We start from the raw sequence: 58,939 nt of genomic DNA, 5'->3' as shown, positions 1-58,939 counted from the left end.
ATCCTCCCTCATGTGGTACCCTTCCTGCAGGCTCTGGTTTGCTTAATATAAGGAATTTGAAAGGATTTCTACTTTTACTTTTGATACTTAAGTATATTTGAAACCAAATACTTTTTAGACTTTTAGTCAAGTAGAATTTTACTGGGTGACTTTTACTTTTAAGGTATCTTTACATTTACTCAAATATGACAGTTGGGTACTTTTTCCACTACTGCGTGAAAATCTCTCTAGGACAAGATGACTTATCAATATATTTGCCTGTATTTACCCCCCAAAAATGAAACGTTAATTAGCTGCTAATGTGGTTAAAGAACTACAAATTCCATGATGATCTGGGCAAGACTGCCGAAACGAAGCAAAGGTAAGAATATGTGTATTAACTATCTAAATGTAGTGAATAAATTGGCAACATTTCTTTAAACGGACTGTTAACGGTCTTGTTCAAGTTTTAAATTGACACAATACCTGTAAGCAAAGGTGTCAGCTAGAGATGATGTGCAGGAGCTTGCAGGGATTTGTAGTTTTGCACGGTCTACTTTGATGCTAATTAGCATTTTCGAATCTGAGAGTAAAGAGAGCCAAATATATTGATAAAAGTCACCTTATCCGAGAGAGATTTACATGTGATCGATTCTATTAAAATGTAACATGTTTCAAGTTTAACTGTAGTTTGTATCCTGTTTAGTGAATGATTACTGTGAGAATTAATGGAGTTTAGGCCATTAATTTAGGAAGGTTGACCTAATCAGAAAAGAGGAAATTGCCTAGGATCAGAGAGCAGGGTCAGGCCCAGGACAATGAAGATGGACAGGTTGTGATTCTGACATCTAGCTAAACCAAGAGAGGACCATGGACATTCCACAGGGGGAAAGGAGGGAAACTCATCGGGTTCATAAAATGTATAGCTGGGGAGGTGACACCTACAAGAGGGTGGGGACCAAAAGGAGGGAAGAGTATAATATGTTTTGTGAACTTTCTAAATGTGTGCACACAGCTGACTGTATCCTTGGTATTAAATACTTGAAACTTCTCTTGAGCTTTTGGTCTTAATTCCTTATTGCAGAGAGGTTGCAATAGCATTTTTCTTTTTAATACATGGTTATCAAAACGTCACGCCAGGGTAAGCCTTCACGAAACACAGCCCTTATTTTAAGTGTTTCTAAAATCCCCAAGTAAAAAAAATGAATGGTGGAAAAACTATTGGAACCATTTCTGTTTGACTGCTAAGTTTTATGGGTATTATGGCACCTCCAATGTGGGGCTCTATGGTCTAGGCTAAAATAGCCTCTATCATGCTCTATGGATACAATCTAATAATACCAGGTGGGTACAGTAAATCAATTACATTTACATTTACATTTAAGTCATTTAGCAGACGCTCTTATCCAGAGCGACTTACAAAATGGTGCATTCACCTTATGATATCCAGTGGAACAACCACTTTACAATAGTGCATCTAAATCTTTTAAAGGGGGGGTTAGAAGGATTACTTTATCCTATCCTAGGTATTCCTTAAAGAGGTGGGGTTTCAGGTGTCTCCGGAAGGTGGTGATTGACTCCGCTGTCCTGGCGTCGTGAGGGAGCTTGTTCCACCATTGGGGTGCCAGAGCAGCGAACAGTTTTGACTGGGCTGAGCGGGAACTGTGCTTCCTCAGAGGTAGGGGGGCCAGCAGGCCAGTGGTGGATGAACGCAGTGCCCTTGTTTGTGTGTAGGGCCTGATCAGAGCCTGAAGGTATGGAGGTGCCGTTCCCTTCACAGCTCCGTAGGCAATCACCATGGTCTTCTAGCGGATGCGAGCTTCAACTGGAAGCCAGTGGAGAGAGCGGAGGATTACCTTGGCTAGTCTTTCAACCAGTCTGTAAAGAAGCATGTAAACACTTTTCGATTACTTTAGTAATGTGGAATACATTGAAGGCTTTTGCATATGTAATTTCTGTGTTCAATATTTGCAATTACAATCCTTGCCAAACCTTTCAATGGGAACATTATGCCATAGACATGTCAGATGACCATAGTGATATGCAAAAATTGTTTACTCAGTGGTGTCACAGGCCGGCTCATAGCCTGTGGTAAAAATGAGGGGACATCATCAACAGGTTTAGGCCAATTCAAAAGGTTCTTTATTGTAAACAAATCTATTAACTCTAAACAAAGAAAAAGGAATGAGGTGTGGAAATGTCATAATGTAGGGTGTATGTTAAGTGCATGGATGTGTGACCATGACTGTGTGGGAACAAACAAAACAGGATCATACCTGGAGGAACAGGGAGAGCGAAAGAGAGATGTTAGTGGAGCAGTTTTATACCCTGAGCCCAGGTGGCTCCAATCACGCCAGCTCCAATCACTAATGACCCTCCTCTGCCTGCAGGAGGAACCGCCCCTACACTGCAGAGGAGGAGCCGTGACAGTGGTTTAACATGGAGGAATTTCCTTTATCTGCCACAAATGTGAGATTCCTTCTACTTTTGTCTAATCCATTCAATAACTTTTTGTTGCCACTGGATTTCAAATAATCAAACGGATTGCATAATGTAAAAAACAACTGTTTCCATTTGAAATGTTTTCTGCTGGACATAAATACTTTGGAATGAGATACAGTGCACATCCAAACATTATCCCATTCAGATCACATGCCTCTGATGTAAACGTCATGCACGTGCATATATGCGGTTTCATCAGATTGCAAGTAAAAAAAAATATTTACCAATCCCAGTCTGCCCCTTTAAAGCTTTTGTATTGATCAAGTTGACTGCAATATGTAAATCTTAGGAAGTCTATCTGCCACTATAGTTTCATTTAAAGAAGCACTTAAGGAAGCAATATCCCACATATAAATACAGTAATGTACACATGCTTAAGGGTAAACTAATATGTTTTGAGCAATATTTTCAAAAACTTAAGGAGTAGGCCATTCAAGGAGTTGGTCTAATGGTTCCTTCTGATGAGAAATAGGCAAGCTCGTGTACTGTGTGAAGGCATTGGGCGCAAGCCTCTGTCCAGGCGTTACTTATGCCTGCCAGATTTTACAACGCCTGGATAGGTATTTTGCGTATCAGCTAACCATATCATATATTATAGCAATATGTCCATCAGTGACACAGTCGATGACATGGCACGCAACCATTGGTTGATGCATGCAACGTCTGAGCGGGAGAACACGACCAAATCATGTATTGCTTGAGTGGACTTTATGCAAACTGGAAACCACATATCCTGTGGCTGCATTTATTGTAGCTGGGGATTTTAACAAAGCAAATTTGAAGAAAATGCTACCGAAGTTCTAACAACACAGACTGCAGTACTCGTGCTGCTAAAACACTCGATAAGGCCCTCCCTTCGGGAAATCTTACCACGACTCCATATTGGCTCCTCCCTTCGTATAGGCAGAAATTCAAACAGGAAGTGCCCGTGCTAAGGACTATTCAACGCTGGTCTGACCAATCAGAATCCACGCTTCAAGATTGTTTTGATCACGCGGACTGTGATATGTTCCGGGTAGCCTCTGACAATAACATAGACAAATACACTGATACAGTGACTGAGTTTATCAGGAAGTGTATAGGAAGAAGAATTATAGTAGACGGTTTGTGTTCGAAAGTGAATGATGACCTATTTTATGTGTCACGTGGTTGTGCCCATTTATGTACATCTGGTCCGCATGTTCTCACGTTATCGAATGAGTGCTTATGTAACCTGATAGTGCAGCTGTTTGGGGTAAAGCCTGTGTTTGCACTAAAGCTGTCCTGGTGAATGTTGTGTAGTGACCTTGTTGAACTGTGGAATGTGTTTGAACATTTGAAAGAGTTGTGAATTAGTTTTTTTGTAGTGAGCTTATGTCTCTGCTGTTTAGTGATCTTGTATATGAAACAGTAATTTCCGGGGAGGGGGGGTGGGTATGCCTCAGTATAAGTAAAGAGCTGTGAACACTACAAGTGACAAGACACCTCAAGAGAGAAGAACCACAGATAATTCTAAAGAAGAAAGAAATAAAACATGTCTCATAGACCAATTGTTGGTGTATTGTGTCCTTCGTATTATGAACACAATGACAAAACCATCGAAGCCATTCTTTGTGAGGCCCCTGATTGTTTTAATGCTGTGGTGGATATGAGTGACGGACATATGGGTTACATTTTGCAACCGGACGATTCAACGGTGAAGATTTTCACAAACGGCTGCCTCAACACCCTTTTTCAACCAAAAACAGGGAGTTTTTCTCCTGCGTTGCGGATGAGAGAATGGCTTAAGTTAAGACTTGCTCTAGTTTAGATCGAACAGGCCCTCAGTGGAACATCCCTGCCGGGGTACGCATTGGAAGAGGAAGTCTGCGGGCGAGATGATTTGAAGGCCATAAGAATCTCTTCAGTGCCATATAGTCCAATCTCCAAAGTGACCATTTTAGGTTGTGCCGAATTCAATAGTCCAAATGTAACCAAATCCGTTAGTTCGTATGTATTTTAAAAAGCCTGCACAGAGGTCAACTATTTTGTGCCCGTCTTTAGCTTTAGGTGGGGAGATTACTTTAAAGTCCTTGAAATCATGAAACAAGTAGAAAATCTTTTCCAACATCGTGAACATTTACGTCGATGGGCCCTTCTGTCTTCATGACATAACATGGGCCTAAAGGCAAGAAGGCTGATCTATCAGGGGAAAGAAAACATACAAAACCTGGAAGGCGTTGGAGATCAAGGGGGGATGAGACAGTGTCGGAACCGGTCACATCTTGATGATGGGGATTTAGAGACGGATCGTAGTGTTGGCTTACAATAGATCATTCCCAAAGCCTTTTTCTCTAAGAAAGGAATTAAAGAATAATTACGTATAAACAGTTGAATGTACAGTTGAAGTCGGAAGTTTACATACACCTTAGCCAAATAAATTTAAACTCAGTTTTTCACAATTCCTGACATTTAATCCTAGTAAAAATACTCTGTCTAGGTCAGTTAGGATCACCACTTTATTTTAAGAATGTGAAATGTCAGAATAATAGTAGAGAGAATGATTTATTTCAGCTTTTATTTCTTTCATCACATTCCCAGTGTTATGTCGTGTGTGTAGGTGGCAGGAAAGTCAGGCGCAGGAGAATCAAACTTGGTATAAATGGGGTAGTTTAATAATGTAAAACAAAAACTCCAAAACCAAAGTACATAATAAAATAAACGTGGGTACAAGAACCAGTCGCGCACCAATCCATAATCACGAGCATAACAACAAACAATCTCTGACAAGGATATGAGGGGGAAACAAATGGTTAAATACATAACATGTAAAGAATGGGATTGGAACCAGGTGTGTAGGAAGACTAGACAAAACCAATGGAAAATTAAAAATGGATCAATGATGGCTAGAAGACTGGTGACGTCGACCGCCGAGCACCGCCCGAACAAGGAGAGGCATCGACTTCGGCTGAAGTCGTGACACCCAGTGGGTCAGAAGTTTACATACACTCAATTACTATTTGGTAGCATTGCCTTTAAATTGTTTAACTTGGGGCAAATGTTTTGGGTAGCCTTCAACAAGCTTCCCACAATAAATTGGGTGAATTTTGGTCCATTCCTCCTGACAGAGCTGGTGTAACTGAGTCAGGTTTGTAGGCCTCCGTGCTCACACACGCTTTCTCAGTTCTGCCCACATATTTTCTATAGGGTTGAGGTCAGGGCTTTGTGATGGCCACTCCAATACCTTGACCTTGTTGTCCTTAAGCCATTTTGCCACAACTTTGGAAGTATGCTTGGGGTCATTGTCCATTTGGAAGACCCATTTACAACCAAGCTTTAACTTCCTGACTGATGTCTTGAGATGTTGCTTCAATATATCCACCTAATTGTCCTGCCTCATGATGCCATCTATTTTGCGCACCAGTCCCAATGTATGTACATGTACAGTTGAAATCGAAAGTTTACATAAACTTAGGTAGGAGTCATTAAAACTCATTTTTCAACAGCTCAGTAAATTTCTTCTTAACAAACTATAGTTTTGGCATCTACTTTGTGCATGACACAAGTCATTTTTCCAACAATTGTTTACAGACAGATTATTTCACTTATAATTCACTGTATCACAATTACAGTGGGTCAGAAGTTTACATACACTAAGTTGACTGTGCCTTTAAACAGCTTGGAATATTCCAGAAAATGATGTCATGTCATTAGAAACTTCTGATAGGCTAATTGACATCATTTGAGTCAATTGGAGGTGTACCTGTGGATATATTTCAAGGCCTACCTTCAAACTCAGTGCCTCTTTGCTTGACAACATGGGACAATTAAAATAAATCAGCCATGACCTCAGAAAAAAGAATTGTAGACCTCCACAAGTCTGGTTCATCCTTGGGAGCAATTTCCAAAGGCCTGAAGGTACCACGTTCATCTGTACAAACAATAATACACAAATATAAACACCATGGGGCCACGCAGCCATCATACCACTCAGGAAGGAGAAGCGTTCTGTCTCCTAGAGATTGACGTACTTTGGTGCGAAAAGTGCAAATCAATCCCAGAACAACAGCAAAGGACCTTGTGAAGATGCTGGAGGAAACAGGTACAAAAGTATCTATATCCACAGTAAAACGAAACCTATATTGACATAACCTGAAAGGCCGCTCCGCAAGGAAGAAGCCACTGCTCCAAAACCACCATAAAAAAGCCAGACTACGGTTTGCAACTGCACATGGGGACAAAGATTGTAGTATTTGAGGAAATGTCCTCTGGTCTAATGAAAGAAAAATATAAGTGTTTGGCCATAATGACCATCGTTATGTTTAGAGGAAAAATGGGGAGGCTTGCAAGCCGAAGAACACCACAGCACGGGGGTGGCAGCATCATGTTGTGGGTGTGCTTTGCTGTAGGAGAGACTGGTGCACTTCACAAAATAGATTGCATCATAAGGAAGAGTTATTAAAATGACTATGCATAGATGATAACAACAGAGAGTAGCAGCGGCGTAAAGGGGGGGGGGGGCAATGAAAATAGTCCAGGTAGCCATTTGATTAGGTGTTCAGGAGTCTTATGCCTTGGGGGTAGAAGCTGTTTAGAAGCCTCTTGGACCTAGACTTGGCGATCTGGTACCGCTTGCTGTGCGGTAGAAGAGAGAACAGTCTATGACTTGGGTGGCTGGAGTCTTTGACAATTTTTAGGGCCTTCCTCTGACACCGCCTGGTATAGAGGTCCTAGATGGCAGGAAGCTTGGTCCCAGTGATGTACTGGGTTGTTTGCACAACCCTCTGTTGTGCCTTGCGGTTGGAGGCCGAGCAGTTGCCATACCAGGCAGTGATGCAACCAGTCAGGATGCCCTCGGTGGTGCAGCTGTAGAAACTTTTGAGGATCTGGCGACCCATGCCAAATCTTTTCAGTCTCCTGAGGGGGAATGGGTTTTGTCGTGCCCGCTTCACGACTGTCCTGGTGTGTTTCGACCATTCTAGTTTGTTGGTGATATGGACACCAAGGAACTTGAAGCTTTCAACCTGCTCCACTGCAGCCGCGTCGATGAGAATGGGGGCGTGCTCTGTCCTCTTTTTCCTGTAGTCCACAATCATCTCCTTTGTTTTGATCACGTTGAGGGAGAGGTTGTTGTCCTGGCACCACACGGCCAGGTCTCTGACCTCCTCCCTATTGGCTGTCACGTCGTTGTCGGTGATCAGGCCTACCACTGCTGTGTCATTGGCAAACTTAATGATGGTGTTGGAGTCGTGCCTGGCCATGCAGTCATGAATGAACTGAGCATGCACACCTGAGGGGCCCCTGTGTTGAGGATCAGCGTGGTGGATGTAACCGACATGTAAGAATTGGTTACCCTTGATGTCCAGCAGTCAGTGGTAAGGCAAACTGCTGCAGCTTTTTGGACTCTTTCCCGCACTGAAGCCTGTGTGCTCTCGTACAGTTGTGGAATAAGTGATTTTGAAAGGGTTTTCCTGCTTGGAATTGTGTACATTGGATTTAGACTATTGCTATAATTTCTAAAACCTCTGTCCTCCACGATCAGAAATGGCTGGAAATCGGTGGCAATCATTTTAGCCAATGCAATATCAATTTGGCCTTGTTTTGCTATAGACATAGACTTTGGCATAAACTGGTCCATAGAAGACTGCGTTGCTTAGAGTCGCAGAGTAGGCCTACTTGACTGAGTGGATACATCTCCACGTGTGGAGGTGCTGGCTCCACCACTATCCACAGCAGGCCCGCTAGTTTCTCGAATCTCCACTACAGCTAGCTTCACAGTTGGGTGCACAGTTTGCATATGCCGGTGTAGGTTGTGCATAGAACCGGCTTTATATGAGATTTTGTTTTGGCAAATTCAACACTGTGCTCTAACATACTCTAACTATTTACCTCAACACCGAGATTTTAACACCTGCATATTTGCTGTGCATGGACAGAGCCATGCTCCGTTTGTTTCTATTGCAGAGGCTGTGGTACAGCTAAGCCTAATCAGACTTGCCTGTGCTAATGGAGCTCCAGGCAAAGTAAAATGATACAAATTACTTTTTTGATGCACGCCCCTCAAATGATACAAATGTAACAACAGCCTGAGCCACAGAACTTGAAACAACAATACAGATGTAACCTTAACCATGTGTGCCATACAATGTAGTATCTGAGTGGCACTGGTGCTCCCAAATCAAAATTCCATGTACATTCCACAGGTCACGTTTATAAGTGTGTTCCAAAAAATTATCAAGATTAGGAAATGTTTCGCGGCACACCTGAGAGTTCCAGTAGAGTAAAGTATAATGTACTGAATTGTACTGTACTCTGCTATACTATACGTACTTAACTGTAGTCTACTGTACTGTATTCTACTGTACTGTACTCCACTCTATTGAACTAAACACTGCTGTGCTGTACTGTACTGCACTCTACTCACTGTACTGTGCTGTACTGTCCAACTTGTGAAATGTAGATGTCTATGATCGGTTCAGATTTGGTCCGATCCAGACCAACCAAACGTGGTCATGTTTGGAGCGGGCTCATTAGAACCATACCAGGCAATTTTTACATGTACATTTTGATCATATAGAGATCTACAGTCAGTGCATTCAATTAAGGTATATAAACAACCACATATCACAGTCATAGCAAGACAAAAACGTTTCTGTAACCTTTACTGAGAATGTTGCAGTTGAAGTGTTCCATTGTTTTTTTTTTTTGACAGATGAGAGCAATAATACATATTCCACACAGCAATCTTCAGTTGGCTCCATTTTCTCTTTTAAATTGTAATTCAATATCCAGAAAATACGTATTTTCACATGTAATTTAGAACAGAAAATGAACCTGATTTCAATGTCCGGAAAACGTTATTTGGCTCAATGGGTAGCAGTTGATCAAATATTGTATTTGCTCTAGCATGATGTATCTAGTAATATGCATTATTGAAATAAGCACTACAATGTTTCATCAACTGACTTTTGGCCTGTAAGGTGATGTGAGTAGAACGAACGCTTCATAGGCTAGAAGTATGACATGTTGCCTACAGTCAATGCTAGACTATAATTGCAATTAGCCTACAAAAATCATACCGGTATTCATTGAAGTTTATAAACAAGCAAGCTAAATGCACGCTAAACCTATGCGGCTACACTCGAAAGTCTGCTGTGAAGATAACCGCTCTTTAACCAAACTATCAACAGAGTACAGGGTATAATAAATAATTAAATTGCGCGAAGGGAGCTGCAGCTGAATTGCTGATGTAAGGGGTTCAGTGCAGCATTTCATGTCGCAGGGTGGAAGGAAGCCTTGTAATCTGCCCGGCGTTTATTGCTATCTCACACATGCAAGTCCGACAAAAAATATGCTGTCAATAGTTAAAAACTGCGTGTTATTTTCATTTGTGTGCTTGTACATAGCTACGCCGATTTCTTTAAAAAGGGTTTCCAGATGTCCTTCAGCATGCAGCTGTTCCAAGGAGTCCATCATTTGTTTTGGATCTTCCTATGTCCCAAGGATCATCCCGAACGACATTAATTCACTGTAAGTAACTTCAGTCATACCTGATTTAGTCTAGGCTACAAATAATTATGTCTTTGCCGCTAATGCAAGTTATGACATATGAACGAACGAGTAGGCCTACATATCTCATATTGTATAGGATAAGAGATGTTTGTGGTGACACTCGCACAAGCTTGTTATAATATATATATATATATATATATATATATATATATATATATATATATATATATATATATATATATATATATATATATATATAAAGCAATGGCATAGGGTAGACCGGGGCTAACACTTTTTCTTATTTCTGAAAAAACGGAGTTAGATTAATAATATTTTTATACAAACATAAGCTACATGTCTCAGCTACCATTGCCCGCTGTCACTACGTTTCTAGGACATACCAGTCATATACAATTTAAACCGAAAGTGGTGGAGGTGAAATGTTACATTTAAACCCCACAGACTGGGTTAAATGTAACACTGTCTTCAACTGTAAAAATGAGGTGTTATAGAAACATTTTACGATTTGAAACTGATATTAAGATAAAAATACACTAAATGGACAAAAAAATTTTTATTACAGTTTAAGAATGCCATATTGACCAAAAACGGTTTAGCCAGAATTTATTAGCATTCAAATGTATGAATTAGACTTAATATATATTTTTTATTATCTTATTTCTAGTTGATGTAAAGAGGTGACATTTTATACAATTATGTAAATATGTCTAAATACCGTAATAAAATATGATATAATTTTTGGTAACCTGCGTTTACAACTAGCCCTTATTTACTAATCTGAGTCTAATCTGAGTTTTGTGAGGAAATACAACAATAATGAATGTAATCAACAATACCAATCATAATACCTCTTCATACTGATCAAAATTAGGCCATGGCTATGGATATGGTGTTTTTGCGTCCGGAAAGCTCTTTTTTAAATCTGAGGATCCGAATCACGTTCTGCGCATGTGTTATTTCCTTTTTTCTCATTTAGCTGCTGCTCATACTCCCCCTCCCTTCACGTTTCGCTCTTCTGAACCATGATGTAGCCTTTGTCTTTGCCTCTTATTTTTCTGAATATCTGAAATAAAAACCCTGCAGCGATTTGAACGAACATTCCAAAACAGATATACTATGAACCTTCTCTGTCTGTCTGTTGTAACGGATATTGCAGTTGCACAAGCAGGACGCAGTCCTTACACTTTGGACACATTCTGTATGATTATGTAGGCTAATCTTTATAGTTGCTGCCATATCATGGTTCCTGAAAAAAGTGTGTATAAGGACCGGTAAAAAATAATCTGACATTGGGCGAGTTCGTTTTGCATCGCCCGGTGCCATAGTTATGCCATATAAACTGATATCGTGTCGATAATAAATAGCTGAATCCATGTCAGCAGCTAAGAAAAACATGGAACCGCTAGACGGCCTGTTTATGTCGTATTTACAGTATGCTTGCAATACTGACAACACATTTTGTACAAACGTCGATATTGTATTTTGTGTAAAACATTTAAATAGCTGCATGTAGCCTACTCTCCTCCTGAAAAAAATAACATGAAATCGCGTTTATGCCTACTGAGGAATGGAATGCAATAGTTTGAACAGTTTTGTGTACAACATGAAATGTGTAAACTACCCCAGTGACGAGACAAAGGCGATCAAGGAGGGGTGAGTGGCGTCAGGGCACTCAGCACAGCAGCTAAGTAATCACCGGAGTGGGCACAAAAAATATCCTGCACGTGCACAGCAATATCCGCATTTTGCGGCAAATTGGGATACAGAAACTCTGTATCCATAACCACTCCCGAGGGTTCCCGAGTGGCGCAGCGGTCTAAGGCACTACATATCAGCGCTAGTAGGGGTCACTACAGACCCTGGTTCGATTCTGGGCTGTATCACAATCGGCCGTGATTGTGAGTCACATAGGGCAGCGCACAATTGGCTCAGTGTTGTCTGGAGTAGGCCTTCATTGTAAATAAGAATTTGTTCTTAGTTAACTGACTTGCCTAGTTAAGTAAAGGTTAAATGGGGAATGTTCCACAGGTCAGTAACCAAAAAAGAAAGGCAGGCAAGAATATTTATTTTAGGGCTCAAAAAATTGTTTTTGTCAATACAAAAAGAAAAGTGATGGATTTAAATAAAACAGTGCCCTTGACTTATTCCACATTTTGTGGACAAAGTGAAAACATGTTTTTAGAAATGTTAGCACATTTATTGAAAGTGAAATACAGAAATATCTAAATTACATATGTATTCACACCCCAGACTCAATATATCTCAGAATTACCTTCGGCAATGATTACAGCTCAAATCAAATTTTATTTATTTGTCACATACACATGTTTAGCAGCTGTTATTGCGGGTGTAGCGAAATGCTTGTGTTTGTAGATACAGCAGTGCAGTAGTATCTTAAAATTCACAACAATACAGACAAGGCACACAACCTAAAAGTAAAAGAATGGAATTAAGGAATATATAAATATTAGGATGAGCATTGTCAGAGTGGCATAGACTAAAATACAGTAGAATAGAATACAGTATATACGTATAAGATGAGTAAAGCAAAAATATGTAACCATTATTAAAGTGACTAGTGTTCCATTATTAAAGTGGCCAGTGATTTCAAGTCTATGTATATGGGGCAGCGGCCTCTAAGGTTCAGGGTTACGCAACTGGGTGGAAGCCGCCTAGTGATGGCTATTTAACAGTCTGATGTCCACCATTGTTCCTGTACCTGCCACCCTAGACCCACTTCAATTTGCATACTGCCCCAATAGGTCCACAGATGATGCGATCGCCATCACACTGCACACTGCCCTATCCCATCTGGACCAGAGGAATACCTATGTAAGAATGCTGTTCATTGACTACAGTGCAGCATTCAACATCATAGTACTCTCCAAGTTCATCATTAAGCTTGAGGCCCTGGGTCTCAACCCCACCCTGTGCAATTGGGTCCTGGACTTCCTGACGGGCTGCCTCCAGGTGGTGAAGGTAGGAAACATCTCCACTTTGCTGATCCTCAACACTGGGGCCCAACAAGGGTGCATGCTCAGCCCCCTCCTGTACTCCCTGTTCACCCATGACTGCATGGCCAATTACACCTCCAATTCAATCATCAAGTTTGCAGACGATACAACAATAGTAGGCCTGATTACCAACAATGACGAGACAGCCTACAGGGAGGAGGTGATTGCACTCGAAGTGTGGTGTCAGGAAAATAACCTCTTACTCAACGTCAACGAACAAAGGAGATGATCGTGGACTTCAGGAAACAGCAGAGGGAACACGCCCCTATCCACATCGACGGGACCGCAATGGAGCAGGTGGAAAGCTTCAAGTTCCTCGACGTACACATCACTGACGATCTGAAATGATCCACCCACACAGACAGCGTGGTGAAGAAGATGCAACAGTGCCTCTTCAACCTCAGGAGGCTGAAGAAATTTGGCTTGGCACCTAAAACCCTCACAAACTTTTATAGATGCACAATTGTGAGCATTCTGTCAGGCTGTATCACCAGAGGGTGTTGTGGTCTTCCCAACGCATCACCGGGAGCAAACTACCCACCCTCCAGGACACCTATAGAACCCGATGTCACAGGAAGGCAAAAAAGATAATCAAGGTCAACAACCACCCAAGCCACTGCCTGTTCACCCTGCTATCATCCAGAAGACGAGGTCTGTACAGGTGCATCAAAGCTGGGACAGAGAGACTGAAAAACAGTTTCTATCTCAAGGCCACTGTTAAATAGCCATCACTAGGCGGCTTCCACACAGTTACGTAACCCTGAACCTTAGAGGCTGCTGCCCCATATACATAGACTTGAAATCACTGGCCACTTTAATAATGGAACACTAGTCACTTTAACCTCTCGAGGGCCGGCGGGACGAAATCGTCCCACCTACGTAACAGCCAGTGGAATCCTGTGGCGCGTTATTCAAATACCTTAGAAATGCTATTACTTCAATTTCTCAAACATATTACTATTTTACAGCATTTTAAAGACAAGACTCTCGTTAATCTAACCACACTGTCCGATTTCAAAAAGGCTTTACAACGAAAGCAAAACATTAGATTATGTCAGCAGAGTACCCAGCCAGAAATAATCAGACACCCATTTTTCAAGCTAGCATATAATGTCACAAAAACCCAGAAGACAGCTAAATGCAGCACTAACCTTTGATGATCTTCATCAGATGACACACCTAGGACATTATGTTATACAATACATGCATGTTTTGTTCAATCAAGTTCATATTTATATCAAAAACCAGCTTTTTACATTAGCATGTGACGTTCAGAACTAGCATACCCCCGCAAACTTCCGGTGAATTTACAAAAAATGTACTAAATTACTCACGATAAACGTTCACAAAAAGCATAACAATTATTTTAAGAATTATAGATACAGAACTCCTCTATGCACTCGATCTGTCTGATTTTAAAATAGCTTTTCGGTGAAAGCACATTTTGCAATATTCTCAGTAGATAGCCCGGCATCACAGGGCTAGCTATTTAGACACCCAGCAAGTTTAGCACTCACCAAAGTCAGATTTACTGTAAGAAAAATGTTATTACCTTTGGTGTTCTTCGTCAGAATGTACTCCCAGGACTTCTACTTCAATAACAAATGTTGGTTTGGTCCCAAATAATCCATTGTTATATCCAAACAGCGGCGTTTTGTTCGTGCGTTCAAGACACTATCCGAAAGGGTAAAGAAGGGTGACGAGCACGGCGCATTTCGTGACAAAAAAATTCTAAATATTCCATTACCGTACTTCGAAGCATGTCAACCGCTGTTTAAAATACATTTTTATGCCATTTTTCTCGTAAAAAAGCGATAATATTCCGACCGGGAATCTGCGTTTAGGTAAAAAGAGGAATGAAAATAAAGCACGGGGTCGACTCGTGCACGCGCCTAAGCCCATTGTCCTCTGATCGGCCACTTGCCAAAAGCGTAAATGTGTTTCAGCCTGGGGCTGCCTCGATATCATTCAGCTTTTTCCCGGGCTCTGAGAGCCTATGGGAGCCGTAGGAAGTGTCACGTTACAGCAAAGATCCTCAGTCTTCAATACAGAGACAAGAAGAACAAGATCTTGTCTGAGAGGGCACTTCCTGTAAGGAATCTTCTCAGGTTTTTGCCTGCCATGTGAGTTCTGTTATCCTGTTTAGGATAGGGGGCAGTATTGACACGGCTGGATAAAAAACGTACCCGATTTAATCTGGTTACCACTCCTACCCAGTAACTAGAATATGCATATACTTATTACATATGGATAGAAAACACCCTAAAGTTTCTAAAACTGTTTGAATGGTGTCTGTGAGTATAACAGAACTCATTTGGCAGGCAAAAACCTGACAAGGTTTCAGGCAGGAAGTGGCCTGTCTGACAAGGTGTCGTTCTTCTTGTCTCTGTTTATTGAAGAGTGAGGATCTTAGCTGTCCCGTGACACTTCCTACGGCTGCCATAGGGTCTCAGAAGGCGGCAAAAAGCTGAATCGTGGCTTTGCAGGCTCTGGCTGAAACAAAGTAGCGCGTTTGGGTAGTGGCTGGTTACAGTACTGTGAGACTCAGGCGCGTGCCCGCGTCGACCGAAAGCTTTGTTTACTTTCCTCAGTTTAGCTAAATGGACATTCCCGGTCGGAATATTATCGCTTTTTACGAGAAAAATGGCATAAAAATGGATTTTAAACAGCGGTTGACATGCCTCGAAGTACGGTAATGGAATATTTAGATTTTTTTTGTCACGAATTGCGCCATGCGCGCGACCCTGATTTACCATTTCAGATAGTGTCTGGGACGCACGAACAAAACGCCGCTATTCGGATATAACGATGGATTATTTTGGACCAAACCAACATTTGTTATTGAAGTAGCAGTCCTGGGAGTGCATTCTGACGAAGACAACAAAAGGTAATCAAACTTTTATAATAGTAAATATGATTATGGTGAGTGCTAAACTTGCCGGGTGTCTAAATAGCTAGCCCGTGATGCCTGGGCTATGTACTTAGAATATTGCAAAATGTGCTTTCACCAAAAAGCTATTTTAAAATCGGACATATCGAGTGCATAGAGGAGGTCTGTATCTATAATTCTTAAAATAATTGTTATGCTTTTTGTGAACGTTTATCGTGAGTAATTTAGTAAAATGTTAGCGAATTCCTCCGGAAGTTTGCGGGGGTATGCTAGTTCTGAACGTCACATGCTAATGTAAAAAGCTGGTTTTTGATATAAATATGAACTTGATTGAACAAAACATGCATGTATTGTATAACATAATGTCCTAGGGTTGTCATCTGATGAAGATCATCAAAGGTTAGTACTGCATTTAGCTGTCTTCTGGGTTTATGTGACATTATATGCTAGCTTGAAAAATGGGTGTCTGATTATTTCTGGCTTGGTACTCTGCTGACATAATCTAATGTTTTGCTTTCGTTGTAAAGCCTTTTTGAAATCGGACAGTGTGGTTAGATTAACGAGAGTCTTGTCTTTAAATAGCTGTAAAATAGTCATATGTTTGAGAAATTGAAGTAATAGAATTTTTAAGGTTTTGAAAATCGCGCCACAGGCTTCAAGTGGCTGTTACGTAGGTGGGACGAATTCGTCCCGCCTAGCCCATAGAGGTTAAACTCACAGACACCATTCAAACAGTTTTAGAAACTTTAGGGTGTTTTCTATCCAAAGCCAATAATTATATGCATATTCTAGTTACTGGGCAGGAGTAGTAACCAGATTAAATCGGGTACGTTTTTTATCCGGCCGTGTCAATACTGCCCCCTACCCCCAACAGGTTAACCTGTTGGGTCTAGGGGGCAGCATTTGCACGTCTGGATAAAAAAAATGTACCCGATTTAATCTGGTTACTAATCCTACCCAGTAACTAGAATATGCATATACTTATTATATATGGATAGAAAACACTCTAAAGTTTCCAAAACTGTTTGAATGGTGTCTGTGAGTATAACAGAACTCATTTGGCAGGCAAAACCCTGAGACATTTTCTGACAGGAAGTGGATACCTGATGTGTTGTATTGACTTTAAACCTATCCCATTGAAAAACACAGGGGTTTAGGAATATTTTGGCACTTCCTATTGCTTCCACTAGATGTCACCAGCCTTTACAAAGTGTTTTGAGTCTTCTGGAGGGAGATCTGACCGAACAAGAGCCATGGAACGGTGATGTCCCATTAGACACCTGGCGCGCTAGTTCATGTTGGGTACCCTCGTTCCAATACGTTATAAAAGAGTATGCATTCGTCCACCTTGAATATTATTCATGTTCTGGTTAAAAAAGGCCCTAATGATTTATGCTATACAACGTTTGACATGTTTGAACGAACGGAAATATATTTTTTCCCCTCGTTCATGACGAGAAGTCCGGCTGGCTTACATCATGTGCTAACGAGACGGAGATTTTTGGACATAAATGATGAGCTTTTTTGAACAAAACTACATTCGTTATGGACCTGTGATACCTGGAAGTGACATCTGATGAAGAGAATCAAAGGTAATGGATTATTTACATAGTATTTTCGATTTTAGATCTCCCCAACATGACGTCTAGTCTGTATCGCAACGCGTATTTTTCTGGGCGCAGTGCTCAGATTATTGCAAAGTGTGATTTCCCAGTAAGGTTATTTTTAAATCTGGCAAGTTGATTGCGTTCAAGAGATGTAAATCTATAATTCTTTAAATGACAATATAATATTTTACCAATGTTTTCTAATTTTAATTATTTAATTTCTTACGCTGACTTGACTGCCGGTTATTGGAGGGAAACGATTTCCTCAACATCAATGCCATAGTAAAACGCTGTTTTTGTATATAAATATGAACTTGATAGAACTAAAAATGCATGCATTGTCTAACATAATGTCCTAGGAGTGTCATCTGATGGAGATTGTAAAAGGTTAGTGCATCATTTTAGCTGGTTTTATGGTTTTGGTGACCCTGTCTTTGACTTGACAAAACATTACACACAACTCTTGTAAATGTACTGTCCTAACATACTCTAAATTTATGCTTTCGCCGTAAAACCTTTTTGAAATCGTAAAACGTGGTTAGATTAAGGAGATGTTTATCTTTCAAATGGTGTAACATAGTTGTATTTTTGAAAAATTTGAATTTTGACATTTATTTGGATTCAAATTTGCCGCTCTTGAAATGCACCTGCTGTTGATGGAGTGCACCACGGGTGGCACGCTAGCGTCCCACCTAGCCCCAAGAGGTTAATAATGGTTACATATTTTTGCTTTAGTCATCTCATATGTATATACTGTATTCTATTCTACTGTATTTTAGTCTATGCCACTCTGACAATGCTCATCCTAATATTTATATATTCCTTAATTCCATTCTTTTACTTTTAGGTTGTGTGTCTTGTCTGTATTGTTGTGAAGCAAGTGGGCACAGCAGACTGGGATAGGGAGAGATTGAATATGTCCTTAAACAATCCAGCCAGCTGGTCTGCGCATGCTCTGAGGACGCGGCTAGGGATGCCGTCAGGGCCGGCAGCTATGCGAGTGTTAACATGCTTAAATGTCTTTCTCACCTCAGCCACGGAGAAGGAGAGCCCAAAGTCCTTGGTAGCGGGCCGCGTCGGTGGCAATGTGTTGTAAAGCTGGCGAAGAAGGTGTTTAGCTTGTCCGGGAGCAAGACGTCGGTGTCTGTGACGTGGCTGGTTATCCCTTTGTAGTGTGTGACTGTCTGAAGACCCTGCCACATACGTCTCGTGTCTCAAACCGTTGAATTGCAACTCCACTTTGTCCCTATACTGACGTTTTGCCTGTTTGATTGCCTTGTGGAGGGAATAACTACACTGTTGGTATTCAGTGTTATTCCCAGTCACCTTGCCATGGTTAAATACAGTGGTTCACACTTTCAGTTTTGTGTGAATGCTGACATCTATCCACTGTTTCTGGTTAGGGTTGCTTAATAGTCACAGTGGGTACAACATCTCCTATACACTTCCTGATAAACTCAGTCACAGTATCCGTGTATTCGTCAATGTTATTCTCAGAGGATACCCTGAACATGTCCCAGTCCACATGATCAAAACAATCTTGACGGGTGGATTCCGATTGGTCAGACCAGCGTTGAATAGTCCTTTGCACGGGTGCTTCCTGTTTGAGTTTCTGCCTATAGAAAGGGAGGAGCAAAATTGAGTCGTGATCAGATTTGCAGAAGGGAGGGGGGGAGGGCATTGTAGGCATCCCAGAAGTTGAAGTAGCAGTGGTCGAGTGCTACAGTCAATGTGTTGATAGAACTTCGGTAGTTTTTTCCTCAAATTTGCGGCCTCGGGATATGTGGTTTCCAGATTGCGTAAAGTCTGTCCAACTCATCCCAAACCATCTCAATTGGGTTGAGGTCGGGTGATTGTGGAGGCCAGGTCATCTGATGCAGCACTCCATCACTCTCCTTCTTGGTCAAATAGCCCTTACACAGCCTGGAGGTGTGTTGGGTCATTGTCCTGTTGAAAAACAAATGATAGTCCCACTAATGCCAAGAGTGTGCAAAGGTGTCATCAAGGCAAAGGGTGGCTACTTTGAAGAATCTAAAATATACAATATATTTCGACTTGTTTGACACTTTTTTGGTTACTACATGGTTCCATGTGTGTTATTTTATAGTTTGATGTCTTCACTATTATTCTACAATGTAGAAAATAGTAAAAATAAAGAAAAACCCTTGAATGAGTAGGTGTGTCCAAACTTTTGACTGGTACTGTATTTATTCAACAGTTTTCAAAATACAAGTACCCCACAATTAGATCTTTAGAAGCTTCTGATAGACTAATTGACATCATTTGAGTCAATTGGAGGTGTACCTATGGATGTATTTCAAGGCCTACCTTCAAACTCAGTGCCTCTTTGTTTGACATCATGGGTAAATCAAAAGAAATAAGCCAAGACCTGAGAAAAATAATTGTAGACCTCCACAAGTCTGGTTCATCCTTGGGAGCAATTTCCAAACACCTGAAGGTACCACGTTCATCTGTACAAACAATAGTATGCAAGTATAAACACCATGGGACCACGCAGCCGTCATACCGCTCAGGAAGGAGACGCGCTCTGTCTCCTAGAGATGAACATACTATGATGCGAAAAGTGCAAATCAATCCCAGAACAACAGCAAAGCACCTCGTAAAGATGCTAGAGGAAACAGGTACAAAAGCATCTATATCCACAGTAAAACGAGTCCTATATCGACATAACCTGAAAGGCCGCTCAGCAAGGAAGAAGCCACTGCTCCAAAACCGCCATGAAAAAGACAGACTACGGTTTGCAGCTGCACATGGGGACAAAGATTGTACTTTTTGGAGAAATGTCCTCTGGTCTGATGAAACAAAAATAGAACTGTTTGGCCATAATGACCATCGTTATGTTTGGAGGAAAAAGGGGGAGACTTGCAAGCCGAAGAACACCATCCCAACCGTGAAGCACAGGGGTGGCAGCATCATGTTGTGGGAGGGACTCCTGCAGGAGGGACTGGTGCACTTCACAAAATAGATGGCATCATGAGGAAGGAAAATTAGGTGGATATATTGAAGCAACATCTCAAGACATCAGTCAGGAAGTTAAAGATTGGTCGCAAATGGGTTTTCCAAATGGACAATGACCACCAAGCATACTTCCAAAGTTGTGACAAAATGGCTTAAGGACAACAAAGTCAAGGTATTGGAGTGGCCATCACAAAGCCCTGACCTCAATCCTATAGAAAATGTGTGGGCAGAACATAAAAAGCGTGTGCGAGCAAGGTGGACTACAAACTTGACTCAGTTACACCAGCTCTGTCAGGAGGAATGGGCCAAAATTCACCCAATTTATTGTGGGAAGCTTGTGGAAGGCTACTCGAAACGTTTGACCCAAGTTAAACAATTTAAGGGCAATGCTACCAAATACTAATTGAGTGTATGTAAACTTCTGACCCACTGGGAATGTGATGAAAGAAATAAAAGCTGAAATAAATCATTTTCTCTACTATTATTCTGACGTTTCACATTCTTAAAATAAAGTGGTGATCCTAACTGACCTAAAACAGGGAATTTTTGGTAGGATTAAATGTCAGGAATTGCAAAAAACTGAGTTTAAATGTATTTGGATAAGGTGTATGTAAACTTCCAACTTCAATTGTATGTACATAGTGTACAGTTTGCCACTACTCTCCTGCACTGTAAAAAAAAAAAAAAAAAAGTCTGCCCCCTGATCATTGCACTGCTACAACTTCTCTGCCTCCTCAGTTTCTTTGAAACTGTACCTTTTTTCTCTCTCTCTCTCTCTCTCTCTCTCTCTCTCTCTATATATATATATATATATATTTTTTTTTACCTTTATTTAAGTTAAGAAGAAATTCTTACTTACAATGACGGCCTAACCCCTTGGGCGACACTGGGCCAATTGTGCGCCGCCCAATTAGACTACTTGATCGCGGCCGGTTGGGATACAGCCTGGGATCGAACCCGGTTCGGTAGTGATGCCTCTACTACTGCAATGCAGTGCTTTAGACCGCTGTGCCACTCGGTTACCTAAACGTAATCTTTTCTACTTTTAATTTGCTCTGTGCTTACTCCATAATCTTACTATCTTTCAGGAGCATTGTCAACGGGTCCTTCTCCGAGATCAAGGAGACCATGTTTGCTCACATGCCATCTCTCCAACTCCTGTGAGTCAATGACACTTGTACTATACATGAATATACAAACGAGACATGACTATCGGTATGTGTGTCCATGGGAATGGGTAGGGGTTTAACCAGTTGGGCAAGTAAGTTGAACTCAACAACAGATGGTCAATTTTATAAGTGAAAACTCGGAATGTAAACAGTGTCGTTCTTAAAAAAATTTGATGTTTGACCTACAACAACAACAACAACAACAACAACACATGACAGTAAGTCACTTTGGATAAAAGCGTCTGCTAAATGGCATATATTATTATATATTATTAATATATTTAAGTTTGTGACTGTAGTTACATTTATTCACATCATAGTTAAGCCCCTGCTAGTGTTGCTGCAGGTAGAAAAGCCTAGGAAATGTTCTGTACTTGACACAAGCTTTCTCCAATTAATCAATCGATGTCTGGTTGTGTGTGTGTGTGTGTTTTGCGGGGTCAGGAGAATCTTTGTTGCTTTGACATTTCTGAAGATAACTATTCATTTCATGTGATTAGTGATTAATTTACGTTTGTCCCTCATTTTAAGCTCCACCCTGTAACGTGAACTGAACTCTGGTTTTAATATAGTAAAACTATACCTTATTTTTATCAAAAGAAAAATTTTAACATCTAGTAGTCAAATCATAGTGTAAAAGCAGGTGATACTCTTATTGGCCATTTTATGGTGTTTTGTGGTAGAAAACTGAGCACGTTGAGCATAACACACCAACCCTGTTATCCATAGATAGATGGGCTGCACATGTTTTAACAAGTTCAAATGTTTTGTTAAGTTTACATTTAATTGCACACAACATGCTTCCATTCACCCTGTCACAAGGGGAGTTATAGCTGATTTTTAGATGAAATTGTCAACCCTGTTACTTTAATTGGCATTTTTCTTAACTTGATCTCTTGAGATGGTAAAACATGATTTTTATTAAGTTGAACATGTGCTCTTATGACAGAATATAAACATTTGTTAAAAAAATAGTTATTTTAACTATAAAATAGTTATTTTTGACAGAATTACACTACCCAAAAAGCACTCTATTTATGGAATGACGCATATCTATTTAGACAAAGCCAAGACATGAATGTTGATCTTACCATATTCTACCTTATACATGACTTGATATTCACATAGTTTTTGTGTGTTTTTTAATTACCTTAATGTTTGACTTGTCTATTTGAGCATGTAGAGAATGTAGGCTTAGTGGAGTGCTCAGTACTGAATTTGATGATGAGCATACCGAGCATACTGAGCACAATCGGCGACATTCCCATTAGGACCCTTAAGAGCTTCGAATGTTGTGTGATGGTCCAAAGGGAATGTTCTCTGGGGGACCTTTGTCTAGTCCCCTGTAAGTTCCTAGGATGTCACTGAGGACAATATCAGGACCTTTTTAGGACATTCTCAGGGTGTTCGTTTTACTAGTCCTTAGACATTGCGTGATGGTCCCAAGGGAACATTCTCTAGGACTTTTCTTGGGACATTGTGTCATTGTTCCCTGGAGGTTTTGTCTAGTTCCTGGTTTGTCCCGGGGATGTCCCCGAGGACATTTTTAGAACATTCTTGGGAAGTTCTGTTATTTTGTTTAATTCCCGGTTTGTTCCAGGGACATCCCTGAGGACGTTTTTTTAAGACGTTCTTGGTACGTTGTGTCATGGTCCCCTGAAGCTCCCCTGATTGTCCTAGGTGTCCCAAACCATGATACACTATATATACAGAAGTATGTGGACACACCTTGAAATTAGTGGATTTGGCTATTTCAGCCACACCTGTTCCTGACAGGTGTATAAAATCGAGCACATAGTAGAATTGCCCATACTGAAGAGCTCAGTGACTATCAACTTGGCACCGTCATAAGATGCAACCTTTCCAACAGTTCATCAAATTTCTGCCCTGCTAGAGCTGCCCCAGTCAACTGTAAGTGTTGTTATTGTGAAGTGGAAAGGTCTAGGTGCAACAACGACTCAGCCGCAAAGTGGCAGGCCACACAAGAACACATAATGGGACTGCCAAATCTGTCCTTGGTTGCAACACACACTACAGAGTTCCAAACTGCCCCTGGAAGAACTGGTCGACGGGAGCTTCGGCCGAGCAGCCGCACACAAGCCTTAGATCACCATGCATAATGTCAAGCGTCGGCTGGAGTGATGTAAAGCTTGCCGCCATTGGACTCTGGAGCAGTGGAAATGTGTTCTTTGGGGTGATGAATCACACTTCACCATCTGGAAGTCCGACGGACAAATCTGGGTTTGGTGGATGCCAGGAGAACGCTACCTGCCCAAATGCATAGTGTCAACTGTAAAGTTTGGTGGAGGAGGAATAATGGTCTGGGGATGTTTTTCATGGTTCGGGCTAGGCCCCTTAGTTCCAGTGAAGGGAAATCTTAACGCTACAGCATACAATGACATTCGAGACGATTCTGTACTTCCAACTTTGTGGCAAAAGTTTCAAGAAGGCCCTTTCTTGTTTCAGCATGACAATGCCCCCATGCACAAAACGAGGTCCATACAGAAGTGGTTTGTCGAGATCGGTGTGGAAGAACTTGACTGGCCTTCACAAAGCCCTGAACTCAACTCCATCGAACACCTTTGGGATGAATTGGGACGCCGACTGCGAGCCAGGTCTTATCACCCAAAATCAGTGCCTGACCTCACTAATGGTCTTGTGGCTGAATGGAAGCAAGTCCCTGCAGCAATGTTCCAACATCTAGTGGAAAGCCTTCCCAGAAGAGTGGAGGCTGTTACAGCAGCAAAGGGGAGACCAACTCCATATTAACGCCCATGATTTTGGTATGAGGTGTTCGACAAGCAGTTGTCCACATACTTTTAGTCATGTAGTGTAAATACAGTCATGAAAAATGTATCAGGGTTCTAAAGTAAGTGGTATACTATTAAGCTAAAATAGTGTAAATTCTTTAAACAGTGACAATGTTATTGCATTTGACATGATCACTTAGTAGTACTGACTTTCCAATATGACCCCACCTGTGATTTGAATTCACAACCTCTGGATTTGGAGTATGCTTTTTCTTTCTGCTGTGCCACAGTTTGTAGAATTTCAGAAGTCCCCTACACATGTATCACCTATAGTGCCATCTGCACTGCTATTTTAATTATCAGTTAATCTGACTATTCTTTCATTGATTTCATTTATTTGAGGTTGGTTTTTTAGTGTAGTTGTCGAATGTTGGTGGGGCATATTATTCTGTTTTAATGTTACTCCAGAATCACTATGATATATATAATGGGTTTTGTTGAGTGTTATTTATGATTTTTTTTACCCCCTTTTTCTCCCCAATTGCCATCTTCTCTCATTGCTGAAACTCCCCAATCGGCTCGTGAGAGGCGAAGGTCAAGTCATGAATCCTCCAAAACATGACCCGCCAAACCTTCTTAACACCTGCTCGCTTAACCCAGAAGCCATCTGCAAAAAATGTGTCGATGGAAACACTCTTCAACTGACTACCGAAGTCAGCCTGCTAGGCGCTTGGCCCGTCACAAGGAGTCGCTAGAGCGAGATGAGCCACACAGGAGGCTGTTGAGTGTATTTGTAACTGAGCTGAGATTTAATTTGAAGTGAAAAGTGTAGGAATAGGCCTACAGGCAATGTTCCCTCAACATTTTTTGGGCACTGAGAAAATGCCAGGTCTGCTGAGCGCAAACTTGAACATTGTGGAAATTCTGTGCAACTTCCAGCACGCGTTTACTGTGAGCACTGTACCCGCTTTAAGTTACATTTTCAACAGTGGCCAAGTAGGCTACTGTGGCCATTTGATCATAATGTAGGCCTGCCAGAGTGGCCTACCATCAAAAACAATGGAGAAAAATGTTAAAATTACATTTTAACATGAAAATAGCTGTTAGATCATTCAACCTTCAGTAGCAGCAAATGTGTGGTGTTCAATGTAAGTCTACATTCCATGAAACTTTAGAAGAAGAAAAAACATGCAGGGCTTGACATTAACCTGTTTATCTACTCGTCTTTCAGACAAAAAGATGACTGAAAATGTTGTGTTGTATGCAAGAAACCACTTTACAAAATCCAGTTCATTATTATTCCCATACCATTATTACAGAGAATCAGACAAATTATGATACACTCTGCCTACTGGCTACTTAGATTATTCAAGGCTGTCTCAAAATACAACATTGCCTCTTTAAGACATAAAGAAAAGCTCTTTACCTTACTCGCTTTTCAAAGATATCTAGAAATGCACACATTTTGTGCTCTTGTAGGAAGCAACCACTACCCATTGTTGACTAGAAATTAGCTATAACTGTGCTAATGAATCACTAACTAGCAAAGAATATGAACAAATGTGCACAAGTGACAACATGCAGCTCATGCTTTGATCTCAAAACAAGCGCATCTACAAGTGACCGTTCATGCTGTAAACACAGTCCTGTTCAAAGTGAATGGCACAGATCCATATATGGCAATGGCTATTTGCATATACAGTGCATTCGGAAAGTATTCAGACCGCTTCACCTTTTCCACATTTTGTTACGTTACTGCCTTATTCTAAAATAGATTAAAACACTTTTTTTCTTCATCAATCTACACACAGTACACTATAATGACAAAGCAAAAACAGATTTTTTGAAGTTTATAACATTTTTTTTTAAATAACACATTTACATAAGTATTCAGAACCTTTACTCAGTACTTTGCCGAAGTACCTTTGGCAGCAATTACAGCTTTGAGTCTTCTTGGGTATGACGATACACTTGGCACACCTGTATTTGGGGAATTTCTCCCACTCTTCTCTGCAGATCCTCTCAAGCTCAGCAGAGGGAGCACCCCCCTATCCACATCGACGGGTCAGTATTGGAGAAGGTGGAAAGTTTTAACTTCCTCTGCATTCACATCACGGACAAACTGGAATGGTCCACCCACACAGACAGCGTGGTGAAGAAGGCGCAACAGCGCCTCTTCAACCCCAGGAGGCTGAAGAAATTCGGCTTGTCACCAAAATCACTCACAAACTTTTACAGATGCACAATCGAGAGCATCCTGTCGAGCTGTATCACCACCTGGTACGGCAACTGCTCCGCACACAACCGTAAGGCTCTCCAGAGGGTAGTGAGGTCTGCACAACGCATCACCGGGGGCAAACTACCTGCTCTCCAGGACACCTACACCACCCAATGTCACAGGAAGGCCAAAAAGATCATCAAGGACAACAACCACCCAAGCCACTGCCATCCAGAAGGCGAGGTCAGTACAGGTGCATCAAAGCTGGGACCGAGAGACTGAAAAACAGCTTCTGTCTCAAGGCCATCAGACTGTTAAACAGTCATCACTAACATTGAGTGGCTGCTGCCAACATACTGACTCAATCTCTAGCCACTTTAATAATAAAAATTGGATGTAATAAATGTATCACTAGTCACTTTAAACTATGCCACTTTATATAATGCTTACATACCCTACACTACTCATCTCATATGTATATACTGTACTCTATACCATCTACTGCATCTTGCCTATGCCGTTGGACCATCAATCATCCATATATATTTTTATGTACATATTCTTATTCATTCCTTTACACTTGTGTGTATCAAGTAGTTGTTGTGAAATTGTTAGATTACTTGTTAGATATTACTGCATGGTCGGAACTAGAAGCACAAGCATTTCGCTGCACTCGCATTAACATCTGCTAACCATGTGTATGTGACAAATAACATTTGATTTGATTTGAAGTAGGATGGAGTTGCGTAGCTGCACAGATATTTTCAGGTCTCTCCAGAGATTTTTGATCAGGTTTAAGTCCAGGCTCTGACTGGGCCACTCAAGGACCTTCAGAGACTTGTCCCGAAGCCAAAACCTGCGTTGTCTTGGCTGTGTGCTTAGGACCGTTGTCCTGTTGGAAGGTGAACCTTCGCCCCAGTCTGAGGTCCTGAGAGCTCTGGAGCAGGTTTTCATCAAGGATCTCTCTGTACTTTGCTCAGTTCATCTTTCCCTCGATCCTGACTACTGTCCCAGTCCCTGCCGTTGAAAAACATCCCCACAGCATGATGCTGCCACCATCATGGTTCACCATAGGGATGGTATTGGCCAGGTGATGAATGATGCCTGGTTTCCTCCAGACGTGACGCTTAGCATTCAGGCCAAAGAGATCAATCTAGGTTTCATTAGAACAGATAATCTTGTTTCTCATGGTCTGAGAGTCCTAAAGGTGCCTTTTGGCAAACTCTAAAAGGGCTTTAATGTGCCCTTTACTGGGGAGTGGCTTCCATCTGGCCACTCTACCATAAGGGCCAATTTGGTGGAGTGCTGCAGAGATTGTTGTCCTTCTGGAAGATTCTCCCATCTCTACAGAGGAACTCTGTAAGAGTGACCATCAGATTCTTCGTTTTCTCCCTGACCAAAGCCCTTCTCCACCAATTGCTCATTTTGGCCGGGTAGGCCAGCTCTAGGGGGTGTCTTGGTGGTTCCAAACTTCTTCCATTTAATAATGATGGAGGCCACTGTGTTCTTGGGTACCTTCAATGCTGCAGAAATGTTTTGTTACCCTTCCCCAGATATGTGCCTTGACACAATCCTGTCTCAGAGCTCTACGGACAATTCCTTCAACCTCATGGCTTGGTTTTTGCTCTAACATGCACTGTCAACTGTGGGACCTTATATAGGCAGGTGTGTGCCTTTCCAAATCATGTCCAATCAATTGAATTTACCACAGGTGGACTCCAATAAAGTTGTAGAAACATCAAGTATTATCAATGGAAACAGGACACCTGAGCTCAATTTCAAGTCTCATAGCAAATGGTCTGAAAACTTACAGTTGAAGTCGGAAGTTTACATACACCCTAGCCAAATACGAACCACCAAACAGGCAAAGCATCAATACAGGACTAAGATCGAGTCGTACTACACCAGCTCTGACACTCGTCGGATGTGACAGGGCTTGCAAACCATTACAGACTACAAAGGGAAGCACAGCCGAGAGCTACCCAGTGACACGAGCCTACCAGACGAGCTAAACTACTTCTATGCTTGCTTCGAGGCTAATAACACTGTACCGGAGGACTGTGTGATCACGCTCTCCGCAGCCGATGTGAGTAAGACCTTTAGAGAGGTCAACATTCACAAGGCTGTAGGGCCAGACGGATTACCAGGACGTGTACTGCGAGCACGCGCTAACCAAGTAGCAAGTGTCTTCACTGAAATGTTCAACCTCTCCCTGTCTGAGTCTGTAATACCCACATGTTTTAAGCAGACCACCATAGTGCCTGTGCCCAAGAACACTAAGGTAACCTGCCTAAATGACTACTGACCTGTAGCACTCACGTCTGTAGCCATGAAGTGCTTTGAAAGGCTGGTCATGGCTCACATCAACACCATCATCCAAAAAACCCTAGACCCACCCCAATTTGCATACCGCCCCAACAGATCCACAGATGATGCAATCTCTATTGCACTCCACACTGCCCTTTCCCACCTGGACAAAAGGAACACTTATGTGAGAATGCTATTCATTGACTACAGCTCAGGGTTCAACACTATAGTGCCCTCAAAGCTCATCAATAAGCTATGGACCCTGGGACTAAACACATCCCTCTGCAACTGGATCCTGGACTTCCTGACGGGCCGCCCCCAGGTGGTAAGGGTAGGTAACAACACATCCGCCACGCTGATCCTCAACACAGGGGCCCCTCAGGGGTACGTGCTCAGCCCCCTCCTGTACTCCCTGTTCACTCATGACTGCACGGTCAGGCACGACTCCAAAACCATCATTAAGTTTGCCGATGACACAAGAGTGGTAGGCCTGATCACCAACAACAACGAGACAGCCTATAGGGAGATCAGAGACCTGTCCGTGTGGTGCCAGGACAACAACCTCTCCCTCAACGTGATCAAGACAAAGGAGATGATTGTGGACTATAGGAAAAAGAGGACCAAGCACGCCCCCGTTCTCATCGACAGGGCTGCAGTGGAGCAAGTTCAGAGCTTCAAGATCCTTGGTGTCCACATCACCAACAAACTAACATGGTCCAAGCACACCAAGACAGTCGTGAAGCGGGGACGACAAAACCTATTCCCCCACAGGAGACTGAAAAGATTTGGCATGGGTCCTCAGATCCTCAAAAGGTTCTCCAGCTGCACCATCGAGAGCATCCTGACTGGTTGCATCACTGCCTGGTATGGAAAATGCTCGGCCTCTGACCGCAAGGCACTACAGAGGGTAGTGTGAACGACCCAGTACATCACTGGGGCCAAGCTTCCTGCCATCCAGGACCTCTATACCAGACACACCGAGGAATACCCTAAAAATTGTCAAAGACTCCAGTCACCCTAGTCATAGACTTCTCTCTGCTACCACATGGCAAGCGATACCGGACCGCCAAGTCTAGGTCCAAGAGGCTTCTAAACAGCTTCTACCCCCAAGCCATAACATCTAGTCAAATGGCTACCTGAACATCTAGTCAAATGGCTACCCAGACTATTTGCATTGCCCCTCCCCCCCTTTCCACACCACTGCCACTCTCTGTTGTCATCTATGCATAACTCTACCTACATACCGTTTTATATGTACATGTACATAGTACCTCAACTAACCGGTGCCCCCACACATTGACTCTGTCCCGGCACCCACTTGTATATATTGTTATTTTTTTACTGCTGCTCTTTAATTACTTATTACTTTCATCTCTTATTCCTATCTGTATTTTTTTTAAACTGCACTGTTGGTTTGGGGCTCGTAAGTAAGCATTTCACTGTAAGGTTGTTGTATGCGGAGCATATGACTAATAAAATGTGATTTTATTTGATATTGCGTTGATTCGAGCATAATTCACACAGTAGAGCTAAACACTGATAGTGTTAACTAAAGGGGAAAACTAGAGAGTTGAGTGAAGTTCAATCTCATGCTTCTCTGCGCGGGCTGATATGTCTTCTGTGCGGCACTCAGAGGGAACATTACCTACAGGTGTAATCAGTCATTGGTACAGACCTGGTGGCGTAGCAGGAAAATTGGAATGTCATGAACCTAGAGGTTGTGAGTTCTAATCCCAGGTGAGGACGTGTTCAATAATAATTACTGTATGAATAAACATACACAATGTGTGTTAAATACAAAACCTCCAGGGGACCATGACATAACATCCCAAGAATGTCCTCGGGGACGTCCCAGGGAACTAGACAAAGCCTCTTGGGTACAATGACAGAATGTCCTGCTGACTTCAGGTGACCATTTTATGACGTCCCGGGGACATACTAACGAGTCATTATTGTTAGCAGGGAATATCCTTATTATGAAAGTGAGGAATGCATAATATGGCCACACTACCAGTCTGTACTCAGTAGGCAATTTTAAGGACAGATGCCTTGTTCCAGTGTAAGGTACAGTTGTCCATCAGCAATTTACATTTTAGTGCAAGCATGACATTGATTGTGACCCTCATGTTTATTAAAAAGCTTATCATAAGAAAACTGTACTTTTGAGCGCATCTCAGATTACAAGGTCACAAAAAGGGAACATGGAGATAATGTATTGTCAGTGATATTCTGGAGGACAGAGGTAGATTTATCCTCAAACATAAACATCCCACACTGGGTAACACTATGATATCACTATGGTGAGATGACCATCATTTGAGGATACAATTTTGACTTAATTTTTGATTGCTATTCTTCGAAATGAACTTAACCTTTTAGTTGTATAGTATATATCATGTTAAAATATCAGTGATTCTACATGTGAATGTTTGTCAATGACGTGTGACATTAAATGTTATGATATAATGAATTATAATAGATCATAATTATACATTTCCTTTTTAAACTACAATGTCTTTCTATATTTGCACTTGTGTTCAAAGTAACTAACTGTTTATATATATTTATCATAGACTTCTTAATTCAAATTCAGTGATGACAATAAGGGACGATGCATTTTCTGGCCTTCCACACCTGGAGTATCTGTAAGTGCCTTTCCCTTCATTCACTCATCTTTAAAATAATGATATACTGAAGCTAATTTTGTTGTTCAAGAAATGAGTTACAGAGATACTGAGTAACTGTATCCCTTTTATTATAGTCGGGATTAATTCTACTATACATTAGCCCCATGAGATCACAAAATCCATTTTCTCTTTTGAAGTGCTGTATATCCTTTGTTCTTTAGGTTCATTGAGAGTAATAAGATAGAGACTGTCTCCAAATATTCCTTCAGAGGACTCAGGGACCTGACTCACCTGTAAGTTCAAATAATCATCATTGTCATTAGAGGAAGTTAGATTTAACAACGTGATGTTAGATGGTTCCTCACTTTGAAAGTAATCTATGGGCCAAGATAAACTATAATCCATGGTTTGGTTTAACTACGAATGTCAGCTAACTTTAGCCACCGCTAGCTAACAAGCAATGGAAGTGATAGGAGCAATCAACAACAACAACAACAAAAATCATGGCCAAATCAACTGAAATCAACTATTTGTGGTTTGACATTACGTGACCTGACAGAATTCAGATCGAAATTTGAGTTATAGATCTGTCATTCTAATTGAAGGTAAGTATGATAAGTGTGTGTGTTATTGTGTGCTGTTATACAGTATGTGTGCTATTTCCTCCTTAAGTTTTGTTTTTGTTTGTTTTTGTTCACCAGATTCTACGATATTGTTGGTTATTGAAAATATATTTCACAACGGTATAGTTGGTACAATGATTCTCTACAAAATACATTGCTTGTTTTGTCACATAAACTGACATTTTAGAATTTTAGCAACCAGTTAATGGCAAAGCAATTTCTACATAATGCAGCTTTAAAGTGATTAGGCCATTTACAATCACTTCCATTGATTGTTAGCTAGCGGTGGCTAAAATTAGCTGAAGTATATAGTGGCTGTTTAAAGAAAACTGAACTATGGATTATAGTATTTCCTGGCCCATAGACTATTTTAATAAGGGTGAGGAACCATCTAACTTCAACTTGTTGAATCCTGAACTTCTCCTTTAATTCCAGTGAAGAAAATGCATGTTTGGGGATAATGCAGTAGTATTTTAGCCCACATTGTCTTCTTACCAGGGAATTACCAGGGCTACAATGATATTCTACCTGAAATGCAACCTAATGGTTTCCCACTTATTTTCCACTTGCATTTTGTTAGTAGTGATGTATTAATGTCAATTGGGGGCTAAGGGCTCTACTTTTAGCTTGTCACAAGGCAGTGCTATTGTCAAATGCAAGTAGGTTGGCCATTTTGGCTTGTTAATACTGGTGCTGTTATTTTCTAACCATATCGCCAGGGTTGGCAATTTACCGGTTTAACATCAGCTCGCCTGCACTGAGGTGAAAACTCAAATGGTAACATTTAATGACCTAGTGCAGTCAAAAACATGATTTCCCTGTGTTTCATATATATTTCCACACTATGAGGTTGGAATAATACTGTGAAATGTAGAAAATTGTGATAATGCCCTTTTAGTGTAAGAGCTGTTTGAAAAGACCGCCTGAAATTTCAGCCTGTTTTGGTGGGATGGAGTTTTAGTCTGCCTGGTGGCATCACCAGGCGATAAATTAGTTAATAGACCAGTAAGAAAGAGAGTTCCAAACCTCTCTGCCAATAACATCTAGTTTTCAGTTTTCCCTTCCCCACTCAGAAATTGCTTGAGGAATTGCTTTTAACTAAGAAGCTATTTTTGTTTCATTTTGACAATTTTAATTGATAACAATCACAATAAGGTACTTAATTGTTAACCAGAAATTATTTGATATTGAATAAAATAAATTAAAAAAATTCTGCGTTGGGCCTTTAAGACCAACCAGTATATTATAGCCTAATCGGTAGTTTATCACCAATGCTCTATTAAAAGATCACCTTTGGGAGCAGCAAAGCAGTCAGCGGACATCCCTCTTTTCTTTTTATATTGGATATTATTTTTGGTCAGTTCCTTTGAAAACTTTGGATGAGCATCATGTGCATTATACCCTCTACTTTCTATAGCCTACAATGCTATTATGCCAATACAGTCTGAGTGTCTGACCTGAATGTAAAATTGTGGAGATTCGACCACTGTCCATGTTGCTGAATTTGTTTGTTTACTCTTTCTTCGAGTGACAAAGTTTGGCATAACAACAACAAATGTAGGCTAATCTTATTAAAATGTTTGGCTCGCACATGCAATGTAATTTACTATGGTGTAATGCAAATGCGATGTGTAGACTGATAGACTTCCATGTTGAAGCTTAACAAAAACTGCAAACATTTCTAACAAATATAGAAAAATGGATAGATACTTATTGTTGTTATTACTGCTGCACTGGACATCGCCTTTGGAAATAGAGCTGTTAAAGTGTGTGAAAACACAGACTACTACTGACATTTTATTTTAAATGTATGAACATACAATACTGCTATGTGAAATATATATTTTACAATCTTTGTCGGTATATTTTTTTCAGGAAAATCTTGCCCTTTGGCCCTCTGTGTTTCCATGATGATTAATTGACAGGAATATCTGCTGAATGAATCTGACAATGCTGTTTTCCCTCAGGTCTTTGGCAAACAATAAATTAAAAGCGTTACCCAGGGATTCCTTCATCGACCTGGACTCATTGATAGAGCTGTGAGTTGTTATGCATGTGCATTCGATGTGTTGTGATTCTTTCTTTAACTGTATAAAAAAATATATGATTACTTTCAGGATAACTTCAACAAAGGTAGTTTTCAAAGAAAGACTTGAAGGACAAGTGTTTACTTTTTTTTTCAACCAAATCTCTATTTTTTTATGTAAATGGAATGTTATAGAAGAGTTCAGACACTTTTTGGGCGATTTTAGTTGGTTATGAGAAACTGTTTTGAGAAACTTGTTCTGCAATTCCAGGGTAGGAATAAAATATATAATTTTACACTCTGTATAGTGATGCAGATCTTTAGATGTTGTGCATATGAAATTGTGTCATTCCAAACTTTTTTGGCAACGTTATATTCCATTGTGTTCGACTCGAGCAATACTTTTCTGGCTAGCCAACGCATGCGCACTCTTCTATAACATGCCATTTACATAATAAATAATAATTTGGTTGAAAAAATATGAACTTGTCTTTTAAATGCTTTCTTTAATGCTGAGCACAGCTCCCATACTGTCTGCAAATGAACAGCAATGGCAAACCTTGCATGTGTTGCAGCTGTATTATACATACTGAATTGTTCATTTCTCTGGTTAATTTAACCTATTCTAATATTCATGCAGTGAAAGTAATCAAAATGTCACGTCCTGGCCAGTATAAGGGTTAATTGTTATTGTAGTTTGGTCAGGACGTGGCAGAGGGTATTTGTTTTATGTGGTTCAGGGTGGTGTTTTTGTAGTAAGGGCATTTTATTTAGTATTCCGGGTTTTTTTGGGCAGTGTTTGAGATTCATGCATTCTATGTTTAGTCTAGGTAGTCTGTTTCTATGTTGAGTTAATTGGGGTGGACTTCCAATTGAAGGCAGCTGTGTGGTGTTGCCTTTGATTGGAAGTCCTATATTAGTTGGGTGTGTTTGTGGGAGATTGTTCTGTGTTTAGCCTTGTGCCTTGCTAGACTGGTTGTTGATCGGTCGTTGTCTTTTTTTGTTGTTATTTTGGTGTTCATTTTGGAATTTATTAAAAGTCAAGATGAGCATACACATACCTGCGGCATTTTGGTCCTCCTTAACCAACGACAACCGTGACACTAAAAGTCATTATTTTGAGTAATCCAATGGATTACATTACTGATGACAATTTTAAACAGGTAATCTGATCTATAATGTAATACAAACCATCAAAATCACAATTGGAAAAATTTTCATCAGCATAAAACTGAAAGTAAATTTGTGTTTCTCCTAAAGGTAACACATACAATGAGTTTATTTTGATGAGTTCTTGAAAGAAACATGTTCTCGTAAGGATGAGTTGGAGGAGGAAATGAAGAAGGATTCTTACACCCCTAACCACTATTTGAATGCCATTCGTACTCTAGAGAAGGTCAGAAAGGTTGAGTGGTCTAAACCAAAGAAAGCCACAGGAATTGATGACTTATCTAATTCAGTTATGAAATCACCTAAATTGTTGCGAACACTATTTGGACTTTTCCAGGCTTGTTTTGAGAACGGCATTATTCCATCTGTATCGTACAAATCTACAATCAAGCCTATTCCAAAATCTTCAAAAATGACCCTAAAATCCCATTGAACTACAGAGGGATTACTCTCATTAGCACTGTATATAAATTGTATTCCTTCATTCTAAATTAAAGGCTCTCCCACTAACTAGAACTGTCTGGTCAGCTTGCTGATGAATATAATGGCTTTAGTACATGTACACTGAGTATACAAACATTAACTCAATTAACACAACTCAATATTATGAAGGTATTCCTAATGTTTGGTATACTCTGTGTATACAGTATACTGTCTCTAAAGTAATCCGAATGATAGAATGATAGAGAGAAAACCAACTTTTGCCTGTTTTATTGATTTTCAGAAGGCTTTCGATTTGGTTAATAGAAACCTTGCTTTTAGACAAAAATGGGAATTGATGGAAGGTTCTATGATCCAATTAAAGCCCTGTGTAGATGTCCAGTTGCCTGTGTACAGGTAAATGAACAGAGGCCTGGATGGTTTCCCACTCTGTTTTGGCTCAAACAAGGTGAGGTGCTCTCCCCAACGTTATTTGCCCTTTTTGTTAACAACTTGGCCCATGAAATCAAACATGAACATTTAGGAGTTAAACTAAATGACACGACCCGGGATACTACTGTATGCAGATTATATTGTCCTTGCAGAGACTGAGCATGATTTGCAATGTATGTCAATCTCTGGTGTACGAAGTGGAGATAATGATCAACCAAGATAAAACCCATATAATGCACTTCAGAAAAAGTGTACAATAAGAAGTAATCATTACTTTTCTTTTGGAGCAATATGCCTAAAGTACACTTGCTCATATAAATACCTTGGTTTCCTTTTCGATGAATACATGACCTTGGAGAGGTGTATAAAGTCCCTATCTGATTCTGCAGGTAGAGCGTTGGGGTCCATTGGTAGTAAATTGGAAATCTGTAAAGACCTTGGCTATTATACATATTCACAAGTCTATAATTCATGTGTGTGTACTATATTGAACTATGCTGCTGAAATCTGGGGTTGTAAAGAAGCCAAAACAGCAAACTCTATTCAAAACAGAGCCATAAGATGCTTCCTTGGAGTGCATAAGCCTTGCTATTCAAGGAGACATGGGATGGGAGCCCAACGAAATAAGACAGAGGGGTGAAATTATTAGGTTATGGAACCGTTTTATCGATATGCCTGAGGACAGAGTAACAAAAAAGGGTTTTCAACTGGGATAAAACACACAATTACCCTTGGACAAAGGAACTCAATTACATATGTAAGGAAGCTGATCTACAACACATATTTAGAAACAAGTTACGATGCAATGTCACCCTGATCAAACACAAGTTAACCCTTAGCTACAAAGAAAAATGATCAACTGATACAGTTGAAGTCGGAAGTTTACATACACTTAGGTTGGAGTCATTAAAACTCATTTTTCAACCACTACACAAATTAATTGTTCACAAATAATAGTTTTGGCAAGTCGGTTAGGACATCTACTTTGTGCATGACACAAGTAATTTTTCCAACAATTGTTTACAGACAGATTATTTCACTTATAATTCACTGTATCACAATTCTAGTGGGTCAGAAGTTTACATACACTAAGTTGACTCTACCTTTAAACAGCTTGGAAAATTCCAGAAAATTATGTCATGGCTTTAGAAGCTTCTGATAGGCTAATTGACATAAATTGAGTCAATTGGAGGTGTACCTGTGGATATATTTCAAGGCCTACCTTCAAACTCAGTGCCTCTTTGCTTGACATCATGGGAAAATCAAAAGAAATCAGCCAAGACCTCAGATTTTTTTGTTGTAGATCTCCACAAGTCTGGTTCATCCTTGAGAGCAATTTCCAAATGCCTGAAGGTACCACGTTCATCTGTACAAACAATAGTACGCAAGTATAAACACCATGGGGCCACGCAGCCGTCATACCACTCAGGAAGGAGACGTATTCTGTCTCCTAGAGATGAATGTACTTTGGTGGGAAAAGTGCAAATTAATCCCAAAACAACAGCAAAGGACCTTGTGAAGATGCTGGAGGAAACAGGTACAGAAGTATCTATATCCACAATAAAACGAGTCCTATATCGACATAACCTGAAAGGCCGCTCAGCAAGGTAGAAGCCGCTACTCCAAACCGCCATAAAAAAGCCAGACTACGGTTTGCAACTGCGTAGTACTTTTTGGAGAAATCATACTTTTTGGTGAAATGTCCGCTGGTCTGATGAAACAAAAATAGAACTGTTTGGACATAATGACCATCGTTATGTTTGGAGGAAAAAGGGGGAGGCTTGCAAGCCAAAGAACACCATCCCAACTGTGAAGCACGGGGGTGGCAGCATCATGTTGTGGGGTGCTTTGCTGCAGGAGGGACTGGTGCACTTCACAAAATAGAATGCATCATGAGGAAAAATGATGTGGATATATTGAAGCAACATCTCAAGACATCAGTCAGGAAGTTAAAGATTGGTCGGAAATGGGTTTTCCAAATTGGCAATGGCCCCAAGCATACTTCCAAAGTTGTGGCAAAATGGCTTAAGGGCAACAAGGTCAAGGTATTGGAGTGGCCATCACAAAGCCCTGACCTCAATCCTATCGAAAATTTGTGGGCAGAACTGAAAAAGCATGTGCGAGCAAGGAGGCCTACAAACCTGACTCAGTTACACCAGCTCTGGCAGGAGGAATGGGCCAAAATTCATCCAACTTATTGTGGGAAGCTTGTGGAAGGCTACCCAAAACGTTTCACCCAAGTTAAACAATTTAAAGGCAATGCTACCAAATACTAATTGAGTGTATGTCAACTTCTGACCCACTGGGAATGTGATGAAAGAAATAAAAGCTGAAATAAATCATTCTCTCTACTATTATTCAGACATTTCATATTCTTAAAATAAAGTGGTGACCTAACTGACCTAAGACAGAATTTTTACTTGGATTAAATGTCAGGAATAGTGAAAAACTGAGTTTAAATGTATTTGGCTAAGGTGTTTGTAAAGTTCTGACTTCAACTGTAGGTTTGTATGTACAGTACCAGTGAACAGTTTGGACTCACCTACTCATTCAAGGGTTTTTCTTTATTTTTACTATTTTCTACATTGCAGAATAATAGTGAAGATACCAAAACTATGAAATAACACATATGGAATCCTGTAGTAACAAAAAAAAAAGTTAAACAAATCAAAATATATTTTTGATTTTAGATTCTTCAAAGTAGCCACCATTTGCCTTTATGACAGCGTTGCACTCTCTTGGCATTATCTCAACCAGCTTCACCTGGAATGCTTTTCCAACAGTCTTGAAGGGTTCCCACATGAGCACTTATTGGCTGCTTTTCCTTCACTCTGCGGTCCAACTCATCCCAAACCATCTTAATTGGATTGAGGTTGGGTGATTGTGGAGGCCAGTTCATCTGATGCAGAACTCCATCACTCTCCTTCCTTGTCAAATAGCCCTTACACAGCCTGGAAGTGTGCTGGGTCATTATCCTGTTAAAAATCAAATGATAGTCCCATTAAGCCAAACCAGATGGGATGGCGTATCGCTGCAGAATGCTGTGGTAGCCATGCTCATTAAGTGTGCCTTGATTTCTAAATAAATCAATCATCGACAGTGTAACCAGCAAAGCACCCCCATACCGGCACACCTCCTCCTCCATGCTTCATGGTGGGAACCACACACGCGGCGATCATCCGTTCACCTACTCTGCGTCTCACAAAGACACGCCGGTTGGAACCAAAAATCTCAAATTTAGCGCCATGATGTACACCTCTTTGTACACTCATCAGACCAAATGACAGATTTCCAGTGGTCTCATGTCCATTGCTTGTGTTTCTTGGCCCAAGCAAGTCCCTACGTATTATTGGTGTCTATTAGTAGTGGTTTCTTTGCAGCAATTTGACCATGAAGGCCCGATTCACCCAGTCTCCTCTGAACAGTTGATTTTGAGATGTGTCTGTTACTTGAACTCTGAAGCATTTATTTGGGCTGCAATTTCTGAGGCTGGTAACTAAAATTAACTTTTCCGCTGTAACTCTGGGTCTTCCTTTCCTGTTGTGGTCCTCATGAGAGCCAGTTTCATCATAGAGCTTGATGGTTTTTGCGACTACACTTGAAGAAACATTAAAGTTCTTTACATTTTCCAGATTGACTGACCTTCATGTCCTAAAGTAATGATGGACTGTCGTTTCTCTTTGCTCATTTGAGCTGTTCTTGCCATAATACGGACTTGGTCTTTTACCAAATAGGGCTATCTTCTGCATACCTCCCATACCTTGTCACAACACAACTGATTAGCTCAAACGCATTGAGGAAAGAAATTCCACAAATTAACAAAACACACCTGTTAATTGAAATGTATTCCAGGTGACTACATCATGAAGCTGGTTGAGAGAATGCCAAGAGTGTGCACAGCTGTTATCAAGTCAAAGGTTGACTACTTTGAAGAATCTCAAATATAAAATATATTTTTATTTGTTTAACACTTTGTTTGGTAACTACCTGATTCCATATGTGTTATTTCATAGTTTTGATGTCTTCACTATTATTCTACAATGTAGAAAATAGTAAAAATAAAGAAAAACCGTGGAATGAGTAGGTATGTCCAAACTTTTCACTGGTACTGTATGTGCATATATAATTATCATAATTTTATTTGGATACAGCCAATATAAGCCCATGTGGGCTGGGAATCAGGAAGATGCATGACATTAATGTAAAATCAATCAAATAATTAATCATACAATGAAAACAATAACAGACCCTTTAGTGACGCCAAATTTAACACTAGTTAACGGGGAGGAGTCATCATCTAATAACACGAATTGGAGTCTGTTGAATAAGTAAGAGCGCAACCAAGAGAGCGCCCGACCTCGAAGACCTACATTTGTCTCTAGGCGTCTGAGAAAAATATGATGGTCAATAGTATCACATGCTGCACTTAGAGCGAGACGCATGAGTATAGAGATAGATGTTCATTTGTATGTTTTATAAGTGCGGGTTCAGTGCTATGGTGACTGATAGGTTTCATTGACAGAATTGGAGTTTAGAAAATCTGTAAACTGCTGGGCTAGGGTATGGTTATGCTGTGACTGATATCTGGTTGTCTGTCCTTGCAAAGTGACCTGCGAGGAAATGCCTTTGAGTGTGACTGCCGTGCGAAGTGGCTGATGATGTGGCTGAAGAGCACCAATGCCACGGTTTCTGATGTAATTTGTGCCGGACCCAAGGACATGAAGGACAAGCGGCTGAACGACATGGCCAGCCTGCACAATGAATGCATCTCCACTGGTGAGGGAGCTGACTAATTGCCAGTGGTAGAAAAAGTATTAAATTGTCATACTCGAGTAAAAGTAAAGATACCTTAATAGAAAATTGCTTATATTAAGCAAACCAAACGGCACCATTTTAATTTTTTTTTTTATTTACAGATAGGCAGGGGCATATTCCAACACGTGTGCTTAATGAATCCGCCAGATCAGAGGCAGTAGGGATGACCAGAGATGTTCTCTTGATAAGTGTGTGAATTGGACCATTTTCCTGTCCCACTAAGCATTGAAAAGGACCATTTTCCTGTCCCGCTAAGCATTGAAAATGTAACGTGTACTTTTGGGTGTTAGGGAAAATGTATGGAGTAAAAAGTACATCATTTTCATTAGGAATGTAGTGAAGTAAAAGTTCTTAAAAATATAAATGGTAAAGTACAGATACCACAAAAAGTATTTTTACTTAAGTACTTTACACCACTGCTAATTGCCATGGTCTTACTTGAGCCCTCCATCATAAGGCTTACTTAACATAAACTCATTACAATGATAGTATAATTTATAAGAGTTGCCATAAACTATGAGAAGCATATTATGCATAACCATAGTAGCACTTTGGAGGTTATGAGGAAATTCTCAAAACAACTGATGACACCAGTTTACCTGACAAGACTGAATTCAAACATTACAGTTTTGTTTTTATGTGCAATTTACTTTTATTGTTGCCTGAAGACTGAATTTAATATAGCTGCTCTATCGATCGCTACATACAGGACATTGTCTGAATCTGCCACCCTAGAAGTCGTTTGTGTGACTTCAAAATGATGGGCGTTCTACAAAACAAATTCATCAGTGATTGGATCGTCTCTAACAAATCTAACCAATCAGAGTATCAAAGTTGATAATGTCATCATGTAGGACCAACCCATCGGTTTCTGGGAACAGTCAGAATGTGTTTACCTTCCAGAAGTCGTCTGGGATAGAGATAAATCGGGACTTATCATGGGCATGGCGTGGCGTTTGGCCGGAGAGATGTGGATGGGTAGCCAGGCAACTTTTACTGTACTTTTCGCAAGCATTTGGCTATAACAGAATTTGGAACTACTCGGGATACATTCAGTAACATACCAAGAATATTAATGAAAACTTTTGGGATTGATACAACATACGACTTAAAGTTTTGAGTGAGAGGTCTAACTGGTGTCTCCAAATGGCCACAACTTCCAAAGTGTGCACGGTTCCTAATTCCTTTCAATACACTTTAATGATTTACAGAAAGAGCCTATTTGGTGCTTTCTTTAGCTCTCCTGGCTGGGTCTTTTGGAGCAACTGAAGCAACACCACTTGTGGTTTTTGTATAGATTGCACCCCTGCGTCCTCAACATCTCACAATTACTGTTGTTGTCTACACTTAATCTCTCGTGGACAGATCTACATAAACATAACTGGTACCGTAGAATCTGTCGTAAAGGAATGGGATGCATAGGATAACGAGCAGCAGTTGATCCAGTGTTTGGGTTTTTCATCACTGGTTATTTGGACAAATACAATTTTGCAGGTGTTAGCATCTTTCAAATTTCAGAAGGGGAGGGGACATTCAGCCCGTAACTTGCAAAGAGAGAAGGTTTAGCTCCTTGTTCTGCTTCTCATACTACCATCTCTTAACACGTGTGGACCCAGAACTTAATTGAGCAGCTAACCAATTACGTGAAACTTTAGTTCAAGATTAGTTTACACTACACAACATTTTTTTTTTATTACAAATCATACTAATGCTAAGATTGCCCACTCTCCACAGATTTTATCCACCATCAGTCGGTGCCATCAGAGTCTCTGTCTGTGGACACATTCTCTTATAAAAATGACGTCTATGTGGCCATCGCTGCACCCAACACAGAGAGTTGTATGGTTTTACAGTGGGACCACATTGAGATGAACTTCAGGACTTATGACAATATCACAGGTATTTGGTAACATGACATCTTATGTCACTGAGGCTGACATATTCCTCTCTCAAACACACTTGTTGTGGGCAAGCGCACAGTAACATTTCAAATAGACCGGATGAGTGAAATTATTATTTGCAGCACGATTTATGTTTTAACTTATTCTTTCAATGGGAAGGATGTTTAATTTAACCAGAGTGTTAGTATACATGCAGATACCTGCTGACACTGTACACACAAAGCTTTAGCGAGCTCCAGTATCATATTTCCCATTTTTTTAAACATTACAGTGTGTTTACTGATAACGTGTGTTGGCGAGAGGAAAATGCCACCCTGAATGTCAAGTGACAAAATCACTGCTTAAATATTTGTATTTATATGGGGATGAGGTAGTTGGGTGGGCTATTTACAGATGGGCTCTGTACAGGTGCAGTGATCGGTAAGCTGCTCTGACAGCTGATGCTTAAAGTTAGTGAGGGAGATGTAAGTCTCCAGCTTCAGTGATTTTTGCAGTTCGTTCCAGTCATTGGGAGCAGAGAACTGGAAGGAAAGACGGCCAAAGGTGGAGTTGGTTTTGGGGATGACCAGTGAAATATACCTGCTGGAGCGTGTGCTACGGGTGGGTGTTGCTATGGTGACCAGTGAGTTGAGATAAGGCGGGGCTTTACCTAGCAAAGACGTATAGATGACCTGGAGCCAGTGGGTTTGGCGACGAATATGAAGCAAGGGCAAGCCAACGAGAGCATACAGGCAGCAGTGGTGGGTAGTATATGGGGCTTTGGTGACAAAACGGATGGCACTGTGATAGACTACATCCAATTTGCTGAGTAGAGTGTTGGAGGCTATTTTGTAGATGACATCGCCAAAGTCAAGGTTCGGTAGGATAGTCAGTTTTACGAGAGTATGTTTAACAGCATGAGTGAAGGAGGCTTTGTTGCGATTTAATTTTGGATTGGAGATGCTTAATGTGAGTCTGGAAGGAGAGTTTACAGTCTAACCAGACACCTAGGTTTTTGTAGTTGTCCACATATTCTAAGTCAGAACCGTCCAGAGTAGTGATGCTAGTCAGGCGGGTGCGGGCAGCGATCGGTTGAAGCTCGTCTGGAGGTTAGTTTAACACAGTGCCAAAAGAAGAGCCAGAAGTATACAGAATGGCGTTGTCTGCGTAGAGATGGATCAGAGAAGCAGCAAGAGCGACATCATTGATATATACAGAGAACATAAATTGTGCTGCATATTATAGAGTTTTATCAGCAATCATTTTGTGGTTTATATCTAGTGCTGTTTCTCTTCCTTATCCTTAATTAATATATTTCCAGTATTTAAAGCCAAAAAACTATCATTTGAATTTCTAAATGTGTCTATTCTGTGTCTCAAATCTCAGGCCAGTCAATCGTTGGGTGCAAATCGGTCATCATCCAGAACCAGGTCTTTGTCATAGTGGCCCAGCTCTTTGGTGGTTCTCACATATACAAGTTTGATGAAGACCAGAGCAGGTTCAGCAAGTTTCAGGATATTGAGGTATCCAAGATCTCCAAGCCCAACGACATTGAAGCCTTCCAGATTGCTGGCGAGTGGTTCTTTGTGATTGCCGATAGCTCAAAGGCGGGGCTCTCCACTCTCTACAAGTGGAACGACAAGGGCTTCTACTCCTATCAGTCCCTGCATGAGTGGTTCCGTGACACTGACGCTGAGTTTGTGGATCTGGATGGCAAGTCCCACCTCATCTTGGCCAGCCGCTCCCAGGTGCCTGTAATCTACCAGTGGAGCAGGAGTGCCCAGACGTTTTCCCTGCAGGGAGAGATCCCTAACATGGAGGATGTGGTGGCCGTCAAGGCCTTCCGGGTCAAGGAGGACCTCTACCTGGCCATGACGCGCTATATAGGTGACTCTAAGGTACTCCGCTGGAGTGGCAAACAGTTTATGGAGATCCAATCCCTGCCCTCACGAGGCGCTATGATCCTCCAGCCATTCTCCTTCAAAGAGCGCCACTATCTAGCCCTGGGCAGCGACTATACATTCTCACAGATCTACCTGTGGGACGCTGATAAAAAACTCTTTGAGCGCTTCAAAGAGGTGTACATCATGGCGCCACGTTCCTTTACCGTGGTATCCACCGACCGCCGGGACTTCATTTTCTCCTCCAGCTTCAAGGGCAATACGCAGATCTTTGAGCATATCATCATTGACTTGAGCTTATGAGATAGCCAGGGCTTCAGCCCCTGCATCTTATGTCTTCCATTATAAACGTTGACATTTTTGTGGGGGAAAGGAGGGAGAAGGGGCCAAGAGAGGGAGAAGTAACTCAAGCAGCATCATCAAATATTTTTTCCGATTAAGCACCTCTTGTGTTTGTATACCATTTTTAAATCGGTCATGTCCCTACTGTTCTATTGACTTTTATATGCACAGGTAATCTCTGTTAACCCAGAACTAAAATCTCAAGTAATTTGGTCAACTCGGTGATTAAGTTGTGGATCTATACGTGGTAGTTCCGGTTTCCAAAGTCTTGCAAAAGGAAACTCTCAGCCAACTCTTTTCCTTTTCCACAATGTACATTGCCTTATCAGCACAGGTGTTTTAGTGTTTTGTTTGTCCTGCTGCTGCGCCACCTAGCTATGAATAGTGATCACTCCCAACTGCTTTGTAGATACAGGGAAAAGTCGCAGCAGCACAAACCTTTAATAACAATATTATGTGACACACAACCCTTGTGACCCTGAACCCAGAACTCTTAAACAAGCAGTACACATTTATGTTTGTATTTTGTTTATATCGTCCATATAAGCAGTTTCACAAATATTTGGGGATTTACAAAAGTTTTCGTTGCTCAGATTTGTTCTTTATTCCACATAAATGTACAATTACTCAAGTCCCTAAACAAGTCCTTGCTGCAGAGTACAACTAGATATGTGTGTATTGATTGACTAAGGACTATATTCAATCAGATCTGCTTTAGCCAACAACCATATAGCGTATTTTTGGGGCTGTGTCGGAGGTGGAACTGCGTTAGAGCTGTCAAATCCACAAGTAGCACATGGCATTATACCTAAAGCAGACATTGCCATTGGCTGCATGGAGTCATCTTACGAGAAATCCCATGCAGCCTTGTTTACAAGTTCAAACACTGGAATGTGAGATGTAATCTAGAGCTCAATTAGGCTGATAAATCATTAAAACAAAAACATTTCTTCAATTTGAGCATCATTATTTCTACAGTGTATATATAGCCTACGCTTTCTCGTTCTGAACTTCTAACGCAAGTTGGATGGTTGTGGCTTCGTAACAATGATCTGCTCATCTGCTCACCGATTTGACAGCTACAACGCAGTTACACCTCCGACACCCTCAAAACATCAGTAATGCGGGTTTTTTCTGTTGCCGGTTAACTCTTGATCTGATTGAGTCCAGGCCTAAGGCATCATCATAGATATTGACTATGCTAGTTTGATTATTAAAAACATTGACCAAATAAGTGAACATTAATGCTCTACAGATGTATTCTTTTGAACAATAATGATACATATTAACACATACTTTCTGACAGAAAGTATGATCGCATTCTCCCTCCATATTGCACAGCTTGTGCTTTGCTGGTCAGTCTCATGTACTAACTCATTGTTATCAACTCTGTGAAATTGTCTTAAGTGGATCAAGCTCTGCCTCAAAAAAGCAAAGTTACAGTTGGTGATCAGAGTTCAAATGAAAATGTATAATTTGTTTGGCAGAGAACACAGACACAATAATTGTATTGTAGTTTTTTTTACATTCATTTCCCGGCCTCAAATGTAACATTTGCATAGTATATAATTTTACTGGTAGCGTATTTAACCACCATATGCCAATATTTGAGCCATACCTCCAAAAATTCCTCTTCTAAAGAAACACGTGTATGCTGCGGGGAACTGTCCACTGTAAACTCCTGTCTTGAGGACTAGTAAAAATTGCTTTTCATAGAAACAAATATATGAATGTTCTCTGCATGTTGATAAATGAGGCCGACTAAGAGTATGAGTCTACTTTAGACTATAGGCTGCTAGAGGAAATTCTTGCACAGTCTGCAGGCTCCCAATGATCCTTTTTTTCACTCGCAGGCTGAAATATCCAGTATACAACTGCGCATAACCAGCTAGCATTAGTATGGTGGCTAAGTGTGACATGTTTGCCTATGGGAAATTCTAACAGCTGCTTAAGTTGTTAGCTGAGTGTTAAACCAGACTTGTTCCTCTACATTAGCCGCTAATATGCTACATTGTAAGCATGGCCCCAATGAGTTCAGACAAGTTCATGTACTGCATGCAGGCATTATTGATAGGGTTGAGTAATTATTTTAGCAAAACACTGACCCTTCCAGCGTCACAGCTCTGTAAATAACTAGATGTCTGTCTATCAGACAATGGCATGTTTTATGCTTTTTATAGATTTAGTCAACCTATAACCTGCATATAGTCAAAAGACCAGGCCAAATTAATTAGAAGTTCAACAGTCACCGACAGAGATTTAGCATTGTAAAGTATTTTTTGCGTGATTTCCCACAGCAATTGGGAATGCCTAAAGTTTTGATCTGTGATGTTCTTGCATGAACAGATGACTTGTTTAGGTAAATTATAATGATTAAATAGTTAATTAAAAAGTTGTACAGAATAATGCTGCCAATATTTTAACCAAAACTAGAAGGCATGAACACATCACTCCAATGTTATCCTAATTTCACTGGCTGCTTGTAAAGTATCAGTCTAATTTTCAGATTTTACTCTTAACTTTTAAATCATTGCACGGCCTTATCTGACATGCTCGTTCCATATAACCCAGGGAGAAAGCTCCGCTCCCAAGGTGGCCTGTTGACGATACCTAGGTGTAGAACCAAGGCCGGGAGCGGAGCATTCTCTATCAGAGACCCATAGCTATGGAGTGACTTACCCTGTTAGGTAAGAGGGACAGACACTATTGAGGTTTTTAAATGACACTTGAAAACCCACCTTTTTACGTTGCCTTTAAAATATGATTTTGTTGTTATTTTAGCATCCTTTTTTGCTTCATTTTCTTTTCTTAATCATTTATTGCCTTCCGTTTAAAAAAATCTCTTACCTTTTATTGTTTTTACTGTAATATATGTTGTGATTTTAAATGCACTTTAAATAAAGTTTGATTTGATAAACGATGTTACTCTACAATGTATTCAACTTTCTTGACTGACACATGATCACAGAAAATTCAAAGCTGAGCAATGGGGGGTGACATGGGACTGACAGGTATTGGTAAAAAACATACCAAACATCGGTTTATTATTTGCCGTAATATTCATACGCTGACCACCTGGAAATTTCCAGCACATGCTTAATGTCAAGGTAAAGCCCACACAATTGACAGCTCATTATTCTCAGAAGACTAGCTGGTCCGGACAGCTTCTTCCTGTTTCATGATTGGTTAGTATCGAAAGTAGTTTATGCTGGGTACAAAAAATGAACTAATGAAATAAAGGATTCTGAATGCTACAGGGGATACAAATGAAAGTGATATTTGAGAGACCTCAAATATCACTTTTAGTTTGTGAGTGTGTGATATAGGGGTATAGAAAAGTTTATTTTGACATTTATAAAGAAAAACGTATAACCAATAGCAGCTATGGTGACACTGCCATGTTGATCTGAGCTTTGCTGTTGGAAAACCACTACAGTGTCCGACTTCCGACTGTCGCAGATGTACCTCCCCCAATCTCCCTCGTCAACTTTCGTCTACAGTTAGCTTCGTTAACCTTACTACTCAAACACACCCATTGGCTCCCAATCAACAAGGATGCTGCCTTCAAAATGGGCGTATTCCAATCCTAAGGTACCTTAAAGAACCACAACAGTGAAAATGCCCTTTTTCAGCTGAAAGACGATGCCCAGAGCTTACTCGTGATGTTGCACAACAATTTAAGTTAATACGTCTTCGCGCGTTGCGATTGAGCTGAGCCAAACAGCCTTTCGAAGTCCACTTGGGCGCCTAAGCCATGGAGCAAATAAAAATAGAGGGTGCAAACGTGTTTTTACACGTCCACTTTTTTACCAGATACAGTGCCTATCATAAGTATTCATCCCCTTTGATTTCTTCACATTTTGTCAGGATCTTTATAGGACAATGTCAGGACTTTCATTTTACTAGACCTTAGGATGTTGCATGATGGCTGCTTGGGAACGTTCTCTGGGGGACGTTTGGTAGTTCCTTGTATGTTACCAGGATGTTACTGAGGACCATGTTAGGACCATGTCAGGATTATTTTAGGACGTTCTCAAGACTTTCATTTTACTAGTCCTTAGGATGTTATGTGATGGCCTCAAGGGAACGTTCTCTGGAGGACATTTGTCTAGTTCCCTGTAAGTTACCAGGACATCACTGAGGACCATGTCAGGACCTTTTTAGGATGTTCAGGTATTTTATTTTACTAGTTATTAGGACGTTGTGTGATGGTCCCAAGAAAAGTTATTTCTGGGACCTTTATCTTGTTCCCTGTAAGTTACCATGATGTCATTGAGGCCATCTTAGGACGTTTGTAAGATGTTCAAGACATTTGTTTTACCAGTCGTCAGGACGTCACGTGATTGTACCAAACCCTTATAAGAAAGGCCGAGTGGGTAATTTGTTAAATATATACTATATATACATTTTTATTGGCCAAGTTTGTATTTGTTTAGTAATTTTTTGTTGGGGGGTACATTATCCATTTCTATGTATACGTTTATAAAATATGTACCCGTAGGCTGCCACTCAAAAGAAAAACAACAGTAAGAAATACTCAGAGTTTAATTAATAACAAATGTAATTTAAACAGGAAAAGAAAACAACAAAAGAAGTGAGCTTCCATGACTGCGTTACCATGCACGCCTCCAACTCAATCATAAAGTTTGCAGATGACACTACAGTAGTAGGCATGATTACCAACAACAACGAGACAGCCTACAGGGAGGAGGTGAGGGCACTCAGAGTGTGGTGTCAGCAAAACAACCACTCACTCAACGTCAACAAAACAAAGGAGATGATCGTGGACTTCAGGAAACAGCAGAGGGAGCACCCCCCCTATCCACATCGACGGGACAACAGTGAAGAAAGTGGAAAGTTAAGTTCCTCGGCATAAACATCACGGACAAACTGAAATGGCCCACCCACACAGAGTGTGGTGAAGAAGGCACAACAGCGCCTCTTCAACCTCAGGGGGCTGAAGAAATTTGTCTTGGCACCTAAAACCCTCACAAACTTTTACAGATGCACAATTGAGAGCATCCTGTCAGGCTGTATCACCACCTGGTATGGCAACTGCACCGCCAACAATTGCAAGGCTCTTCAGAGGGAGTTGCGGTCTGCATAACGCATCACCGGTGGCAAACTACCTGCTCTCCAGGACACCTACAGCACCCGATGTCACAGGGAGGCCAAAAAGATCAAGGACAACAACCACCCGAGCCACTGCCTGTTTTCCCCACTACCATCCAGAAGGCGAGGTCAGTACAGATGCATCAAAGCTGGGACCGAAAGACTGAAAAACAGCTTCTATCTCAAGGCCATCAGACTGTTAAACTGCCATCACTAACACAGAGAGGCTGCTGCCTACATACAGACTTGAAATCATTGGCCACTTTAATAAATGGATCACTCGTCACTTTAATAATGCCACTTTAATAATGTTTACATAGCTTGCATTACTCATCTCATATCTACACTACAATTGAAAAGTTTGGGGTCACTTAGAAAAGTCCTTGTTTTTGAAAGAAAAGCACATTTTCTGGCCATTAAAATAACATAAAATTGATCAGAAATACAGTGTAGACATTGTTAATGTGGTAAATGACTGTTGTAGCTGATTTTTAATGGAATATCTACATATGCGTACAGAGGCCCATTATCAGCAACCATCACTCCTGTGTTCCATTGGCACGTTATGTTAGCTAATCCAAGTTTATCATTTGAAAAGGCTAATTGATTATTAGAAAACCCTTTTGCAATTATGTTAGCACAGCTGAAAACTGTTGTCCTTATTAAAGAAGCAATAAAACTGGCCTTCTTTAGACTAGCTGAGTATCTGGAGCATCAGCATTTGTGGGTTCGATTACAGGCTAAAAATGGCCAGAAACAAATAACTTTCTTCTGAAACTCGTCAGTCTATTCTTGTTCTGAGAAATGAAGGCTATTCCATGCGAGAAATTGCCAAGAAACTGAAGATCAGTTACCCAACAAAATAACATCAATTTATTTAGACTAATTGTTTTTATGACTACAGACAGTAGGCTAATATTCCTATTTTCTTGCATTAATTCATTTGTCTGCATGTCTATTCAACATTTGGCAAAAAAATTAACCATGCCATGAATTAAGAACGATCAACATATTTTTTTCTTCACAATGCAATGCGGCACATTGACAACTCAAATCGCTTTAAAGAGCCTTCTAATATTAGACAACAAATAAATAAACTAAAACAACTTCAAAAACAGTCCATTCATAACTGGATTTCTTCAAATTGCTGTGCAGGAAAAGGATGTCATCCACCGTGCCTGGTCGCAGGCTCGCTGCTGGCTTCTCTCTGAAACCACACATCCATCTGTAGGTGACGCCTTATCCTTTGGAACCACGCAATTACCAGGTGGACAGTAGGCCTCTTGAAGCAGTAGAGGAAATCAACAAGATCCGCAAGTATTCTTTCACACTAGCTGGCCTTATGTTATCTGCAGTTTCGAGGTGCACTGTCACACTCTGTGGTGGATAACATCCACTCTTCGTTTATGTAATGGGCTGTAAGACACAGGTATCCTATTTTTCGAAAATCGTCAGTCCACATGTCAAGTGTAATTGCGCCATTGCATCAACCCCTACAAATATATTCTAATGTATTATAATGCACATAATAATTCAAATAAAATTTGCTGTAGCTATAGGAGAGAGACTGCATGCTAAAGACAAATAGAAATAATGTGTCTTTAAGACTGCATTATATGACTTATGAATGAGTCACTCAGCCCTATGCTTCTGTTCCTGCTTCTGTTGCCTATTTGAGTGTTTGTTTAATATCCTACTGATTCTGTGGTCACCAAGCCCCATGCAACCGTAAAATGTTGGATAAAGAACTTTCACAAATCCGTCTGTTTTTAAACTTTGCTATGCTGTATTAAAGGCTTTGCGATGTTTTTCATTAGAACAGACTCTATGCTATTACTTCTACTTTAGTGTTATTTACACTGTTCCAAACTGGCAGATAGATTACAATATAATTTAACAGCACTTGCTTGTCATGCAACAATGATTGTCTCTTGCACAATGATTTTACATGAGGCCTAATTCACATGATATGCCTAAAATACTTATATCCCCTAGGCTAATAAATAAATCATATTTTTCCTTTCAATTGTTTAATTGCTCTATATCATGATATTTCAAGTTTTCCCTTTGGAGCACATGCAAAAGCGATTTGGAGTTGTTGAGCGGGAGTGACAAAATGTATTACAATTCCGTGCGCACACTCCAAAAAATGTTTTTGTTTTTTCTACTTAGTCAGAAGAAGCTGTAAATGGACCATGTAACACGCATATAGACGCACATACAATATTTGTTCATCAACATCTTTATGTTTTCGTTAATAAAATAACGATAAAAAAACACTTCCAAATGTAGATGTTTATTTAAACTACTTCCCGCAAGCTCCACGACCACAGGTAAAACCTTGCTTAGATTATCAATAAATAAATGGTGACTTCTGACTTGTTGCATCTTACGGACAATTTGGAGTATTATTGATTACTGTGAAGGTCGGGTTTGGATCAGTTTATGTAGATATTTGTCGTATCCTTCAGTGTTGCACCTGCAGGTCCATTGGATGTTTTGACTATTTATTCCAGATTGATTCCCCGATATATAACAAACACGTAGCCTATGCAATGGGTAAGGTGCAAGCTATATAGACCTTTTTATGTTGAGGGAATCTCGTATTCATAAATTGGCTCCAAAGCTGATCAAAAAAGGCAAGAATGGTCGTAATTTTAATTCGTCAAGCCGATGAAATACTTGATTGCTGGTAAACAATCGGCCTGAAAAAACGAATTCTAGAGGTTAGTGTGCATTTGCATGGCAAAGGGAAATGCATGGCAAAGGGAAATATACGCATTTTGGAATTATTTTCTGTAATAATGCATTCAAAAAAGATTTATTGGGAAAAGAAAGCAAAATGTGAAAAATGCCTCAGAGCAAGATGAGATGCTTTTTAAGAACCAATATAAAGTGCTAGAAAAAGTGTGTCAAGACACTGGAGCACCGGGCCAAATAGTGTCCCCCTCTGCGTCACAATGGGATTCGATGAGTTCTAGCTTCTGTTGCTAGGGGTGTAAGAACATATTGTTAAATATGAATGAATAATTTAAGCTGTTTTTAGATTGACGTTGCTAGCTACTGTATTTATTTTTCTCAGCCTGCCTAGTCAGCTAGCTAGCTAGCCAGACAGTTTTATTTAGCTAACGTTAGCTAGCTACTGTACCTGTTATTGTAGCTTTCTGTTTGTATGTAGCTTGCACTTCAATGGCATCCCTCGATGAGATTTTATTTTATCTTTCCAACCAGGTGAAGTACTCAGAAAAAACACCACTGATCTCGAAAAGAGGCGTAACATTCTGAGAAATTCACAATTCAGGGTAACGTTAAGCAGTTTACTTCTATTAGGTAACTGGACAGATTTAGCTATGTGCAACTATTTTCCATCTAACATAGCTAGTTGCTAGCTATACATATAGTTCAGTGGAGGCTGCTGAGGGGAGTTATATGTCTGTCATATTGAGGTGTCTAGCTATAAGTTAAACCTGATCAATCAAATGGATAGGTGTAAGCAATTATGGTAATTGCAAATTCCCTTAAATAGGTGTCTTCGCTAGAGAGGGAGGGAGTGGGAAGAAAGTGAGAAAGGTGGGAAGACAGACAGACAGAGGGGGCGAGAAAGACAGTGCAAATGTACTAAGGCTTGAGTATTTCAACAACTCTTCTCTTCCAACTTGTTAGGCAATCATATCTACCTACGGGGGAAGGATGGCCAGACACACAGGACGGTGATTTCTACTAAGGAGGAGAGGAGGCCGTGCTGACCGAGATGCATGCTGGCCATTTCGCAGTGAAGCGCATGATTGCCAAAATCAACCTACGCTTCTTCTGACGGGGAATTGTCAAGAAGGTGGACAGCTGGGCAAGTGAAATAACCTTTTGTTTATCAATCACAGGGTTCAATTCTCGGGCCGACTTTCTTCTCTGTATACATCAATGATGTCGCTCTTGCTGTTGGTGATTCTCTGATCCACCTCTACGCAGATGACACCATTCTGTATACTTCTGGCTCTTCTTTGGACACTGTTATCTAACCTCCAGACGAGCTTCAATGCCATACAACTCTCCTTCCGTGGCCTCCAACTGCTCTTAAATGCAAGTAAAACTAAATGCATACTCTTCAACCGATCGCTGCCCGCACCTGCCCGCCCGTCCAGCATCACTACTCTGGACGGTTCTGACTTAGAATATGTGGACAACTACAAATACCTAGGTGTCTGGTTAGACTGTAAACTCTCCTTCCAGACTCACATTAAGCATCTCCAATTCAAAATTAAATCTAAAATTGGCTTCCTATTTTGCAACAAAGCATCCTTCATTCATGCTGCCAAACATACCCTTGTAAAACTGACCATCCTATCCATCCTCGATTTCGGCGATGACATTTACAAGATAGCCTCCAACACTCTATTCAACAAACTGGATGCGGTCTATCACAGTGCCATCCATTTTGTCACCAAAGCCCCATATACTACCCACCACTGCGACCTGTACGCTCTCGTTGGCTGGCCCTTGCTTCATACTCGTCGCCAAACCCACTGGCTACAGGTCATCTACAAGTCTTTGCTAGGTAAAGCCCCGCCTTATCTCAGCTCACTGGTCACCATAGCAGCACCCACCCGTAGCACACTCTCCAGCAGGTATATTTCACTGGTCACCTCCAAAGCCAATTCCTCCGTTGGCCGCCTTTCTTTCCAGTTCTCTGCTGCCAATGACTGGAACGAACTGCAAAAATCACTGAAGCTGGAGACTCATCTCCCTCACTAGCTTTAAGCACCAGCTGTCAGAGCAGCTCACAGATCACTGCACCTGTACATAGCCCATCTGTAAATAGCACAGCATAGCCCAATATCATACTGTATTTATTTATTTATTTATCTTGCTCCTTTGCACCCCAGTATCTCTACTTGCACATTCATCTTTTGCACATCTATCACTCCAGTGTTTAATTGCTATATTGTAATTACTTCGCCACCATGGCCTATTTATTGCCTTACCTCCCTTACCTCATTTGCACACACTGTATATAGACTTTTTCTACTGTATTATTGACTGTATTTTTGTTTATTCCATGTGTAACTCTGTTGTATGTGTCGAACTGCTTTGCTTTATCTTGGCCAGGTCGCAGTTGTAAATGAGAACTTGTTCTCAACTAGCCCACCTTGTTAAATGAAGGTGAATTTAAATAAGTGTATGTATATGTGTGTGTATATATATATATATATATATATATATATATATATGATTTCAATGAATGTCATATCAGAGTGCAAACAATGTTTCAATTTGTCACTTTTTTGCTTAAAGATCAGTACACTGTGTAGCCTGCCAGAAGTTTGAGAGGGCGAAGACTGTGGCGCCGGAGTTGAAGCCCATCAAAGTTGTTTCACCATGGCACATGATCGGTAAGTGTCCCAATTCAAATTTTGCCCTGATAAGTTGGTTTGTAATGTTTGCTTTATTTGACAGGAGAGTTCAATATTATAGAATGTGTATGTGTGTGTCAGTATCCTTGCAAATATGAAAAGCTGCATACTGTATGACACAGATACGGTAAGAATAAAGTAATCTTCTCTCTAAAACTTAAAATGTTATGGGTGGACCTCATCGGACCCTTCACGAAATCCAGGAATGGCAACAGCTGGTGTCTGACGGTGACCGATCACTTTACCAAGTGGGTGGAGGCAATACCCATTAAGATCAGTAAAGGAAGAGTATGTTCTTAACTCGGAATTCCCTTCTGTAACCCATTAAAAAGGGTGGTTGGAACAAATAAATATATTTTCGTTTTGTATGATACCTATCAAGGACGAGACTGGCAAGGCCACCTCCAAGGCGATGGTGGACATCTGCAACACACATGGTTCTCCTGAGGTCATCTTGAGTGACCGAGGTCATGAGCGCTGGAACAAGGTACAGATCTTGTAGGTTATATTCTGTCACCAATGGTGTGTTTTATTTTTTTCCATGGTACATAATCAGATATATTTCAATATCTTACATTGTCAATAGATATCGCTTTCCTACCCCCTCCTGCAGGTTTGGTGAATGGACCATCCAGACCCTCAAGGCTGCCATGGACAAGTCCCTTGATTGGTACCTGGAAGAGTGGGAGAAAAACCTGAAAGTAATTCTCTTTGCACACAACAGCAGCATCCAGGCCTCCACAAACAAAGGTAAACAATTGAGGTAAACAATGCAATTGAATATACAATTATTGCATATGCTGTAGTCTTTCAAATTTGTGATTGACTTAGTGTTGTTTGTCTGTATTTTTGTATAACGTACTTTCAGATAACTGAAACCCCACTTGATGTGATGGAAGTTGTCGAACCAGATCTGAATGCCTTCGAGGTCCAGTTCAGGCATGGACTGAGAAGGATGTGGTTTTTGACCAGGTAAAAATGATTGTAAGAAAATATGTAGATATGAGATATGTAAGTAATGTATTTGTAATATGAAATATAATTACATTTATTCTTGTTATCAATAAAGGTGAGACTGAACATGGACAAGGCGCAGGAAAAACAGAAGGAGAGCTACCGAAGCAGAATCAAGAAGGGGACCAAGTGCTACGACATCCGGGCAATTTACTTGGCTTGGAAGAAGGACGAAAGGAAGGCGAGACCTGGGAAACCTCGCTGTTTTTTCGCTCCTAGCTGGGGTCACCATCTGTTAAAGTAAATATAAAACCTCTTAGATAATTACTATTTGCATTAGCCCACAAAATAACCTGAAGCTAGTTTTAGTTTCCCTAACACTAATATTTTCTGTTTGTCTTCCTAGGGTTACCTCAGCGGAAGTCAACAATCTTCTACAGTTGGAGCAGTTTGACGGTCGACCACTGAAAGCAGTGACGCCCTACACTTCAGTGAAGCCCAATAGACAAAGTATGTTAAGCTTTGGTTAGCATTTGAGAAAGCAAGAAATGGTAGTTATGCTGAGCTTATAAAAATGTACCTGTTCAATTTACCTCTCCAAATGACATTAGGACCATCGACTGTCCGAGCCCCCCCAGGAGGTATCCCATCCACCAGAACCAGTGAGTCCGGATCAGTCTGATTCTCTGTGCGCTGAGTCGGAGGGGGACCAGCTTGAGGTAGGCTATACCTTCTAAAAGTGTTAAAGTACATATCTCCCATTTATAACACTGCACTAATCCATCAAACTTTTTCACAGTAAAGTGTAAACTGTGTTTGCTTGTTTATGTCTCTGTCTCCTACCCTGTTCCCTTTAACTCTGCTCTTGTTCCCCAGGAGCTGGAGGTTCTGCCCAACACCCAGACATGGATCCACCTGATGTCCTCCATTACCAACCACCCTCCAACTTTTCATTAAATATTCTACAGCTACTGATGTTGTCATTATCTGCTAAGAAAGTGAGATAATATATGAGATAAATCAAATCGTATTGGTCACATACACGTGTTTAGCAGATGTTATTGAGGGTGTAGTGAAATGCCTGAGTTTCTAGCTCCGACAGTGCAGTAATATCTAACAAGTAACATCTAACAATTTCACAACATATACACACAAATCTAAGTAAAGGAATGGAATTAAGAATATATAAATGTATGGATGAGCAATGTCAGTGGCATAGACTAAGATTCAGTAGAATGGTATAGAATACAGTATATACATATGAGATGGGTAATGCAAGATATGTAAACATTACATTTTACATTTTACATTTAAGTCATTTAGCAGACGCTCTTATCCAGAGCGACTTACAAAATGGTGCATTCACCTTATGATATCCAGTGGAACAACCACTTTACAATAGTGCATCTAAATCTTTTAAGGGGGGGGGGTTAGAAGGATTACTTTATCCTATCCTAGGTATTCCTTAAAGAGGTGGGGTTTCAGGTGTCTCCGGAAGGTGGTGATTGACTCCGCTGTCCTGGCGTCGTGAGGGAGCTTGTTCCACCATTGGGGTGCCAGAGCAGCGAACAGTTTTGACTGGGCTGAGCGGGAACTGTGCTTCCTCAGAGGTAGCGGGGCCAGCAGGCCAGTGGTGGATGAACGCAGTGCCCTTGTTTGGGTGTAGGGCCTGATCAGAGCCTGAAGGTATGGAGGTGCCGTTCCCTTCACAGCTCCGTAGGCAATCACCATGGTCTTGTAGCGGATGCGAGCTTCAACTGGAAGCCAGTGGAGAGAGCGGAGGAGCGGGGTGACGTGAGAGAACTTGGGAAGGTTGAACACCAGACGGGCTGCGGCGTTCTGGATGAGTTGTAGGGGTTTAATGGCACAGGCAGGGAGCCCAGCCAACAGCGAGTTGCAGTAATCCAGACGGGAGATGACAAGTGCCTGGATTAGGACCTGCGCCGCTTCCTGTGTGAGGCAGGGTCGTACTCTGCGAATGTTGTAGAGCATGAACCTACAGGATCGGGTCACCGCCTTGATGTTAGTGGAGAACGACAGGGTGTTGTCCAGGATCACGCCAAGGTTCTTAGCACTCTGGGAGGAGGACACAAGGGAGTTGTCAACCGTGATGGCGAGATCATGGAACGGGCAGTCCTTCCCCGGGAGGAAGAGCAGCTCCGTCTTGCCGAGGTTCAGCTTGAGCTGGTGATCCGTCATCCACACTGATATGTCTGACAGACATGCAGAGATGCGATTCGCCGCCTGGTTATCAGAAGGGGGAAAGGAGAAGATTAATTGTGTGTCGTCTGCATAGCAATGA

General features: G+C 40.8%; 1 protein-coding gene and 1 long non-coding RNA gene across 3 annotated transcripts; both read left to right on the top strand.

Moving 5' to 3' along the window:
- Positions 1-9,662: 9,662 nt before the first annotated feature.
- Positions 9,663-48,083, top strand: lgi2a (leucine-rich repeat LGI family, member 2a). The gene is made up of 8 exons (XM_014207467.2): positions 9,663-9,969; positions 21,551-21,622; positions 31,480-31,551; positions 31,755-31,826; positions 34,124-34,195; positions 40,832-41,001; positions 42,775-42,939; positions 44,307-48,083. Exons 1-8 carry the CDS (start codon positions 9,713-9,715, stop codon positions 45,122-45,124), a joined length of 1,698 nt encoding a protein of 565 aa, XP_014062942.1. The 5' UTR covers positions 9,663-9,712; the 3' UTR covers positions 45,125-48,083.
- Positions 48,084-55,534: 7,451 nt separating this feature from the next.
- Positions 55,535-57,719, top strand: LOC106609076 (uncharacterized). 2 transcript variants are annotated; one of them, XR_001329629.2, is made up of 9 exons: positions 55,535-55,662; positions 55,887-55,971; positions 56,066-56,170; positions 56,297-56,433; positions 56,552-56,655; positions 56,753-56,937; positions 57,044-57,147; positions 57,249-57,356; positions 57,514-57,719. It is a non-coding gene; the product is annotated as an uncharacterized lncRNA (long non-coding RNA). The 2 variants fall into 2 exon arrangements; XR_001329630.2 differs by lacking the exon at positions 55,887-55,971 and having other exon boundaries at positions 57,514-57,717.
- Positions 57,720-58,939: the final 1,220 nt, after the last annotated feature.

This window comes from Salmo salar, chromosome ssa07 (genome assembly GCF_905237065.1).
Source record: "Salmo salar chromosome ssa07, Ssal_v3.1, whole genome shotgun sequence".
NCBI lineage: Eukaryota > Metazoa > Chordata > Actinopteri > Salmoniformes > Salmonidae > Salmo > Salmo salar.
Note: the sequence above shows the minus strand (reverse complement) of the source record. Positions and strands in the feature narration are given on the sequence as shown.

What these genes read in the sequence shown, in the direction of transcription:
- lgi2a (XM_014207467.2), top strand. Translation starts at nt 9,713, where the DNA reads ATGTCGCAGGGTGGAAGGAAGCCTTGTAATCTGCCCGGCGTTTATTGC. An exon ending in ATGCCATCTCTCCAACTCCT is followed by an intron (nt 21,623 to 31,479) that starts GTGAGTCAATGA and finishes TATTTATCATAG; the next exon opens with ACTTCTTAATTCAAATTCAG. An exon ending in CTCAGGGACCTGACTCACCT is followed by an intron (nt 31,827 to 34,123) that starts GTAAGTTCAAAT and finishes GTTTTCCCTCAG; the next exon opens with GTCTTTGGCAAACAATAAAT.